Source organism: Antedon mediterranea, chromosome 9 (assembly GCF_964355755.1).
Source record: "Antedon mediterranea chromosome 9, ecAntMedi1.1, whole genome shotgun sequence".
Lineage (NCBI taxonomy): Eukaryota > Metazoa > Echinodermata > Crinoidea > Comatulida > Antedonidae > Antedon > Antedon mediterranea.
In genome coordinates, this window is record NC_092678.1 from 25443136 (window position 1) to 25498851 (window position 55716).

The following is a 55716-nucleotide window of genomic DNA, read 5'->3' on the forward strand; positions in this document are numbered from 1 at the left end:
CCCAAATATGGTAGTGATATGATATAATCATGACTGTGATCCATAATATTATTATATCAGACATTTTTTTGTCAGTATAGTCAATAAAATTGATAATAAATAAATATTTCTAAATATTAATTAGAAAAAAACAATAATTCAAATTGTTACGTCAAAAAGTCGTGGCTTTTTTTGTAAAAAATCAAATATTCTTGTTTATCATCTATTCATGGTGTTTGCAAAGAATATTTTTGACAAAATACTGAGATTGTTTAGTTTTAATTCATGTAATTTTACTTTCTATCGGACCGTAAATTCCGAAATAAAAGATTGAATTGAATAATTGCAATTGAACAAAACTATCTATTTCATTGTTTCAGAAATATAATCCATATACCGGTACCTTAAAACATAGAGATATTATAGTGTTCTTTTATAATATCTCTATGCTTAAAAATACCATGAACACTGGCGTCTAGACTCGTGAGTAGCACAGAAGACATAATTACAATAGGACAATTATAAATTGAATTCATCACAAACAAAAGGTAAGTTTTTTTATATACCCGTATTCAACATAATATTAAATGCCAGGCAAAAGGTTCAGCCTCTGGTTTGACTATATTACAGTATATATATATTTATTATAAATCCAAAGGCAATATACTGAAAAAATGACAATGCTGTGGGAATCAGTGGCTGGATCTCAATGGAGATACAAAATAATAACTGAAGCAAAAAGCTAAATCAAAATTCAAAACAATAAAGTAAAATAGCCAGAAACATTATCAGAGCTCTCAGGCAACACTAACCCTTTATAAGTGCAAGTGTAAAATAACTATAATACAGTATATATATACTTAAACATGGACTGGAAAACATGACGTTGTTGTCTAGGTGTAAACAAAAATCATACAAAATAGATTAGAAAAAAGAATCGTTTAGTTTGTTTTCAAGGATTTTTTTCACACAAAGAATTCCAAAAGAAGACGGAGGTCCAAAAAAAAGATTTTTTTGCTGATGGATAGTTGGAAATTTATTTAATCAGTTGATTGCTACACTCCAAGTGTACATGAATTTAAAAACAAATCATTATTAATTTAAGTTTTGTTTGTTATGGTTTTAATTTGTAAACACCTTTCAACTTTTGTATTGTTTTAGTTACATTCTACTTCTTTTATTTCTTTAATTGTTTGTTGTTTTTTGTAAATAGTTTTATATACTGAAACGGCCTTGTTAAAAACACTATATTAAGCGGATCAAGTTTTCCGTTTTCAAATAAAGTTATTAATATTATTATTACTACTAGGCTATGTGCATATATTTCAAAAGCAATTTATGTTTCCTTCTACATATCTTTTAAAGAAAGTTAATATTGGCTTCGGAGTGGTCTTGAGTTTACAGAGTACAAACCACGCAAGATAGCTCAAGATTATCTCCATACACCGAACAATTCAATCCACCACCAGATTGATTGCATTTTCCCTCAACGAGGAACAACGTACTGGCTTCATCATCAGGAAATTGCGGACGGGCGCCATTACTATCAGGAACAACAGACTGGTTTTCATCAACGCATATGAACTCTGTACGCTTACGGTCGTCCCGAGAGGTCATTAAATATCCATCATATTCTTTAGTCCAACCGTTTGGACATTCTGTAACAGCTGGCATCATAAGTGTGACACTTCGTGGGGCTTGACAAACGGCACAAGGAACGTCATAATTGTGATTGTTCTTTAGCGGACTAAACTTCAAATCTCCGTACCTGTATTCTGTACCATAAACTGACCCTCTTTCGGTTTGAGATAATCCTACCGTAAACCTGTATTGTGGGTTGTCAGTCAGACAGAGATAGTTTGCACCACTCCCACTTGAACCGTATGGTGGCCCTGCTGTCCTACCTAGGATTGTTAAGAGTTTTAAAATGCAGGAAATGGGATCATAGACAATATAACAAATAAACAATATAGAAATTTAAAAGGAGCAATAATAATAAAATGTAAGAAAATACAACAAAAGCAAAATCATGGATGGTTGAATTGGCAGTGATGATTCAATAAGGTTTAATTTTATTTATTAAACCTTGTTTAAAGGGGTAACAAAGAAAAACAAAGAACTAAACAATTTACCTTTGTAGATCAATTCCGCAGTATTAGGACAGTTGGTACGCCCCCAACGAGTGAATAGAGTAATTTTAGTAGACTCAGGAACTGTGGGAACAAAGTAACAAAAACATGTAAATGTTGTATTGATACTAAATACACAATTTATGATTTAATTTTTATTGAGGGCTTTGAATGATATAAAGACTGTGCTTGCCTCTGTGGTGTACCACAAAACATCTGAACAAGCTAACCCAGCCTGTGCTTGCCTCTGTGCTGTACCACAAAACATCTGAACAAGCTAACCCAGCCTGTGCTTGCCTCATGTGCTGTACCACAAAACATCTGAACAAGCTAACCCAAACCTTCCCTTTTGTATAAACTAATTTAAGACTAAACAAAGCAGCAATAGATGTTACTTTGTTTTAAAAATCTAACCCTACTGTTTAAGGATGATGATAAAATATTATTTACGTTGCCTGTATCATTGGTGTTCTGATATTGTTATTCAATATACTGTCCTGGTATGAAGCTTACCTTTAATTTGTGAATTTGGACCCGGCTTTAACACGTTTTCCTAAATTAAAGGCAACAAAATTAATAATCAATAACAATAATTTTAACGTCACATGCATATATAAAGCTTTTCAAATTGCAATGACCTAGAACAAAGTATTGTGTCTGGAATCTGCCAAAATTGTGTCAAAAAATCTTCTACTATAAAGTGTGTCACAATGTTCCTGTATTTTCACAATAAATCAAACATAACATCTAAGCTTGCAAATCGAAAACCCTATTATTCTCAGCTGATCACATCTAAACTTACTTCGATTCTCGTAAGATGCTCAATGAAGGATTTCTGTGACTGGATAGTCATGATACTGAAAACTGCTACTACAATACATACAAGAATGACACATGCAACGGCAATACCAAGTGAAACATGGTGTTGCTTCTGCTGTACAACCACCACTTGTTTTCCAGGAGGAACTGTATCAACATCACTATATTGACACTTGGCTATTCCTTTCTCTGTACTCTGGGTCCCCTCATTGCTCATTACTTCCATATACATATTATTATCCATCTCTGCCATTCTTTGATTCTTTTTGTTGTTTGTCTGTCCCCACTAACAGTATTTATACAAACAGCTAAACCGCATATTGAGGAACATCAAACTATTTAGCCTAATTTATAGGTAATAATGTGTAATTACTTATTGTACGTAGATTTTTTGTTTATACTACATTAAAACAATGGATTTCCTCACTTCTACTAAAATGACCACAACACATTTTTTTTAAAGAGTTTTAATAACACACTAAAATGTGGTATATCAAGATTAAATTACTAGTTGGCATCTGTACATCCGTAGATTAATTTCCGATCGGATATTTGACACAAATTGAAATAAATTCTCAATTTTAATATACAATAATATCAGTTTTTGTTTGTTTTCTATGAAACATAATTTTGTGGTTCTTCTACAGGTAATGATTAGTTTTGATATAAAGTTTGCGGTACAGTATATTATAAAACTGGAGAACGATCAAAGCAGAATGGCGTGATGTCTGAGTCTCGGTTTGTTTTTTTTTTGGCATGGTTGGAATGCCTTTTATTGTATTAGTTTATGTACAGCGCTAGGTTTCACAACATTAGGCGCTATATAAATCTAGGATATTATTATTATTATTATTATGTAGTACAATACTAACAGTAGTAAATTAAAAATCAATAATTAATTTCTTAGAAGGATGATGTTAATATAATATTTAAATAATAATTAATGGTTAATATTTCAAATATAATTGTATTACAGTATGATTATTAATAGATTTTTGTTTTACGATTAACACATTTGTTCTTGAACCTGCTTCTTTGCTGTTTGTAGAACTACGTCTGTACTGCCTAAGGACAAACAACATAAGGAGGAAATGACACAGGAGGAAAATGTGTATATGGAAGTAATAGCCGGTGAGGAGATACAGAGTACAGAGAAAGGAATAGGCAAGTGTCAATATAGTGATGTAGATGCAGTTCCTCCTGGAAAACAAGTGGTGATTGTACAGCAGAAGCAACACCATGTTTCACTTGGTATTGCCGTTGCATGTGTCATTCTTGTATGTATTGTAGTAGCAGTTTTCAGTATCATGACTATCCAGTCACATAACGTAAGTGGGGTGCAATTATGACAGAAAACATTACAATACCTGTAAGTAGTATTGACAGCATGTTGTTGACAATGGTTACTAATGATGTACATGTAGTAGATCAGACAGTGGTTGTAAAAACAGGTTACCTATGTCAAGTACATAATTGACTAGATATAATAGAAATAACTTAAACCAAATTTTAACATCTTGTATATTATAATATTTTTTTTGGCTTTAATCTAGGAAAAAATATGTTCACAAACTAAAGGTAGGCTTTTTTATACCCGTAAAACACAATATTAAATAAGGTAAATAAAGGTTCAGCCCCTAGAATATGACAGTTTTAATTAATTAGCTGAGATCTTTTCCTCTTCAATAATATGAATGTGAGTGGCCGAGTGCTTAAAGACAGTGGAACCGTAACCCGGCCATAACATCGGCAGGGGTTCGAGGCTCACTCACTCTATGGTCTTCTCAGATATAAGAACTATAAACCGTATTTCCAGTGTACACACATGGTGTACATGGTCAACCAGTGTGGGGATCAAAACCCAGAATCGCAAATAATTTTGTATTAAAATTTAAATGATAACAATTTTTTAAATTAATTTATAGTTTATACTTTATACACACGTTGGGGGCGCATGGATTGTCCAAGTACTGCTGAATTAGTATACAAAGGTATTTAAATAAAATGTTTTATTTAAAAATAAAATTGTAATTTTTGAAAAAATATCATGTTATTTTGAATATTCATCAGAAGATGATACTATGTCTTTGCAGAACATTGTAAATGATACCTATCAAAGTTTTGAGGTAATATTATATTGTATTATAATCCAATATTTAGGGTTTATTTATATTTCTAGGTGTCATGTCTGGTGCACCACATACCGGTAGTAATACTGGGAGTGGTGCAAACTATCTTTGTTTACCTGACCAACCACGATACAAATTCACAATGGCAGGCTATCAAACCACAAGGGGATCAATCGCTGCTGTGGAATTCAGAGAATCAACAAAAATGTTCCAACCAACAAAAAAACTCCATGGTTTAAACTTTCCTTGCGCCGTTTGTCAAGCCCCACGAAGCGTCTCGTTACTTTTGCCAGCGGATACCGAATGCCCAATTGGTTGGATTACAGAGTTTAGCGGATACATGATGGCTTCTAAAAAGAACGAAAAACGTGCAGAATACGTCTGCGTAGATGAAAGTCCATCTTACATAAAGGGTAGACCTAATGCCGGTGATGCGGATGGGGTATCGGCCAGCTTTCTATTTCTTGTTGAGGGCCGATGCAATGCAGAAAATGTAGTTGGAGGGTTGCCTTGTCCACCGTATGTTGATGGTTATGAGTTGACTTGTGCAATTTGTACACAGTAATTTACTTTCCTTCGACACTGTATTGGTGATACTGGTGTCATAAGGTCCAATTTGTATTCTTCATTTTTATTGGTTTGTTGCAAGGGGTCTTGCGCAAACTTGTGTAGTTTGTACTCTGTATAAATTCACCTCTTGGAAGTTAACCTCTATAAATAACGAATATCATACTGCACTTTCTTAAAAAGATGTATATAATAGAATTTTGATGGTAAAGGTAAAATATTTATTCTGGTTCTCAAGCTTAAATTTGGGTTAGGCCTTCTGCGGACCCACAGCAGCCTACTACTTTGTTTGGCTATCTCCCATCAGGCTTCCCAGGATCTGTTCCATAGTGCTAAACAAATGTTTGATACAGTATAAAAGATTATAGGCCCTACAGGCATAGTCTAGCCTAGTAATAATAATGCTATTTCCAGGTGCACTAGACTGCTATGAATTATTTAAAATGTTTTTTATATCTTGTATGTTTTCTATATCTACATGCTTTTCTTGCTTTGACATAATATTTTGTTTACTATATCATTAACAAAGTTATTAAAAAATTTCTGACGCAAAACCACTATTTTCATAAATTGTTTTTATTGTTTTACAATAAAATATGAATAGTTAAACACCTTTAAAAACTTGATAAATACCACAACAAAATTGGTCTTTCTATGGACCAGAGATTCCGAAATAAAGGATTGAATTGAATTGAATTATCGCAATTAAAGAAAACACTAACCACTCTATTTCAAGTTGTTTCAGAAATAATATCCATATACCGGTACCTTTAAAAAACACATGAACACTGGCGTCTCTTAGACTCCAACAGAAGACATTTTAAAGGGCATTAAATTGAATTCGGTGTCAATGTTATTTTGTTGTGACTATTAATATTTTATGTATTTCTTAGAAGGATGAGTGCTTAATATTTAAAATATTATTGTTTTAAAGTATTACAGTATGATTATCTAAAAATGTTTGTTTTACGATTAACACATTTGTTGTTGAACCTGCTTCTTTGCTGTATGTAGAACTACGTCTGTACTGCTTAAGGACAAACAACATAAGGAGGAAATGACACAGGAGGAAAATGTGTATATGGAAGTAATAGCCGGTGAGGAGATACAGAGTACAGAGAAAGGAATAGGCAAGTGTCAATATAGTGATGTAGATGCAGTTCCTCCTGGAAAACAAGTGGTGGTTGTACAGCAGAAGCAACACCATGTTTCACTTGGTATTGCCGTTGCATGTGTCATTCTTGTATGTATTGTAGTAGCAGTTTTCAGTATCATGACTATCCAGTCACATAACGTAAGTGGGGTGCAATTATGACAGAAAACATTACAATACCTGTAAGTAGTATTGACAGCATGTTGTTGACAATGGTTACTAATGATGTACATGTAGTAGATCAGACAGTGGTTGTAAAAACAGGTTACCTATGTCAAGTACATAATTGACTAGATATAATAGAAATAACTTAAACCAAATTTTAACATCTTGTATATTATAATATTTTTTTTGGCTTTAATCTAGGAAAAAATATGTTCACAAACTAAAGGTAGGCTTTTTTATACCCGTAAAACACAATATTAAATAAGGTAAATAAAGGTTCAGCCCCTAGAATATGACAGTTTTAATTAATTAGCTGAGATCTTTTCCTCTTCAATAATATGAATGTGAGTGGCCGAGTGCTTAAAGACAGTGGAACCGTAACCCGGCCATAACATCGGCAGGGGTTCGAGGCTCACTCACTCTATGGTCTTCTCAGATATAAGAACTATAAACCGTATTTCCAGTGTACACACATGGTGTACATGGTCAACCAGTGTGGGGATCAAAACCCAGAATCGCAAATAATTTTGTATTAAAATTTAAATGATAACAATTTTTTAAATTAATTTATAGTTTATACTTTATACACACGTTGGGGGCGCATGGATTGTCCAAGTACTGCTGAATTAGTATACAAAGGTATTTAAATAAAATGTTTTATTTAAAAATAAAATTGTAATTTTTGAAAAAATATCATGTTATTTTGAATATTCATCAGAAGATGATACTATGTCTTTGCAGAACATTGTAAATGATACCTATCAAAGTTTTGAGGTAATATTATATTGTATTATAATCCAATATTTAGGGTTTATTTATATTTCTAGGTGTCATGTCTGGTGCACCACATACCGGTAGTAATACTGGGAGTGGTGCAAACTATCTTTGTTTACCTGACCAACCACGATACAAATTCACAATGGCAGGCTATCAAACCACAAGGGGATCAATCGCTGCTGTGGAATTCAGAGAATCAACAAAAATGTTCCAACCAACAAAAAAACTCCATGGTTTAAACTTTCCATTAGGAGAACGAGCCCTATTTAGCGTGAGCTTTTGCCTCTGGCATCTTACTTGTTTATTTTTGCCTAAAGCCAGTCATTAATGTCTTAGGCAATTAATAAATCACGTAACACCTTGTTCATCTTCCAGGCTCAGCCTTCCTTGCTTCTGATTGGCTGCAATGCACAGCCTATTTTGGAATTGGTCACTCATTGTATTTAGAAACCACCATTATACCATGGGTAAATTTTTTGCACACAAAATTAAAGAATGCAAGTGGCCTTGTGGTTAGCAAGGTCAGTTCTAATCTAACAGCAGGGAGCCAAAGAATGAACTGTAGAGATGAGTTTAAAATAAAAATTTGTGTTTTGTGCACCCAGACTAAAATCGCTGGAAAAGCAAAAACTTTTGTTTTGAAATTAAAACTATATTTATAAACTATTTCATGTTCTTCAGCTGAGATCTCAAAATGATCTCTATGGATTTGCCACCCCTCTAATGTTAAATATATAGGCCTATAATAAATAGTACAGTAATACTATTTCAAATTATAAGCAAACAATTAAATACTGTATTTTATAATCATATTTTATATAATAGTTACTTTATGTCTCAATTATAAACCCCTTTTCTTGAGTATACCCCAATTGTATGCACATTTATGGAGGAAATATATATTTATGTTTTTCTCAATACATAATAGTTCAGTTTTTTTTTCACATTAATGTGAAATTTGTTTGTCTAAGCATGGATTAAAGAATAGAAGGATATGCATCGACGTGAGATCAAGGGTTCCTTGACTCTCGCCGACAGACCGCGGACCGCCCACAATGTTACAGTTTAATTAACCGCATGGTAACAACGAAACGGTCGCGTGCCTAATATATTGTTTACTGCACATGTGCAACGACATTTAACCTTGTTGGCTACTACGCTTCTTTCGCGCGTTCTTTGGTGGCATGATGTTTGTAGATGGTCAACTATTGACTATGTTGGTTTCTGCCGCGATTGATCTACGCTAATGATTTTTTTATGATGATTAAAGTAGCATTTTATGACCTGTAGTAGCCCTACATCTGAGACAATAACTATTAGTTGTCTCATTTGTTGTAAAATTACAAAATCAGCAAGAATGCTAGCCTAGCTAGGCCCAGGCCTTGTACTAACTAGGCTAAACTGGGCTAGTAAACCCTATGATTTGCCGACATTGATACTGCCTAGGTAGGCCTAGGCTAATCTTAAATACTCACCGTTGTCTTACTTCTTGTGTGAATAATAATAATAGGTAGGCCTACTTCGTTTGTTCGTGATCAAGTTTGCCCTGCGTGTACTTTTCAAAACGACCGCTAGGTAACGAATCGCAACTATACATAGCCAGCCAATCCCGGATCAGGGATCGCTGTTTTCATTCAATTAGGCCCGGTGATTGGATGTGATGTGGATGACATAACCACTAGCCAATCACCAGGCACTACAGTTTAAATATAATCACATCGATAATTAAGGAGATTTATGAAGAAACCACTGCTTAGCCATATATTAAAAAACACGATTGTTGTATGTCTGAACACCGGCCACGCTAACAACATACATGGTCAAATGCATAATTTAATATTCTATAGATTAACGCAATTTTTAATGACAGAAGATGGCAGGCAAATAATGATAATTCAAATATAAAAATGGCATATTTTATTAATATTACCAACTACCTAAAATTACCAGTCGTAAGAAAGTGAACTTTTCGTAGTCCGATTGTGATGAAACTAAAACAGAATTATTCAGCAATATATGTTTGTTATCAATTAATCATCGACGCAGACATGTCAATAGAACATTCAGACTGCGCATACGATTTCTACATGGTTACGTTTTGGTCTCAAAAAATGTAACAGTTGATTCGCAGCGTTTTACAGAGGGCCGCGGTTAGAGACACGGAGTTCAATGAACGTGTTTGTTTGATTGGCAGCAGTGCTTTAGTATAGGCAAGCGCGTTGTAAAATCGTTTGATGTCACCGTCGATGCATATCCTTCTATTCTTTAATCCATGGTCTAAGTTGTGTGAAGTAATGATACCAAAAATGTTAACTCCTAATTGTAACTCCTGAATTGTAATCAATAGATTAGGTCTAAGTAAATATTAAAAAATGGTTGTTAATGTTACAGATGGAACATTTTTGTTATAGGCCAGGATATCATTATTTTAACGATTAACTAAAAAATCAGATACTGTAATTAATACACTGAATAAAATCTGTATGCATGTTATATATTTATTTTAATTTGAAAATTAACAATTGCCATGTAAACATATATTATGGGCCTAATTTGAATTAAATTTTATAGAGTATATATTCTTAAAAAATTCCTGTCCGTTAAAAAACAAGGCCAACAGCCATTAAGTCGCGTGCTACAATGCATAGTGATACCGGACCGACCGACAGACAGACCGACAGACCGACTGACATAGGGCGCGTTTATACAACACGCTATTACACGCATATTCTACACGCCTACGAGAAGTGTGTTGTATAACAACAAAGAGATTCCGTGTAATGAGATTTTAATTGCAAAAAAGGCTACTTGGCTGAATCCTAAAATTTGGTGGATTCCCGGTCGCCGTTACCGTGTTGGAAGTGTCCTCAGGGTATATTTTGACCGCTCGTTAAAACAGGTCGTAATATCAATCATGTCATGCGACGTCTAACAAGATTGGGCCCATTTATTGCTGCTTCGCTGCCAGCAATCATCCTCCTACCACGTCTTACGCCTAGCCTGGTTGGGCCAACCAACTCGTAGTGGTAGTAGGCCTCTATAGACTATCGTTTCCCACTCCAAACAGAATAAAAAATAACATCGCAAAAATGGCATCTTCTTCCATAGTGTATAGATGAAATAATGAAACCCTTAAAATAACTTTTATTAATTTAAATGAACCGAGAACAAATAAACAACAATGCAAACGTGAACGAATACAATAATGAAAATGGTAAAAACCGCGCGAATACATCGGACAGCGAGGAGAGGCGACGATGATTGTTGCAGGGAGTTGTTGACAACTCCCTGATTGTTGACAACCCAGCCAACAATTCAATTCAAGCGATCAACGATTTGACCTTTTATCCTAGCATGCACTGCGTGTTGATGAAACTTCCGGTACAACACGGTATCGTGATTTCTAGTATAACAGCAAACGTTAAGGTGGGTTGACCTCGGTCCGAACAACACGCTAAAAATTAAAGCCGTGTTCAAATTTAGGGTGTTGTATAAACACGACCATAGTGAACTACTGAACATGTGTAAAAATGTTGAAATGTTTAAAAACATTTATATTTTTTTAATTTACACGTGCGTAGCCTGTCACTTTTGACGTGCTCATATAACGTAATTTCTAGTTGAAAAGTAAGTCAAGAAAACAGAAATCGGGCAAAAAGAGTGCGCAATAACATTTAACGCGCAGTGCGCGCGCAAAAATCTGCGCACTCATGGCAATTTTGTAAACGCTTAAAATTGCCTGAAACGTACTCTTATTTCATCGAAAATAAATTTTGAAAATTTTAAGCGCGCGTACGCATGCGTTACATGCGCTACGCACGTAATTGTATTGCCATATAATGATTTATGCCCTGAAATTTATGAGTACCAAATTTTATTTAATTGTGATTCATGGTTGTGAAGATATGATTACAAACGTGATTTCGTTAAATCGTGCGTAGACCGCGTAATTTTTTATTGCGCACCGTGAAAACATAACCACATCGATTCCTGGCCATAAGGAATATACTGTGAAAAATTGACTTAGCTAGATTAAACTGATATCAAGATAAGGTCAGAAAGCGATAACATGCATGGTGATACCGGACCGACAGACAGACGGACCGACCGACTGACATAGTGAACTATAGAGTCGCGTGCACGCGACTAAAAATGTGAACCTGCATAATGCGATAAAGTATTGTTGGCACATATATTAAATCCCGTCACAGTATTATCTTGTATCCTTTAACATTTGGAATGAGTTGGTGCATGGTAAGATATAGGAATATGGATTATGAAGGGGATGAAAAAACGTGAAAAAGATAGCACAATTTCTCAAATAGGTATACCGTACGTACAATTTCTCAAAGAAGTAGCACAACTTTCGTAATGGATTGCACAATTTCTCAAAGAGGTAGCACAATTTCCCGAATGGTTAGCACAATTTCTCAAAGAGGGAGCACAATTTCTCAAATGGTTAGCACAATTTCTCAAAGAGGTAGCACAATTTCCCGAATGGTTAGCACAATGTCTCAAAGAGGTAGCACAATTTCCCAAATGGTTAGCACAATTTCTCAAAGAGGTAGCACAATTTCCCGAATGGTTAGCACAATTTCTCAAAGAGGTAGCACAATTTCCCGAATGGTTAGCACAATTTCTCAAAGAGGTAGCACAATTTCCCAAATGGTTAGCACAATTTCTCAAAGAGGTAGCACAATTTCCCGAATGGTTAGCACAATTTCTCAAAGAGGTAGCACAAAATCTCCCGAAAGGATTGCATAATTTCTCAAAGAGGTAGCACAATTTCCCAAATGGTTAGCACAATTTCTCAAAGAGGTAGCACAATTTCCCGAATGGGTAGCACAATTTCTCAAAGAGGTAGCACAATTTCCCGAATGGGTAGCACAATTTCTCGAATGGTTAGCACAATTTCTCAAAGAGGTAGCACAATTTCCCGAATGGTTAGCACAATTTCTCAAAGAGGTAGCACAATTTCCCGAATGGGTAGCACAATTTCTCAAAGAGGTAGCACAATTTCCCGAATGGTTAGCACAATTATTTCTCAAAAAGGTAGCACAATTTCCTGAATGTTGCATATTGCACAATTTCTCAAAGAGGAGCACACTTTCTCAAATGTAGGTAGCACAATATTTCGTGATTGTATGACCACAATTGTACTGGGAAGGTTTTAAACTATATTTAAAAAAATCACAGTGTGCAGAGGTTAGAGGGGTTGGAGGCTTAGTGATTTGCTGGGGTTAGTATCAATGACCACATGAGTAATGTGAACTGGGGGTATGTTTTAACTGCATTTGAAAACCGTCATAAAGCCGGGGTGTGCAATAGAATTTGTACCAGGAAGTTTAACATTATAAGTTAAAAAATCCCCGAGTGCGGGTGTGTGTTGGGGAGGTGGGTGCATTTTAGGGCATCTGGATAATGAGTTATCAAATGATCGGGAATGTACTGTGAAGTTTTAAAACTACATAGGAAACCCGCCCGGGCGTGTATAATTGCTAGTCATCAATGTTTTAAAATACTAGAGTGCTAAAGTGAACATAATGTATGTAGGCCTATGTGCAGTTTTCTTAGAATAACATAAACAACTAAAATGAGGCATAATCCCTCTATTATAATATCGTATAACATCAACTTGTTATTACACAATAAAAAAGATTGTTATTTATATGGGTTTCGTTTATGTTTATTAACATTCATTCAATTACATTTTTTTAAATAAAAAGATTTATTTTTTAGATTTTTTAGTATTATTAATTAATTCATATATCTGGTCCTATATACTAATATAGCGCAAACACTTTTTGGGAAGCGTATGGGTACCACCCCCTACGGCTACATTATTTTATTTGAATTTCCCGCTCATATTCTCAAAAATTGTAGGCCTACCTATACCAGGGAGTTGTTATTAATAACAACTCCCTGCCTATACCTCAGCCCGAGTCTGATGTGATGGTGTACCTCTTGACATCCCTACCAAATCCCATCGCACCATCCCAGTTTATTTCAGAATCCATTTGTAGTAGGCTATGTATTTCATTGGTAAATTAATAAAATTAAAATTATTCAATTGTAATTGGTTGATCGCTTGACTACTCAATCTAAGGTTGAACTTTGTAGCTCCCCATACAATGTTGTTAAAATGTACAAAATCGAAAAGGAAACATGGAAATAAAGGCTTACTTAAATAATTATAAGGCGTGAAAAGGCTATTATATAAATATTCATTTATTTCATGAAATCAAACTATTACCTAATCATTAAAACATGCTGTAACTGAAACCTGATGCTGTCGGTGATTGGCTGTTGGCAAACAAAGTGGGCTTGGCCTCTTTTAGTACCCAGATACTTTCCTGCATGATTGATGGCCACTGTTCTGTTAATTACCCATCAACAAGACTGATCAGGGTCAAAACAATTACAGGCAATTATAGTACCCCGGGTTAGGCGGGGTACTAAAAGCTCACGTTAAATAGGGCTCGTTTTCCTAATGCCTTGCGCCGTTTGTCAAGCCCCACGAAGCGTCTCGTTACTTTTGCCAGCGGATACCGAATGCCCAATTGGTTGGATTACAGAGTTTAGCGGATACATGATGGCTTCTAAAAAGAACGAAAAACGTGCAGAATACGTCTGCGTAGATGAAAGTCCATCTTACATAAAGGGTAGACCTAATGCCGGTGATGCGGATGGGGTATCGGCCAGCTTTCTATTTCTTGTTGAGGGCCGATGCAATGCAGAAAATGTAGTTGGAGGGTTGCCTTGTCCACCGTATGTTGATGGTTATGAGTTGACTTGTGCAATTTGTACACAGTAATTTACTTTCCTTCGACACTGTATTGGTGATACTGGTGTCATAAGGTCCAATTTGTATTCTTCATTTTTATTGGTTTGTTGCAAGGGGTCTTGCGCAAACTTGTGTAGTTTGTACTCTGTATAAATTCACCTCTTGGAAGTTAACCTCTATAAATAACGAATATCATACTGCACTTTCTTAAAAAGATGTATATAATAGAATTTTGATGGTAAAGGTAAAATATTTATTCTGGTTCTCAAGCTTAAATTTGGGTTAGGCCTTCTGCGGACCCACAGCAGCCTACTACTTTGTTTGGCTATCTCCCATCAGGCTTCCCAGGATCTGTTCCATAGTGCTAAACAAATGTTTGATACAGTATAAAAGATTATAGGCCCTACAGGCATAGTCTAGCCTAGTAATAATAATGCTATTTCCAGGTGCACTAGACTGCTATGAATTATTTAAAATGTTTTTTATATCTTGTATGTTTTCTATATCTACATGCTTTTCTTGCTTTGACATAATATTTTGTTTACTATATCATTAACAAAGTTATTAAAAAATTTCTGACGCAAAACCACTATTTTCATAAATTGTTTTTATTGTTTTACAATAAAATATGAATAGTTAAACACCTTTAAAAACTTGATAAATACCACAACAAAATTGGTCTTTCTATGGACCAGAGATTCCGAAATAAAGGATTGAATTGAATTGAATTATCGCAATTAAAGAAAACACTAACCACTCTATTTCAAGTTGTTTCAGAAATAATATCCATATACCGGTACCTTTAAAAAACACATGAACACTGGCGTCTCTTAGACTCCAACAGAAGACATTTTAAAGGGCATTAAATTGAATTCGGTGTCAATGTTATTTTGTTGTGACTATTAATATTTTATGTATTTCTTAGAAGGATGAGTGCTTAATATTTAAAATATTATTGTTTTAAAGTATTACAGTATGATTATCTAAAAATGTTTGTTTTACGATTAACACATTTGTTCTTGAACCTGCTTCTTTGCTGTTTGTAGAACTACGTCTGTACTGCTTAAGGACAAACAACATAAGGAGGAAATGACACAGGAGGAAAATGTGTATATGGAAGTAATAGCCGGTGAGGAGATACAGAGTACAGAGAAAGGAATAGGCAAGTGTCAATATAGTGATGTAGATGCAGTTCCTCCTGGAAAACAGGTGGTGGTTGTACAGAAGCAACACCATGTTTCACTTGGTATTGCTGTTGCATGTGTCATTCTTGTATGTATTGTAGTAGCAGTTTTCAGTATCATGACTATCCAGTCACATAACGTAAGTGGGGTGCAATTATGACAGAAAACATTACAATACCTGTAGTAGTATTGACAGCATGTTGTTGACAAAATATGATTACTTAGTAGATCAGACAGTGGTTGTAAAAACAGGTTACCTATGTCAAGTACATAATTGGCTAGATATAATAGAAATAACTTAAACCAAATTTTAACATCTTGTATATTACAATACTTTTTTTGGCTTTAATCTAGGAAAACATACGTTCACAAACTAAAGGTAGGCTTTTTTATACCCTTCAAACACAATATTAAATAAGGAAAATAAAGGTTCGGTCCCTTTACAAATCTCATATATTTATTTATTATTTATTTACTTGATGTGTATAGAAGGCTGCTATGAATGCTAACCCTAAAAAAAGAAGACCAGGCTCCTATGCTGGGTTGTAAATGGGACTAAAATTTGCTTTGCAAATTGTCCCAGCTTAGGTGGAGCTAGCAGTCAGAGCATGATGTTGTGTGATCTGTAAAACTGAATAATTGGTTGTCTTGTTGTTTGACTTGAAATCAATTTAAAAAAAATGATCAGTCATGGTCGATCAGCGAGGGGATCAAAACCCAGAATCGCAAATGATCTTGTATTAAAATTTAAATGATATTAAATAATTTTGTTAATTTATAGTTTATAGTTTATACACACGTTGGGGGCGTATGTATTGTCCAAGTACTGCTGAATTAGTATACAAAGGTATTTAAATAAAATGTTTTAAAATGTAATGAAGATACTATGGCTTTGCAGAACATTGTAAATAATACTTATTAATGTTTTGAGGTAATACTATAGTCCAATATTTAGGGTATATTTATATTTCTAGGTGTGATGTCTGGAGCACCACATAATGATAATGGGAGTGGTACAAACTATCTTTGTTTACCTGACCAACCACGATACAAGTTCACAATGGCGGGCTATCAAATCACGAGAGGATCAATTACTGCTGTGGAATTCAGGGAATCACAAAAAGACTTTAAACCAACAAAAGATCTCCATGGTGTAAACTTTCCTTGCGCCGTTTGTCAAGCTCCACGAAGCGTCTCGTTACTTTTGCCAGCGGATACTAAATGCCCAATTGGTTGGATTACAGAGTTTAGCGGATACATGATGGCTTCTAGAAAGGACGAAACACGTGCAGAATACGTCTGTGTAGATAAAAGTCCATCTTACATAAAGGGTTCAGATAAACCTGATGGTGATGCGGACTGGGAAATGGCCAGCAGGCTATTTCTTGTTGAGGGCCGATGCAATGCAGAAGCTGCAGTTGGAGGGTTGCCTTGTCCACCTTACGTTGATGGTTACGAGTTGACTTGTGCAATTTGTACACAGTAATTTACTTTACTTTGACACTGTAATGGTGATACAGGTGTCATAGGGTCTTGCATGCCAATTTGTATCCTTCCTTTTTACTAGTTCGTTGCAAGGGGTCTTGCGCTAACTTGTGTAGTTTGCCAACTCTGTAAATAATAATGCTATTTCCAGGTGCACTAGACTGCTATGAATTATTTAATATGTTTTTTATATCTTGTATGTTTTCTATATCTACATGCTTTTCTTGCTTTGACATAATATTTTGTTTACTATAACATTAACAAAGTTATTAAAATTTCTCACGCAAAACCACTATTTTCGTAAATCGTTTTTATTGTTTTACAATTGAGTATTTGTACATTTATATTCAGTCAACTTTCGTAAAAATGTTGCAAGACAAAAATATAGTTTTGATATTTTAGCATTGTCATGAACATAACCGTGTTTAAACCATCTGTATTAAGGGTCTTTTACAACTGTTCCAACACGGAGCCACGTGAAAACAAAACATTGACGTTCGGTTTGATTTGCCAGCGCTGGAGTGGAACCGTGCCGGAACGAGTGTGAACTTAAATTATCGTACTGTAGCTAGTAGGCCTATACTTGTATCTTGTAGATGAGACCATCCATTTGTGTGCTTCGTACAAAATGATTTGTGATGTCATGAAAGTGACAACATGATTACAAACAATTATGTTGTTACTAATCTAACAAAAACAATAGATATAGCATACCAAACCAAATGAATGCATGCTACTGTATGATTGCAAGGCGGGGGGGGGGGGGGGATGCCACCAAAGATGCCACCACAGTTTCATAATAATTTTTACAAAAGTGTACCAAAGCTCTCTGTCTACACTGTCAAACTAGTTTTAAGTGTGATGTGCCCAAATATGGTAGTGATATGACATCATCATGTCCATATATGGGCACATCACATTTTTTTTGTCACATAAACTTTGATAGTGTAGACAGAGCTTAAACAATACATGTCTATGTAAAAATACATATCTGAGTACAATACAATTGAAACTACAATCAATTTCAGTGTAATTTTTTATTTACATAATCCACACTTTACAAATAACAAGGTATACAAACAGTTAATTATGATTATTTAAATAATTAATACAAAATAATAATTAAAAAAAAAGAACATAAAAATGAAAGAACTAGGATTTTATTGTAATAAATAAGTTTGATTGATTGATTGATTGATTGATTCTTTATTTTTCACACAACATTCATAAAAATATAAATAAAAAATTAAGTACAATAAAGTGTGAAAATCAGGATAACCACAGTTAGTTGCTTGTTTAAAAAAAGAAGAGCTACCATTCGTTTTAAATAAAAATACAAATTAAAATGACACGATAAAGCTATATCACACATTCAGACAGCAAGCTTTTAGATTCTTTATATGTTTTTTTATTTAACAAGATGCAGTGTGAATTTAGCTTAATAATGCTAACAAATCCTTTCTCAATGTCAAAATACCGTCCTTAACGCTTGGTTCCACTTGCGCCGCAACATAACGCAATGCCCTTCCAATAATTGTGTTTGCCCCTGCCTGCATGAAATCAAAACTGCGATGTTTGTTGGGAACCATGCTTAAGGTCAATTTACGCATACGACTGGTAATGGTAATAAACAAAGCGATGATGCGATTACTGTTTTAAAAATGTAATGTTTATAGCAGAAATGTAGCTATAGTTTTAATTTACTATAACTATGGTAAGTTTAAATATGGACACATTGGTTTTCTTAATTTATGTAATTTATTACATTGACTTTGTTGGTTTCTATATTACAAGTAATATGGATACCATTAACATATAGCAATTTATATGCATAGCAAAATTAATTAAGTTATTGAGAAAAAGGAGGTCCATCTAGATTCGAACCCAGAATGCTTGATATGCAGATGTCCTACCATTAGACCATTATCATACATATGAAATATGAAATGACAAATTTAACAAAAAAATCATAAAACATACCACCTTATAAAATAAACAATTTTAAATAATGATACTTTTGATAGACATTTAAATACCACCACCACAAACTATTAAGTATCTACTGTAGAACCCCCTCTTAGGGACCCCCTATAAGGGGACACTTTCTAGTTAAATAAACAATGGATAATAGATGTTTTAAAACTAGGGCCAACTGCTATTCAGGGGACACCTCTCTTGTTGTGGTTTCAAAGGTGTCCCCTTACAGTACCAACGGTTCTACTGTATCTGCCAACCTAAATCCATTGGTATAAAACTAAGTAAGTGACTTACCACTCCACATGCTCTACAATGGTGTCTACGGCGTGTCAGCCCAAAATCAAGGGCGCACCGCATACACATGGTTGCTTCGTCATCTCGTATCCATCGAGGCGCACGCAAACCAAGATGAAAACTGTCCTCACCCGATTCGGTTACTGGCCGACTGTCCGTCTTAAAGAAAAAAATAAATAAAATTATTTTTTAAACACAGTAAAAATAAAGTGCTCTATAAACACAACCAAAATTATTATTTCAATGTATTTTAAAATTGTAAAACAAATAGATTTTTAACAATTCTACATTGTTGAAAAAATAAATCAAACTTACTTCATCTTTATCTACTGATAACGCTTTAAACGTCTCTTTTCTTCTTAACAATTCTTGTATTGCACCGAGTATTGCCTGAAATAAATGTCAATAAAAGTTGGTGAATCAAATTCATGACTCAGAAATAGAAGGAGTAGGCACATAATACAATTTGCTGTTGGTAAATACAATGTATAAAGTATCAAACCCCTGTTGCATCTGAACCTCTATTAAGGGGTGGGAAGATAATAATAATTTAGGTATTTGTATAGCACCAGAATCAACTAAACTGAAGTAAAAATCAAATAAAAATATTGGATGTTAAAAAGATGCCGTTTAAGTTCTTTTTTTTAAAAATAGCAATAGAAGTTGATTTAGTAAAATGACGAGGGAGAGAATTCCAAAGAGAAGCAGCAGAGAGGCCTCAGGCGTTTTTTAGCTTCTTTTACATATTCTAATGCCTGTTTTTCCTCTCTTTTTCCCATGAGCTTCGAAGCGCCTGGGTTTAGCCAGTGAGTGCTCATAGCCGTTACACCACTGGAAGGATATCTTTGAGATACCTTCACAGTCCTTGTTTGTTTCTCAGGTATGTCTCCCCTTATTACTGGAATGTTCCAATGATCTTACCCTCATCCATGATTCTTTCTCATCATCTGAACTCCCTTGTAACTCCAAAGTCTTTTGTTTGCTCTCAAGTCTAAATGTATGGTCATATTTGCTGTTTTCTCCATCAAAAATCTAGAAATATTATACAGTTACATTATTAAAAGTTTTACAATACTACTTTATGTTTCTGAAGAAAAGTATAAAATACAACATTTTAGTTTTCCCATAATAATGGCATTTTGAAAAAGAAATTATAAAATTGAAGCTGGGGTATATCCTGTCTTTAATGAGGGTCGGTGGGTCAAGAAAGTTAAGTCATTAACTTATTAATATTGTTTAATATTTTATGAGGATAACAGGCAATCTAAACATATTTTATAACTTTTTTCAGACTTTAGGCCGAAGAAAGAGAAACATAAAAAGGAGAAGCTACACATGGGCAATACCATACATCATTGAGGGCCTCTTCAAGTCAGCTGTACTGCTGTAGTACAACTGTTAAGGCTACCCTTGTAAAACATAGTTGAATAAATAAAATAAATAAATACCTTCATTCCATCGATGTCTAACCGAGCCTTCACTTTGTAACTTGACGTTCCTCCTGTGATTAGCTTTCGATTCTGAGTGCAGAACAGGACATCATTAAACTGAAATTAAAATCAATTGGTTAATTCAAGAGGTCATGTTTAATTCCATGGTATAGTTTTAATTGCAAGCTTGGCTTTCTATTGTCGTATGTTTAATTCCATGGTATGGTTTTCATCGCAAGCTTACTGTTTGCGCGTTTGTAGAGATGGTGCGGACTAGCGAACTTAAGTACCACTTACCAGGAACAGATATCGTTCCTGTTGGTCACCACTTCTTGCTGCTATCTTTGTGATCTTTCCTTCTTTCAAAAACTCTCTTGTGGGGTCGATGATGTCCTCACCGTCAATCATTTCATTAATCTTTAAAAGTTTCTGAAATTTATCCTAAAGAAAAAAAAATTAATTATGTAGACAGTTAAAAATAAGTTTATGAAGAAACAATTGACTTAAGTCAAAACTACTAGGATACTTAAGTTTATTACTTACCATGCTTTTCATGAAATCATTGGAATGTTGGGCTGCTGCTGAGATTAAGTCAAGTGCTTCTGAAAAGACAATGTAAGGTTACATTAAAGTAGTGTACTTTTACCACTCAACATTAATTAATAGTAGGATAATGTTAGAGGGCTTGTAGTGTATGAGCTTACATTAATGTTATTTCAAGTAAGTACTTAAAGTAGTGTACTTTTACCATTAAGTATTAGTCATTTTAATATTTCCGATAATGTTAGGGATCTATTAATTGTAGTGTATATAACTAGCACTTACTACAGGCATCTGTTTTATCCTCTGAGTCTCCTGGAAGTTTTTTAAGGTAATCTGAAAAATTAAAAAAAAAGAATCCAAATTTTCTATAAACCTCTAAACCGAACACCATACACATTTTAAGCATCAGTTAAACTTTCTTAATCTGTTTCATGCTGTTTTAGGCCTAATACGCCTCTCTCCACCCAGGTGTATAAATGGGAACCCTGTTAGATCAAGACACAACTTTGCGTTGATTACTAGCTGCATTATGGGAGTATGTTTCCATACGTGTTTGATCCAAAAAATTACTGGGGTAATAATGTTCAGCGCTGAGAGGTTTCACAACATTAGGCACTATATAAATCCAGGATATTATTATTATTAGCAAATATAACAAAGGTTACTGACCTCTTAGTAACAATTGGTATCGTGGTACTCTCTGTACAGGTTCTAACATATGATGTTGTAAAGACAGATGATGGCATAATGGATCTGCCTGTTGAAGACAAAACAAGTAATATTACGAATAATTATATTTATTGAAATATTTTAATTATACTGTGCAACCACTTCAGTCAAGGCTAGGCTAGGCTAGGCTAGGCTAGGCTAGGCCCGGTCGCGCGATATGATTTTTTTTTCCTTCAATATTATGACGCACACGCGCGCACACCTCTTTTGAAGGTCCTCGAAATGTAACCTTGTCTACGCCGCCGGTTAGCCGGTGATAGTGTGTAGTTTGATGATGATTTTTTTTAGTTGCCATTTTTTCCGTCCTCCGTTGCTAACCGATATAGACATGATCAGTGGCTGTGATGTATTCCAGGGTCTCAAAAAATGTACTAGGTTCTTTAAAATGCACATGAGCTACAGTAGATGTGTACACTGGACTACGGTTTATAGTCCTTGTAGAAGCCATTGCTTCTAGTTTAATTAATATTGGGCAAAATATTTGGTTTTCTGTGGCAACTTATTGCAATATGAGGAGGTTGCATGGTAACATGCCTTTTTTGTGTGAAAAGGAAAGAAGACAGGATTTAAGAAGTTAGTTGGAGATTATAAGAGATAAATAGAGAGAGATTTTAGAAAGTTTTTGTATAAATTACTGAACCATAAGCCAGGGAAAGTTTACAGAATTCGGTAAGCTAGGCCTAGATAACTTTGTTTTAACTTTCAGGGACCATCTCATAAGTGAGATATACCTGTTGCTTCTATGAAAGCATTACAGTTTATATGCTTGTTCTTTGGTTAAATTGGGGTAGTAACAAAGTGCGAGGCAGCGAGGCACGCGAGGCAGGGAAGGCAGGGAAGGCATGCGAGGCAAGTCAGAAATTTATGCGAGGCATCGTTTTACCATCATCAAAAAATGCGAGGCATCATTTTATCATTTCTCAAAATTGCAAGGCAGGAAATCACCGAAATTGAAGTAGCCTAGGCCTAGGCCTAGGTCCGCTAGGCTAGTTTCCTTTTGCACCTGCCTTGTAATTTAACCAAGGCTTTATCCTGAATACCACAGCTTAGAATTAGTAGGCCTACTTTAATGAAGAAAAATCACATAAAAGTAACAATAAATCCATTAAATTGGTGATTTTACAGACGTTGTTTTTCTCGCATTTCGCACACTCAATGTTCAATATTTTGGTTTCTATGGAACGCCAAAAGAGCAAAATTAATTAGAGGGCTAAAAACTCTGTGGAATCCATTTATATTTAACGCATTATTTGGTGAAAATCAAGTACAATTTCAATAGATTTTGTAAGGAAAAATGTTACTGTTGATAATGTACACGGTTTCGTTAACCTTTTAAAGAATAAAATAGAAAAATTCATCATAATATCCTTAGTAGGATGTCCTAGGTCTAGACTAGGTAGTGATGTTGATTTAGGATCGATTATTATTCTTTGAAAACATAACAGTATCAGCAGTAACATATTACAACATTTTTATTGACAAATTAACAAATATATTGAAATAAAACGTGTTTTTCACCAATAAATGCATGAGAAATTGACGCATTCCACTGAGTTTTAGTCCTCTATTATCGTTGCTCTTTTGGCGCTCCATAGAAACAAAAATATTGAACATTGAATAAGTGAAATTCGCGAACAGTGTGCGAGAAACACGCCTGTAAAATCATTAATTTAAGGATTTATTTGTTACTTTTTATGTGATTCTTTCATTAAAGTACTCATGAGGTATACTGCTAAGGTGTGGTATTCACACGATAAAGTTAGTTATCAAATTTGGAGTAAAAATACAAGCGAAGGAAACTAGCGCCAGGTTTATTAGTACGTACATGGACAACAATAAATAAAAATCGTTCGTAATATACCTAGCTTACTAAAACAGGAATAGTGTATCATTATTAAATATTACACCAATTATTATTTTATCAAAATTGATTAAATTATTTTCTACATAGGCCTCTTATCTAGGTTAGGGCTAAGCATATTAGCTAAAGTTTAATTTTAGGCCTAGTATTACAATTGTCGGACGTAAGTCTTTTTTCACACGCGCTCCAGAATTCTGTCGCAATTTTTTTCTTTGCGGCATGTTATTGGATCGGCATATCAGTTACCTTTTATTCACCGCCAGTTATTGAACTTGTCCTGGCAATCGCTGTTCACCTTATTTGCGAGAGAGGTACACGTGTTGTTCATAGAGAATGGAATGTCAAAAATGTCTTTGGCACGCCGCTCAGAGAGAAGTCTGTGCGTTGCTGCTGAAACCACGTGCTATAGGAGTGGAATGCACCACGATCCTCTGAGCTGAGGGCTGAATCATTCCGCTACCTGCTAAATAGTAAAGAGGGATTGTCCATCTCTCGGGTCTACCGGATCTAGGCGCAGGGGTGTGACAAAATATTATTTTCACTCTGCTATGTTCGAGAGACATGTGAGTGAACACGCTCGAAATGCCAACAAACATTGCAGTCATTTGATGAGTGTGTCGCTATAACAATTATTGTTTATCGAAAGTTGAAGACTGTCGTTCAGATTTTTGAACCGTAGTTTGGGCACTTTTGTAAAAGTAAAATTTGACACGATATGACTTGAATGAAAAAACAATCGTTAGGCCTACATAAAAATAAACAACATGATGAGTGTATACACGAATCTATTTAGATACGCTTGTATCGATTGATTATTAGGCCTATAATATATCATAATAGCACGTTAAGATATGCCTCGCACCTTTTTGAAATTGTAAACTATATGCCTCGCATGCCTCGCACTTTTGGAAATGATAAAATGATGCCTCGCACAAATATTTGGCATGCCTCGCTTGCCTCGCGTGCCTCGCTGCCTCGCACTTTGTCAACACTCGTTAAATTGTTGTTTGAATAGCTAATATTTATGCTCATATTATAATAGTAATAGTAATACTGGACAACAATTATGCATTATTATAGAAGACTGTATTAATTGCAGTTGTTGCTGATGGATCAATGTTAATATTATCATTCTGTCAATTGTTTAAATAGGTCATGTTAAACCAGTTTTAAATTAAGAACCAAGAACTTTATAATTAATTAATAGTTAACCATACTATTATGTCATTTTTATTGTTTTACAGTTAATCAACTCTATCACGGTATTGGTAAATAAAGACTTAAAGGAAGCATATAACCGTGTGATATTTCGATTCTCGACTCATATATTTCTCTGGACCCTCGACAGTAATAGTCCTTATCCAAAAAGACTCGCTTTGGACTAGATGTTACCTTTCAATAACATGCTTCTCCTCTAGGGTCTTGTCATGTCCTGCAGCCATTTACGGCGCTCTCTCGACACAGTGGCCGAGTGTGTGTACTAGTACACCGGGTAACCACCTACTCGTCTCGAAAGATGTACTAGGATTTTAAAAGTGCACACACAATGTGTATACACTGGACCTATGGTTTATAGTTCTTATTTGAGAAGACTTGTTCTCCACCAGAACCATGGAGCGAGTGAGCCTCATACCCTTGCCGATGTTATGGCTGGGTTACGGTTCCACTGTTCCACTGAACAAATGTGTTAATCGTTAAACAAAAATCTATTAATAATTATACTGTAATACAATTATATTTGAAATATTAACCGGTAATTATTATTTAAATATTATATTAACCTCATCCTTCTAAGAAATTAATTATTGATTTTTAATGTACTACTGTTAGTATTGTACTACATAAATAATGATAATACTGTAATAATATCCTAGATTTATATAGCGCCTAATGTTGTGAAACCTAGCGCTGTACATAAACTAATACAATAAAAGGAATTCCAACCATGCCAAAAAAAAGCCCAAACCGAGACTCAGACATCACGCCATTGCTTTAATCTTTCTCCAGTTTTATAATATACTGTACCGCAAACTTTATATCAAAACAAATCGTTACCTGTAGAAGAACCACTTAAAAATTATGTTTCGTAGAAAACGAACGAAAACCAATATTATTGTATATTGAAATTAATAATTTATTTCAATTTGTGTCGAATATCAGATCGGAAATTAATTTACGGATGTACAGTATGCCAACTTGTAATTTAATCTTGATATAACACATTTTAATTTGTTGTTGTCTTTAAAAAAGATGTGTTGTGGTTATTTTAGTAGAAGTGAGGAAATAATTGTTTTAATGTAGTATAAACAAAAATTCTATGTATTAGTAATTACACATTATTAACTAGTAATTAAGCTATTATAGTTTGAAGTTCCTCAATATGCGGTTTTGCTGTTGGTATAAATACTGTTAGTGTTAGGGACAGACAGATAACAACAAGAATGGCAGAGGAGATGGATAGTATGTATATAGAAGTAACAGCCAGGGAGGAGATACAGAGTAAAGAGAAAGGAATGGCCAAGTGTCAATATAGTGATGTTGATGCAGTTCCTCCTGGAAAACAAGTGGTGGTTGTACAGCAGAAACAACACCATGTTTCACTTGGTATTGCCGTTGCATGTGTCATTCTTGTATGTATTGTAGTAGCAGTTTTCAGTATGATGACTATCCAGTCACATAACGTAAGTAGGTGCAATTATGACAGAAAACATTACAATACCTGTAGTAGTATTGACAGCATGTTGTTGACAAAATATAGTTACTAATGATACACATGTTGTAGATCAGAGAGTGGTTGTAAAAACAGATTACCTATGTAAAGTACTTAATTGACTAGATATAATAGAAATTACTTAAACCGAATTTTAACATCTTGGTAATGAATTTTTTTTTTGGCTTTAATCTAGGAAAACATACGTTCACAAACTAAAGGTAGGCTTTTTTATACCCTTAAAACACAATATTAAATAAGGAAAATAAAGGTTCAGCCCCAGAATATAACAGTTTTTAAACAGTTTTAATTAATTTGCTGAGATCTTTTCCTCTTCAATAATATGAATGTGAATGGCCGAGCGCTTAAAGGCCAGGTGCGGGCAAAAAATTTCTATTGATCATACATTCCAATAATTATCAATCTATAGTTTCCCCTATGTTTCATAATTTTTGGGATTTTATTTGTGTTACACGAGCTTGTTGAAAATAAGCACTTTCTTATCAGTGGGGGGATAGTTCAAATTACACAGTAAAATCTCTATTCTTTTGTACACAAATTTTGTAAATAGAGAGGCATTTTAAAAAGCTATAACAAAAATAAACGGTGTGGTAAAAAATGTTATCAGATGACTAAATATAGGTAATATAACTTGAATTTTACATTTCTGGTATTTTTATTCAACTTCAGATTTTTATTTTCATGCTATAGCAAAAATTATCCACCGTATATCCACCATTTTTTGTCACCTCCTACAGTAGGGAGTCACCAGACATGTTATTACATTAGGTGAAACTACCTAACTACTGAAAAAAGTAGTCTTCCTGGTTTTTATAGCAGAATTTTGCCAAATTTTTTATTTGACCATATTAAGAGAATTTTATGTTTTTTTCGTCTTGATTTCTGTTACAAATATTTGATTTATGTACAATTAACCAGATATTATATTTAAAATTCAAGCCCTAGTATCTGAGCTTTAAGACAGTGGAACCGTAACCCGGCCATAACATCGGCAAGGGTTCAAGTCTCACTCACTCTATGGTCTTCTCAGATATAAGAACTATAAACCGTATTTCCAGTGTACACACATGGTGTACATGGTCAACCAGTGTGGGGATCAAAACCCAGAATCGCAAATAATTTTGTATTAAAATTTAAATGATAACAATTTTTTAAATTAATTTATAGTTTATACTTTATACACACGTTGGGGGCGTATGGATTGTCCAAGTACTGCTGAATTAGTATACAAAGGTATTTAAATAAAAATGTTTTATTTAAAATAAAATTGTAATTATTTTGAATATTCATCAGTAAATAAAGATGATACTATGTCTTTGCAGAACATTGTAAATGATACCTATCAAAGTTTTGAGGTAATATTATATTTCAGCCCAATATTTAGGGTTTATTTATATTTCTAGGTGTCATGTCTGGTGCACCACATACCGGTAGTAATACTGGGAGTGGTGCAAACTATCTTTGTTTACCTGACCAACCACGATACAAATTCACAATGGCAGGCTATCAAACCACAAGAGGATCAATCGCTGCTGTGGAATTCAGGGAATCAACAAAAATGTTCCAACCAACAAAAAAACTCCATGGTTTAAACTTTCCTTGCGCCGTTTGTCAAGCCCCACGAAGCGTCTCGTTACTTTTGCCAGCGGATACCGAATGCCCAATTGGTTGGATTACAGAGTTTAGCGGATACATGATGGCTTCTAGAAAGAACGAAAAACGTGCAGAATACGTCTGCGTAGATGAAAGTCCATCTTACATAAAGGGTAGACCTAATGCCGGTGATGTGGATGGGGTATCGGCCAGCTTTCTATTTCATGTTGAGGGCCGATGCAATGCAGAAAATGTAGTTGGAGGGTTGCCTTGTCCACCTTACGTTGATGGTTACGAGTTGACTTGTGCAATTTGTACACAATAATTTACTTTCCTTCGACACTGTATTGGTGATACTGGTGTCATAAGGTCCAATTTGTATTCTTCATTTATTGGTTTGTTGCAAGGGGTCTTGCGCAAACTTGTGTAGTTTGTACTCTGTATAAATTCACCTCTTGGAAGTTAACCTCTATAAATAACGAATATCATACTGCATTTTCTTAAAAAGATGTATAGAATAGAATTTTGATGGTAAAGGTAAAATATTTATTCTGGTTCTCAAGCTTAACTGCCGAAACTGAGGAAATTTGGGTTAGGCCTTCTGCGTACCCACAGCAGCCTACTGCTTTGTTTGGCTATCTCCCATCAGGCTTCCCAGGATCTGCGCCGTAGTGCTAAACAAATATTTGATACGGTATAAAAGATTATAGGCCCCTACAGGCATAGTCTAGCCTAGTAATAATAATGCTATTTCCAGGTGCACTAGACTGCTATGAATTATTTAATATGTTTTTTATTGTATGTTTTCTATATCTACATGCTTTTCTTGCTTTGACATAACATTTTGTTTACTATAGCATTAACAAAGTTATTAAAATTTCTGATACAAAACCACTATTTTCGTAAATCGTTTTTATTGTTTTACAATTGACTATTTGTACATTTATATTCCATCAGTCAACTTTCGTAAAAATGTTGCAAGACAAAAATATAGTTTTGATATTTTAGCATTGTCATTATGAACATAACCGTGTTTAACCCATGTGTATTGAGGGTCTTTTACAACTGTTTCAGCACGGAGCCATGTGAAAACAAAACATTGATGTTTGGTTTGATTTACCAGCGCCGGAGCGGAACTCTGCCGGAACGAGTGTGAACGTTTTTTTAGTAATTTATTTGATATATTATATCAACATTGCCAATATCATCAATAAAATATGAATAGTTAAACAACTTTAAAAACTTTATAAATACCACAAAAAAATTGGTCTAAAGTGAGACGTTTCGTCTCACCAAAAGTGGGAGTATGAAACTTGTTTGACAAAAAAGTTTGATGTGCCCAAATATGGTAGTGATATGCCCAAATATGGCAGGTAGTGATATAGCGTGTCCATATAAATATCAGCACTTCACATTTTTTTGTCGTATAAAGTTTGATAGTGTAGACAAAGCATTAAACAAATAAAATTGATAATAAATCATTATTTCTTAAATTAATAATTATATCAATTGATGAAAAAATAATAATTAAAATTGTTACATCAAAAAGTCGAGTGGCTTTTTTTGTAAGAAATATTCTTGTTTATCCTCTATTCATGGTGTTGCAAAGAATATTTTTGCCAAAACACTGAGATGAGTAGTAGTAATTAGTACAGTCTTTAATTCCATATGTAATTTTACTTCATATGGACCGTAAATTCCGAAATAAAATATTTGAATGCCTGATTTTTCCTCAGGGCACTGCTCAGGGGCCCTCATAAGCTCATAGCCGTTACACCATTGCTTTGACCGTTCTCAAGTTTTATATACACAGTACTGTATCGCAAACTTTATATCAAAACAAATCGTTACCCGTAGAAGAACCACCAAAATTATGTTTCGTAGAAAACGAACGAAAGCTGATATTTGTACTATATTGAAATTAAGAATGTGTTTCAATTTGTGTCGTATATAGGCCTACACATCTGATCAGGATTGATTTACGGATATAGTATGCCAACTTGCAATTTAATCTAGATAATATTATCTCTTTGAAAAGATGTGTTGTGGTAATATTTAGTAAAAATGAGAAAATATTTTAATGTAGTAAACAAGAATGAGAACAATAAGGTATTATTTGGGAGTGCTAAATAGTTCCTCAATATGCGGTTTTGCTGTTGGTATAAATACTGATTTTAGTATTAGGACGGACAAACAAACAGCAAACAACAGAAAGAATCAAGAATCATGGCAGAGATGGATAATATGTATATGGAAGTAATGACCAAAGCACACACTCAAAATAAAGAGAAAGGAATGGCCAAGTGTCAATATAGTGATGTTGATGCAGTTCCTCCTGGAAAACAAGTGGTGGTTGTACAGAAGCAACACCATGTTTCACTTGGTATTGCCGTTGCATGTGTCATTCTTGTATGTATTGTAGTAGCAGTTTTCAGTATGATGACTATCCAGTCACATAAATCCTTCATCGAGCATCTTACAAGAATCGAAATAAGCAGGTACAATTTGACTGAATACATTACAAGGGTGTGTAGAAAGCGACGACCTCGAATTGGACGACCCCAACGACCCGGGCGACCTCGAATTGGACGACCTAGAATTGGACGACCCATAACACGAAACCGACGACCCCTATAATAGCCTAGCCTAGCCTAGGCCTAAGTATGGTATAACATCCCGAAGCCGAACATAACCAAAGATCTTTAAACCATACCTTATATAATACTCGCAAGCAAGCAATTGATTTCAAATCACATTTCTGTTTTTTAAATGGACAATAAAGTATATATGACCAGGGCTCGATTTAGTGCTAGCCCGGCGTACAATGGCTAGTAAAAACAGCTCCGGGCTACCTAAAGTATCTTCCTTTAAGCCCGGATGGCTAGTAGGTTGTGGGAACTCGAAATTGGGACGAAATGACCTCATAAAAATAACTCCAGCATAAAAGACATATATGTCTTGGCAACATCATAAAAAAAAAACACTCGCGCGCTGCTGCTGTGGCCATAACAAGTGATGATGTAGGCGGAGCCTCTCATAATCAAACAAATTTCCCGAATTATGATTGGCCATTTATGTTTTTGTCACCCAGGTTATTGTGAAGTAGGCGGAGCTTCATTATCAGGTCAAACATGTCACAAAAATATGACCATAAATAACGAACTGTGATTGGCCAAATGTAGTAGAATTTTGCCAATGTTAAAAATAACTTGTCTAGTCTTGTCATCAGGCCTGGTTGTCACAGATCAAAGCTAGGGATATTTTGTAGGGCTCTATCCCTGTAGGTAGGCCATGGAGGCCATATTTTATAATATGCGTAGGAGGCCTAGATAGAATCAAAAGCCATCGTTTGGCATCGTGATGGCGGGTGTCACGAAAGCTCAGACCACGAAAGCTCAGACCCCCTAAGACCTAAGATCACGAAAGCTAAGACCCAACACCTAAGATTACAAATATTTATCTTTCGCACCTGCCTTGTATTTTAACTCCCAACATTTATTCTGAATACCACACCTTAGAATTGGCACTTTCATGAAAAAGAATCACATAAAAAGTAACAAATACATTTTTAAATTGATGATTTTACAGACGTTTTTCTCGCACACAAAATGACTAGCCTACAGTACAGAGTAGGGATGCTAGTCAAGTCGCCCCATCGCAAAGTCGCCCCATACAAAGTCGCCCCTTACACAGTCGCCCCATCGCAAAGTCGCCCCAAAACAAAGTCGCCCCGACACAGTCGCCCTATCGCAAAGTCGCCCCTTCGCAAAGTCGCCCCATCGCAAAGTCGCTCCATCGCAAAGTCGCCCCATCGCAAAGTCGCCCAATCGCAAAGTCGCCCCAAAACGTTAAAAAATAGTTTACAAGTGCGTAAAATGTTGCAATGATACACAAAATAACACAGAACGTGTAGGCATAAAAGGGGAAGCCCCGCCATGTAGTTTCAGGTCACACGATCGGCACGCACCCCCATATCACCCCCGACTAATCACTCGGTCGCACTCCACGGTCGCACTAACGACGTGCTAGCTTACCAGAGGGAAACCCCCGTAATTACTCCGCCGTTGCCGTTGTCGCACTCTACACAACGCACCATCTGAAGATGGGGAAACTCCGCCGGAGTTTTACGATGATATCAGTCGCGTTCGAAATCGGTCGCGATAAAATGATGTTATACGATCTAGATTATTTTTACTTTGGTCGATGAATATTTATTATTATTATTATTAGGCCTATATTAATAATTGATTTTTGTTTTTATTTTACAGGTCAGTATGATGAGAAAGATGTGTGGCTTAAAAAATGACAATTTGTAAACATAGTTTAAGATATAGTATTATCCAGCATAATGTCATTTAACAGTACATAATTATTTAAATGTGAAATATTTTATAGGAAACGTAGGCTGCGTCCGTGTCTTTTATTTTATATGCAACAAATTACGTAAAACAATTTATTTATAAACATTCAGTTTACTATTATATACATAGTATTACAGTGAACATTGATTGTAAGACTCCTGGAAAGGCAATCCCATCATTATATTCCATTATAAAATTGCATCATATCACCACTATAATGTCGTAAATGATAACGTGCGTGTGTGTATTTGTCGTACGTCCGTGTACGTATTATTACGTGCCTCTTCACTGTCTTGTTTAATTTAAAATTAAATAAACACCTGATATGAGGATATTTATTAGGCATGATAATTAGAATGTTCTATAACCAAAAGGATTGAAAAGAATTTCTTCAGTAAAATGATCATTGTGCTGTTGAATAAAAGGCGACTCGCCATCTGAAACATTCTCTGAAACCAATCGGAGCTGCGCCTTCTGGTATCTGTTTCCTCACAGCTGCTACGTCTTTCTGCTGACCGTCGGGGATTCCCCTTTTTAAAAAACACGCACACGATACTGTACGATGGTTTTTCCATGGTCAAAATGTCGCGTTTTAATTTTACTAATACCTGCATGTAAAACAATCATATCGGCGATGAAATCCCCTTTTTTTTTCTTCATTTTGAAAAGTCATTATAAAATTAAGACACATAACTTGTCAATAAATGCAAAATGATCAATAAGTAGCCTATAACCATGGATTAAAGAATAGAAGGATATGCATCGACGTGAGATCAAGGGTTCCTTGACTCTCGCCGACAGACCGCGGACCGCCCACAATGTTACAGTTTAATTAACCGCATGGTAACAACGAAACGGTCGCGTGCCTAATATATTGTTTACTGCACATGTGCAACGACATTTAACCTTGTTGGCTACTACGCTTCTTTCGCGCGTTCTTTGGTGGCATGATGTTTGTAGATGGTCAACTATTGACTATGTTGGTTTCTGCCGCGATTGATCTACGCTAATGATTTTTTTATGATGATTAAAGTAGCATTTTATGACCTGTAGTAGCCCTACATCTGAGACAATAACTATTAGTTGTCTCATTTGTTGTAAAATTACAAAATCAGCAAGAATGCTAGCCTAGCTAGGCCCAGGCCTTGTACTAACTAGGCTAAACTGGGCTAGTAAACCCTATGATTTGCCGACATTGATACTGCCTAGGTAGGCCTAGGCTAATCTTAAATACTCACCGTTGTCTTACTTCTTGTGTGAATAATAATAATAGGTAGGCCTACTTCGTTTGTTCGTGATCAAGTTTGCCCTGCGTGTACTTTTCAAAACGACCGCTAGGTAACGAATCGCAACTATACATAGCCAGCCAATCCCGGATCAGGGATCGCTGTTTTCATTCAATTAGGCCCGGTGATTGGATGTGATGTGGATGACATAACCACTAGCCAATCACCAGGCACTACAGTTTAAATATAATCACATCGATAATTAAGGAGATTTATGAAGAAACCACTGCTTAGCCATATATTAAAAAACACGATTGTTGTATGTCTGAACACCGGCCACGCTAACAACATACATGGTCAAATGCATAATTTAATATTCTATAGATTAACGCAATTTTTAATGACAGAAGATGGCAGGCAAATAATGATAATTCAAATATAAAAATGGCATATTTTATTAATATTACCAACTACCTAAAATTACCAGTCGTAAGAAAGTGAACTTTTCGTAGTCCGATTGTGATGAAACTAAAACAGAATTATTCAGCAATATATGTTTGTTATCAATTAATCATCGACGCAGACATGTCAATAGAACATTCAGACTGCGCATACGATTTCTACATGGTTACGTTTTGGTCTCAAAAAATGTAACAGTTGATTCGCAGCGTTTTACAGAGGGCCGCGGTTAGAGACACGGAGTTCAATGAACGTGTTTGTTTGATTGGCAGCAGTGCTTTAGTATAGGCAAGCGCGTTGTAAAATCGTTTGATGTCACCGTCGATGCATATCCTTCTATTCTTTAATCCATGCTATAACACTTATTGTCTTACAACACTGTTATTGTTTTAACTACTGTAAATCTATACGAAGGCCTACTACACATTTATTATATTATCCTAAAAAATGAGCTGGTATCGCGTAGGTTGAAGAAATTGTAATTGTGGCTCTGGTAACTAATTTTAAAATCATATTAAATTAACATTTTCGAAACTATAAATCAGGGATAATCTTTTTAAAACTTTCAAACAAGGGACTATTTTTTTAATGATTTTTAAAAAGCACATCACTCCATTAATTATGTATGTGTTATGCGCGATTTGAACGATTTGCGCAATTTGAAATTGCGCAAAAAAATCCTTGCGCAATTTGAAATTGCGCAAAGAATTCTTGCGCAATTTAAAATTGCGCAAGGATTTTTTTGCGCAATTTCAAATTGCGCAATCAACTTGCGCAATTTCAAATTGCGCAAGAAAATCTTTGCGCAATTTTAAATTGCGCTGCACAATTTGTAAATTGCGCAAGGTAGTTCTTGCGCAATATGACACCTTTGCGCAATTTGAAAACGAACTGTAAATTTTCCCATACATGGCTAGGCTAGGCCTAGGCAGAGGAGTTTAAAATTTAGTATTTTATTATATAAATAAGACCATTTCAATGAAGATAATGTTTAATACTCACTTTTTAAGTTTTTAATATTAGTTTAGCTAGGCCATGTAACCTAGTCAGTATCAGTAGTCCAGACCCTAGCTAGGCTAGAGTAGTAGGCTATAGCCGGCCGCCCGCGCCGCGCCCGCCTGGTGGAACACCACCGCTTCGTTTTCCTTCGTCGGTTCTTCGACGGTACGCTAACTTATAACAATATTTGCACTACTAAAATAAGGAAATGCAATATTTATCTTTAATTTTGAATCATTCTTAGAAATTACTATAAAAATATGGGTGTGCATGATTTCACAATCTGTCGAAAAACCTTGCGCAATTTGCAGATTACTTGCGCAATTTAATACGTTGCTTGCGCAATTTGAAACACATGTTTCAATTCAAATTGCGCAAGGATTTTTTTTGCGCAATTTCAAATTGCGCAAATCGTTCAAATCGCGCATAACATATATAATAGGATAAACATTAATGTATACGACATTTAGCGCGACCAAAGTAACAACGCAATCGATATCAAACGCAACCGATATGATTAAATCCGTGGTCGACTTTGCGATGGGCGACTTTGCGTTGGGGCGACTTTGCGATGGGGCGAATTTGCGATGGGGCGACTTTGTAATGGGGCGACTTTGAGATGGGGCGACTGTGCCGGAGCGACTTTGTTTTGGGGCGACTTTGCGATGGGGCGACTTTGTATTGGGCGACTTTGTATGGGGCGACTTTGCGATGGGGCGACTTGACTGGTAGGCCTACCCCATGGGCCATGATGTTCAATGTTTTTGTTACTATGGAACGTCAAAAGAGCAAAAATTATATAGAGGGCTGAAAACTCTGTGGAGTCCATCTACAGTGTGGATGGAACAATGTAAAATTAAAATTGTAATGATAATAGTATAATCAAGCAAGTACGAAGAAATAAATACTGGCAAATAAATTTTAATTTAAAAATCATGATAAGTTTTTTTGTTTCGTTTTTGTTCTGTTTTTATACTTGTACTATTATTGTTGCTCTTTTGGCGCTCCATAGAAACAAAAACATTAAGCATGGGGACGGAGCTCGAGGAGTTACATTGTCATTACAGTATACAAAGAAACACATCTGTAAAATCATCAATTTAAAGGATTTATTTATTTGTTATTATGTGTTTCTCCTTTTGAAAGTACTTATAAGTCCTAATTTTAAAGTGTGGTGTTGAGGATAAAGTTAGTCAACAAATTTGGAGTCAAAATACAAGAAAGGCAGGTGCGTAAGAAAAACATTCTCTGAAGCAACACAATGGAGTAAATATATACCAACAAACAACCCGTCAAGTTTGAGTGTTGACAAAGTGCGAGGCAGCGAGGCACGCGAGGTATGCCAAATATTTGTGCGAGGCATCATTTTATCATTTCCAAAAGTGCGAGGCATGCGAGGCATATAGTTTACAATTTCAAAAAGGTGCGAGGCATTTAACGTGCTATTATGCTATATTATAGGCCTAATAATCAATCGATACAAGCGTATCTAAATAGATTCGTGTATACACTCATCATGTTGTTTATTTTTATGTAACGATTGTTTTTTCATTCAAGTCATATCGTGTCAAATTTTACTTTTACAAAAGTGCCCAAACTACGGTTCAAAAATCTGAACGACAGTCTTCAACTTTCGATAAACAATGGTTATAGCGACACACTCATCAAATGACTGCAATGTTTGTTGGCATTTCGAGCGTGTTCACTCACATGTCTCTCGAACATAGCAGAGTGAAAATAATATTTTGTCACGCCCCTGCGCCTAGATCCGGTAGACCCGAGAGATGGAAAATCCCTCTTTACTATTTAGCAGGTAGCGGAATGATTCAGCCCTCAGCTCAGAGGATTGTGGTGCATTCCACTCCTATAGCACGTGGTTTCAGCAGCAACGCACAGACTTCTCTCTGAGCGGCGTGCCAAAGACATTTTTGACATTCCATTCTCTAGGAACAACACGTGTACCTCTCTCGCAAATAAGGTGAACAGCGATTGCCAGGACAAGTTCAATAACTGGCGGTGAATAAAAGGTAACTGATATGCCGATCCAATAACATGCCGCAAAGAAAAAAATTGCGACAGAATTCTGGAGCGCGTGTGAAAAAAGACTTACGTCCGACAATTGTAATACTAGGCCTAACATTTTAATATGCTTAGCCCTAACCTAGATAAGAGGCCTATGTAGAAAATAATTTAATCAATTTTGATATAATAATAATTGGTGTAATATTTAATAATGATACACTATTCCTGTTTTAGTAAGCTATGTATAATATTACGAACGATTTTTATTTATTGTTGTCCATGTACGTACTAATAAACCTGGCGCAAGTTTCCTTCGCTTGTATTTTTACTCCAAATTTGATAACTAACTTTATCGTGTGAATACCACACCTTAGAAGTATACCTCATGAGTACTTTAATGAAAGAATCACATAAAAAGTAACAAATAAATCCTTAAATTAGGCCTAATGATTTTACAGGCGTGTTTCTCGCACACTGTTCGCGAATTTCACTTATTCAATGTTCAATATTTTTGTTTCTATGGAGCGCCAAAAGAGCAACGATAATAGAGGACTAAAACTCAGTGGAATGCGTCAATTTCTCATGCATTTATTGGTGAAAAACACGTTTCATTTCAATATATTTGTTAATTTGTCAATAAAAATGTTGTAATATGTTACTGCTGATACTGTTCTGTTTTCAAAGAATAATAATCGATCCTAAATCAACATCACTACCTAGTCTAGACCTAGGACATCCTACTAAGGATATTATGATGAATTTTTCTATTTTATTCTTTAAAAGGTTAACGAAACCGTGTACATTATCAACAGGAACATTTTTCCTTACTGACAGTGACAAAATCTATTGAAATTGTACTTGATTTTCACCAAATAATGCGTTAAATATAAATGGATTCCACAGAGTTTTTAGCCCTCTAATTAATTTTGCTCTTTTGGCGTTCCATAGAAACCAAAATATTGAACATTGAGTGTGCGAAATGCGAGAAAAACAACGTCTGTAAAATCACCAATTTAATGGATTTATTGTTACTTTTATGTGATTTTTCTTCATTAAAGTAGGCCTACTAATTCTAAGCTGTGGTATTCAGGATAAAGTTGGTTAAAATACAAGGCAGGTGCAAAGGGAAACTAGCCTAGCGGGCCTAGGCCTAGGCTACTTCAATTTCGGTGATTTCCTGCCTTGCAATTTTGAGAAATGATAAAATGATGCCTCGCATTTTTTGATGATGGTAAAACGATGCCTCGCATAAATTTCTGACTTGCCTCGCATGCCTTCCCTGCCTCGCGTGCCTCGCTGCCTCGCACTTTGTTACTACCCTCGTCCAATTCGAGGTCGTCGCTTTCTACACACCCTTTAATTTATATGCTTGTTCTTTGGTTAAATTGTTGTTTGAATAGCTAATATTTATGCTCATATTATAATAGTAATAGTAATACTGGACAACAATTATGCATTATTATAGAAGACTGTATTAATTGCAGTTGTTGCTGATGGATCAATGTTAATATTATCATTCTGTCAATTGTTTAAATAGGTCATGTTAAACCAGTTTTAAATTAAGAACCAAGAACTTTATAATTAATAGTTAACCATACTATTATGTCATTTTTATTGTTTCACAGTTAATCAACTCTATCACGGTATTGGTAAATAAAGACTTAAAGGAAGCATATAACCGTGTGATATTTCGATTCTCGACTCATATATTTCTCTGGACCCTCGACAGTAATAGTCCTTATCCAAAAAGACTCGCTTTGGACTAGATGTTACCTTTCAATAACATGCTTCTCCTCTAAGGGTCTTGTCATGTCCTGCAGCCATTTACGGCGCTCTCTCGACACAGTGGCCGAGTGTGTGTACTAGTACACAGGGTAACCACCTACTCGTCTCGAAAGATGTACTAGGATTTTAAAAGTGCACACACAATGTGTATACACTGGACCTACGGTTTATAGTTCTTATTTGAGAAGACTTGTTCTACCACCAGAACCATGGAGCGAGTGAGCCTCATACCCTTGCCGATGTTATGGCTGGGTTACGGTTCCACTGTTCCACTGAACAAATGTGTTAATCGTAAAACAAAAATCTATTAATAATTATACTGTAATACAATTATATTTGAAATATTAACCATTAATTATTATTTAAATATTATATTAACCTCATCCTTCTAAGAAATTAATTATTGATTTTTAATGTACTACTGTTAGTATTGTACTACATAAATAATGATAATACTGTAATAATATCCTGGATTTATATAGCGCCTAATGTTGTGAAACCTAGCGCTGTACATAAACTAATACAATAAAAGGAATTTCAACCATGCCAAAAAAAAACCCAAACCGAAGCTCAGCCATTACGCCATTCTGCTTTAATCGTCCTCCAGTTTTATAATATACTGTACCGCAAACTTTATATCAAAACAAATCGTGACCCATACAAGAACCACTTCAAAATTATGTTTCGTAGAAAACGAACGAAAACCAATATTATTGTATATTGAAATTAATAATTTATTTCAATTTGTGTCGAATATCAGATCGGAAATTAATTTACGGATGTACAGTATGCCAACTTGTAATTTAATCTTGATATAACACATTTTAATTTGTTGTTTTCTTTAAAAAAGATGTGTGAGGAAATAATTGTTTTAATGTAGTATAAACAAAAATTCTATGTATTAGTAATTACACATTATTAACTAGTAATTAGGCTAAATAGTTTGAAGTTCCTCAATATGCGGTTTTGCTGTTGGTATAAATACTGTTAGTGTTAGGGACAGACAGATAACAACAAGAATGGCAGAGGAGATGGATAGTATGTATATAGAAGTAACAGCCAGGGAGGAGATACAGAGTAAAGAGAAAGGAATGGCCAAGTGTCAATATAGTGATGTTGATGCAGTTCCTCCTGGAAAACAAGTGGTGGTTGTACAGCAGAAGCAACACCATGTTTCACTTGGTATTGCCGTTGCATGTGTCATTCTTGTATGTATTGTAGTAGCAGTTTTCAGTATGATGACTATCCAGTCACATAAATCCTTCATCGAGCATCTTACAAGAATCGAAATAAGCAGGTACAATTTGACTGAATACATTACAATGCCTAAAGGTAGGCTTTTTTTTTATACTCTTTAAACAGAAGTTTTAACAAACTTGCTGCAATTTTTTTTTAAGATCTCAGATATTTAAAAAAATGTTTTTTCCTCTTTAATAATGAAGGTGATTTACTTGATGTGTATAGAAGGCAGGTATAAATGCACTGCAAAGTGGAATACCAGGCTCTTATTGGGTTGTAAATGGGACTAAAATGTGCTCTGTCAAATTGTCCCAGCTTAGTTAGAACTTCAAAATAGCAGTTATAGTTACAAGCCAAGCAGGAGTGCATACAAAACGAAGACTTTTTTTTTATGTTATTCAAATTATAAAACAAAGGCTAACACAATGACACAATTTCGAACTTTTCAGAAATTTGGGTACGAGATAATCAAGGATCTTCATTTTGTATGCCCCCATATAAGATGTGTACAAAACGAAGACCCTTGATTATCTCGCACCCAAATTTCTGAAAAAGTTCGAAATTGTGTTATTGTGTTAGCCTGGTGTGTTATTCAAATAAAATAATTTTTGGTTCTTCGGTCTTCGTTTTGTATGCACCCCCAAGCAGGATGTTGTGTGGTCTGTAACTAATTTGATTATAATTGGTTGAATTTGAAATTAATACAAAAAAAATGATCGGCCAAATGTCAACCAGGGATCAAAATCAAGAATCGCAAATAATTTTGTATTAACATTATAAATCATTTTTGTAAAATTTATAGTTCATACTTTATACACACGTTGGGGGCGCATGGATTGTCCAAGTACTGCTGAATTAGTATACAAAGGTATTTTAATAAAATATTATTTAAAATAAAATTGTAATTTTTGAAAGAAAAATAATATCAATTTGAGTATTCATCAGTAAATGAAGATGATACCTATCAAGGTAATATTATATTATAGTCCCAATATACAGTATAGGGTTTATTTATATTTCTAGGTGTCATGTCTGGTGCACCATCGAGTGATACTGGGAGTGGTACAAACTATCTTTGTTTACCTGACCAACCACGATACAATGTTACAATGGCTGGCTATCAAGTGCCAAGAGGATCAATTTCTGCTGTGGAATTCAGGGAATACACAAAAACGTTTAATCCAACAAAACATCTCCATGGCCTAAACTTTCCTTGCGCCGTTTGCCAAGCCCCACGAAGCGTCTCGTTACTTTTACCAGCGCATACTAAATGCCCAATTGGTTGGATTACAGAGTTTAGTGGATATATGATGGCTTCTGCAAAAATCCAAAAACGTGCAGAATTCGTCTGCGTAGATGAAAGTCCATCTTACATAAATGGTTCAGATAAACCTGATGGTGATGCAGACGATCAATCGGCCAGCAAGCTATTTCATGTTGAGGGCCGATGCAATGCAGAAGCTGCAGTTGGAGGGTTGCCTTGTCCACCGTATGTTGATGGTTACGAGTTGACTTGTGCAATTTGTACACAGTAATTTTGTTAACTTTGACACTGTAATGGCGATACAGGTATCATAGGGTCTTGCATGCCAATTTGTATCCTTCATTTTTATTAGTTCGTTGCAAGGGGTCTTGCGCAAACTTGTGTAGTTTTTTCTCTTTTGTGAGGGCAACCCACTTTTATTGCAATGATAAACAATATGGTGTAGGTTACAGTATATTATATATCTATCTATCTATTTATCAATGAATATTTAAGTGATACTGTATTACACAGACAGAGGTTAAAAGATTATATAAAATATTTTGATATTGTGTTGAAATCTAGATAAAACAAACATGTATACACAGAAAATTTATATTACAGAGCTAAAACGATATAAAGATTGATATTCAGTATTAAAAGGAGATTCGATATAATATAAATATATATGATAAAATGGTATATTGCATTATAATAAGATTATGTTTTGTTTGAATACTTTTATAAAATTGTATAGTTTTACATTTTGAACATAATATTGCTTTTATTATTTATATGATAAAATAACAAACTAATAAATATTGCAAAGCTAAACCATACGCAAATCTTGAGCTACCTTGTGTGGTTTTGTACTCTGTAAATTCAAGACACCTCTTGGCAGTTAGATAAATTTAGATAAATTTATTGAACGAACGCTTTTGTATCAGCGGCACACGTTTATAAGACGGTGCGTTCATTTACAAGGCAATGTAAAAACAAAAAGAAAAGTATCAAAAAATAACATTTAAGTCTTAACTAAGAAGCGAATTATACAAGTAAAATGAAATTAGTAAAAACAAGGTAATCTTACATATCGAACAATACTTAACCTATATGATGGAGTTAATGTTATTATCTATTTATTATCAGTATTATTAATATTTTCAAGTTTTAAGCGAATATATTATCATTATTATTACTAAAAAAATATATATATATATATATAATTGCTAATTGATTTATTATACTGTTATTATTAAAATAAATGCAACTTTTATATGATTATTTGTTCTTATTATATTTAATATTAATAGTTATTTGTAATTTAATTAAATGTGATACAATTTTTATTATATTATTTAGTCTTATTTTTAGTACTGTATTATTTATTTATTTTATTTAGATTTAGGTTACATTATATAATTTTGAAGAAAAAAAAAAAAAAAAAAAAAAAAAAAAAAAAAATATATATATATATATATAAAAATATAATATATTATTGAATTAGATAAATGGTAGATAATATGGTGGGCGGTAAATATTTATATATTATATATTAAGTGTAGTCTTTCTATGTCTCCATGCAGCAGTTAAGTATTGTTTACAGTGATAGTCTACAATTTCACCGATTCTCTCAAATGGAAATTCTAAATAAAGGTCATCAAGTAAAATATGATGTTGGTATTCGATTGTACCACTTCTAAAATTCTCCCAGAATGTATCATAACCACAATACAATAAATCCATTTTTAGTAAGTTAAAATGTGTTTCTCTTACATTTTTAAGGTTTGAACATTCAAGTAGAAAATGGTCTGTAGTTTCAATTAACTGATTGTTGCATAGCTTGCAAAAACCAGTCTCATTTTCTGACCATGTATTTTTTCTACCTTCTAAATCAAGAGAGTTAGACCTCGCTTTAAACTTTAAACTAATGGAATCAAAATTCACCATATCAAACATGTATGTCTCTGCTTTAGGTTCATGTTTATATTTCAAATATTCGGAGAGGGTTGACTTTGTTTTTGCACCTTCTAACCATTCCTTGATATTTTCTAGAGAGTTGGCATGTGTAAAACTCTTGAACCATTGACTTTCCGGATTTAAATTAAACTTATTTCCTAAATCAAATTTACATAATAAATCTTTGATATGGTTAATCCACTTCCATTTCACCTTATCTTCTACATCCATTATAGATCTACATAGTAGTTTTTGCCACCTTTGGTCATCCATATTTTTAATTCTGTTAAAATAGGACATCCTAAATTTATTTTGGATGGTGTAGAGTGTCTCCCATCCTAGGTCACCAATCAATGCCGCTTTCGCGACGTTTCTTGGTGCCTTCAAAATAATTCTAGCCATTTGGTATTGTAAATTTTCTAACTTATTTAGTGAACCTTTAGAGTTACATAACCATATTGCAGAGGCGTAATTAATTGTTGGTAATCCTATCGTTCTCCATAAAAGATCACCATAGTATACCCTATTGAAATCATTCTGATTGTTTATAATAGAGGTAATATAGGCTATTATCCTATTTCCCTTTTTGATTACTTCATTGATATTGTCAGAATCTGTATATGAACGTGATATTATTACACCAAGATATTTATACCTTTCTATTTCTGTGATATAATGATTACCAAGGCTCCATGTTCTATGTGGATTTACTCTTTGCCCTGTGACCAGCACATTTGATTTGTCAAAATTAAACTCTAATTTCCATGCTTGTGAATAATCACTTGCTACTTTAAGTAGTTTCACAAGTTCAGACTCATTGTCACCGATTAAAACCACGTCATCAGCAAAAAATAGTGCACCTATTTGTGTGCCATAGATTTGAACACCTAGTTTATGACTTTTGATTAGATTATTTAGTTCGTTAATGTAAATAGAAAAAAGAACTGGTGACAATGAACAGCCTTGTTTCACTCCTTCATTAATGCTAAACTTATCAGATTCTATGTCATTGAACAAAACTTTGCATTTAACATCATCGTATATATTTCTTAGTAAGTTAAGGAGTTTACCACGGATACCAATTCTTTTGGCAGCCGTAATTAACCCTTGTTGCCAGACTGAATCAAAGGCTTTTTTAAAGTCCAAAAAGGCCAGAAATGTTTTTTTACCCTCAGCACGCCTTGTGGCGATAATGCTTTTCAAGACAAAAATGTGGTCTTCACATCTTCTGTCTGTCCGAAAGCCCCCTTGGACTTCACCAAGGATGCCATTTTCTTCTAAAAATTGAGAAATATTATATGCAATAAAAACCTCTATGGATAACGAATATCATACTGCATTTGCTTAAAAAGATGTATAGAATAGAATTTTGATGGTAAAGGTAAAATATTTTTTCTGGTTCTCAAGCTTAACTGCAAACTGAGGAAATTTGGGTTAGGCCCTCCGCGTACCCACGGCAGCCTACTACTTTGTTTGGCTATCTCCCATCAGGCTTCCCAGGATCTGTTCCATAGTGCTAAACAAATGTTTGATACAGTATAAAAGATTAGGCCCTACAGGCATAGTCTAGCCTAGTAATAATAATGCTATTTCCAGGTGCACTAGACTGCTATGAATTATTTAATATGTTTTTTATATCTTGTATGTTATCTATATCTACATGCTTTCTTGCTTTGACATAATATTTTGTATACTATAACATTAACAAAGTTATTAAAAAGTTTCTGACGCAAAACCACTATTTTCATAAATTGGTTTTATTGTTTTACAATAAAATATGGATAGTTAACACCTTTAAAAACTTGATAAATACCACAACAAAATTGGTCTTTCTATGGACCAGAGATTCCGAAATAAAAGATTGAATTGAATTGAATTATCGCAATTAAAGAAAACACTAACCACTCTATTTCAAGTTGTTTCAGAAATAATATCCATATACCGGTACCTTTAAAAAACACATGAACACTGGCGTCTCTTAGATTCCAACAGAAGACATTTTAAAGGACATTAAATTGAATTCGGTGTCAATGTTATTTTGTTGTGACTATTAATATTTTATGTATTTCTTAGAAGGATGAGTGCTTAATATTTAAAATATTATTGTTTTAAAGTATTACAGTATGATTATCTAAAAATGTTTGTTTTACGATTAACACATTTGTTGTTGAACCTGCTTCTTTGCTGTTTGTAGAACTACGTCTGTACTGCCTAAGGACAAACAACATAAGGAGGAAATGACACAGGAGGAAAATGTGTATATGGAAGTAATAGCCGGTGAGGAGATACAGAGTACAGAGAAAGGAATAGGCAAGTGTCAATATAGTGATGTAGATGCAGTTCCTCCTGGAAAACAAGTGGTGATTGTACAGCAGAAGCAACACCATGTTTCACTTGGTATTGCCGTTGCATGTGTCATTCTTGTATGTATTGTAGTAGCAGTTTTCAGTATCATGACTATCCAGTCACATAACGTAAGTAGGTGCAATTATGACAGAAAACATTACAATACCTGTAGTAGTATTGACAGCATGTTGTTGACAAAATATGATTACTTAGTAGATCAGATAGTGGTTGCAAAAACAGGTTACCTATGTCAAGTACATAATTGGCTAGATATAATAGAAATAACTTAAACCAAATTTTAACATCTTGTATATTACAATACTTTTTTTGGCTTTAATCTAGGAAAACATACGTTCACAAACTAAAGGTAGGCTTTTTTATACCCTTCAAACACAATATTAAATAAGGAAAATAAAGGTTCGGTCCCTTTACAAATCTCATATATTTATTTATTATTTATTTACTTGATGTGTATAGAAGGCTGCTATGAATGCTAACCCTAAAAAAAGACCAGGCTCCTATGCTGGGTTGTAAATGGGACTAAAATTTGCTTTGCAAATTGTCCCAGCTTAGGTGGAGCTAGCAGTCAGAGCATGATGTTGTGTGATCTGTAAAACTGAATAATTGGTTGTCTTGTTGTTTGACTTGAAATCAATTTAAAAAAAATGATCAGTCATGGTCAATCAGCGAGGTCAATCAGCGAGGTCAATCAGCGAGGTCAATCAGCGAGGGGATCAAAACCCAGAATCGCAAATGATCTTGTATTAAAATTTAAATGATATTAAATAATTTTGTTTAATTTATAGTTTATAGTTTATACACACGTTGGGGGCGTATGTATTGTCCAAGTACTGCTGAATTAGTATACAAAGGTATTTAAATAAAATGTTTTAAAATGTAATGAAGATACTATGGCTTTGCAGAACATTGTAAATAATACTTATTAATGTTTTGAGGTAATACTATAGTCCAATATTTAGGGTATATTTATATTTCTAGGTGTGATGTCTGGAGCACCACATAATGATACTGGGAGTGGTACAAACTATCTTTGTTTACCTGACCAACCACGATACAAGTTCACAATGGCGGGCTATCAAATCACGAGAGGATCAATTACTGCTGTGGAATTCAGGGAATCACAAAAAGACTTCAAACCAACAAAAGATCTCCATGGTGTAAACTTTCCTTGCGCCGTTTGTCAAGCTCCACGAAGTGTCTCGTTACTTTTGCCAGCGGATACTAAATGCCCAATTGGTTGGATTACAGAGTTTAGCGGATACATGATGGCTTCTAGAAAGGACGAAACACGTGCAGAATACGTCTGTGTAGATAAAAGTCCATCTTACATAAAGGGTTCAAAAAAATCTGATGGTGATGCGGACTGGGAAATGGCCAGCAGGCTATTTCTTGTTGAGGGCCGATGCAATGCAGAAGCTGCAGTTGGAGGGTTGCCTTGTCCACCTTACGTTGATGGTTACGAGTTGACTTGTGCAATTTGTACACATTAATTTACTTTATTTTGACACTGTAATGGTGATACAGGTGTCATAGGGTCTTGCATGCCAATTTGTATGCTTCATTTTTATTGGTTCGTTGCAATGGGTCTTGTGCTAACTTGCCAAGTTTGTACTCTGTAAATTTATAACACCTTTTGGCAGTTAACATCTATAATAACCTCTATGGATAACGAATATCATACTGCATTTGCTTAAAAAGATGTATAGAATAGATTTTTATGGTAAAAAATAAATAAATGTACTGTCTTTGTTTGGCTATCTCCCATCAGGCTTCCCAGGATCTGTTCCATAGTGCTAAACAAATGTTTGATACAGTATAAAAGATTATAGGCCCTACAGGCATAGTCTAGCCTAGTAATAATAATGCTATTTCCAGGTGCACTAGACTGCTATGAATTATTTAAAATGTTTTTTATATCTTGTATGTTTTCTATATCTACATGCTTTTCTTGCTTTGACATAATATTTTGTATACTATAACATTAACAAAGTTATTAAAATTTCTCACGCAAAACCACTATTTTCGTAAATCGTTTTTATTGTTTTACAATTGAGTGTTTGTACATTTATATTCAGTCAACTTTCGTAAAAATGTTGCAAGACAAAAATATAGTTTTGATATTTTAGCATTGTCATGAACATAACCGTGTTTAACCCATCTGTATTAAGGGTCTTTTACAACTGTTTCAGCACGGAGCCATGTGAAAACAAAACATTGATGTTTGGTTTGATTTACCAGCGCCGGAGCGGAACTCTGCCGGAACGAGTGTGAACGTTTTTTTAGTAATTTATTTGATATATTATATCAACATTGCCAATATCATCAATAAAATATGAATAGTTAAACAACTTTAAAAACTTTATAAATACCACAAAAAAATTGGTCTAAAGTGAGACGTTTCGTCTCACCAAAAGTGGGCCGAATCGTCCCGGATTTATCGTAAAGCTCTGTCTACACTATGAAACTTGTTTGACAAAAAAGTGTGATGTGCCCAAATATGGTAGTGATGTGCTCAAATATGGCAGGTAGTGATATAGCGTGTCCATATAAATATCAGCACTTCACATTTTTTTGTCGTATAAAGTTTGATAGTGTAGACAAAGCATTAAACAAATAAAATTGATATTAAATCATTATTTCTTAAATTAATAATTATATCAATTGATGAAAAAATAATAATTAAAATTGTTACATCAAAAAGTCGAGTGGCTTTTTTTGTAAGAAATATTCTTGTTTATCCTCTATTCATGGTGTTGCAAAGAATATTTTTGCCAAAACACTGAGATGAGTAGTAGTAATTAGTACAGTCTTTAATTCCATATGTAATTTTACTTCATATGGACCGTAAATTCCGAAATAAAATATTTGAATGCCTGATTTTTCCTCAGGGGCCCTCATAAGCTCATAGCCGTTACACCATTGCTTTGACCGTTCTCAAGTTTTATATACACAGTACTGTATCGCAAACTTTATATCAAAACAAATCGTTACCCGTAGAAGAACCACCAAAATTATGTTTCGTAGAAAACGAACGAAAGCTGATATTTGTACTATATTGAAATTAAGAATGTGTTTCAATTTGTGTCGTATATAGGCCTACACATCTGATCAGGATTGATTTACGGATATAGTATGCCAACTTGCAATTTAATCTAGATATATTATCTCTTTGAAAAGATGTGTTGTGGTAATATTTAGTAAAAATGAGAAAATATTTTAATGTAGTAAACAAGAATGAGAACAATAAGGTATTATTTGGGAGTGCTAAATAGTTCCTCAATATGCGGTTTTGCTGTTGGTATAAATACTGATTTTAGTATTAGGACGGACAAACAAACAGCAAACAACAGAAAGAATCAAGAATCATGGCAGAGATGGATAATATGTATTGTAGTAGCAGTTTTCAGTATGATGACTATCCAGTCACATAAATCCTTCATTGAGCATCTTACGAGAATCGAAGTAAGTTTAGGTGTGATCAGCTGAGAATAATAGGACTTTCGATTTGCAAGATTAGATGTTATGTTGATTTATTGTGAAAATACAGGGACATGGTGACGCACTTCATAGTAGAAGATTCTTTGACACAATTTTGTCAGTTTCCAGACACAATAATTTATAATTTGAAAAGCTATAACATCATGCATGTGATGTTAACATTATTGTTATTGATTATTAATTTTGTTGCCTTTATATTAGGAAAACGTGTTAAAGGGTGCAAATTTACAAATTAAAGGTAAGCTTTATACCAGGACAGTATATTGAATAATAATATCAAAAACACCAAGGAATACAGGCAATGAAATAATATTACGGTAGGGTTAGATTTTTAAAACAATGTAAAATATATCTATATTTCTGCTATGTTTGTCAATTATTTTTATACCATAGGAAAAAGTCTGGTTAGCATGTCCAGATGTTTTGCTTTGTGTACAGCACAGAGGCAAGCACAGTCTTTATATCATTCAAAGCCCTAAATTAAATCATAAATTGTGTATTTAGTATCAATACAACATTTACAGGTTTTTGTTACTTTGTTCCCATAGTTCCTGAGTCTACTAAAATTACTCTATTCACTCGTTGGGGGCGTACTGATTGTCCTAATAGTGCGGAATTGATCTACAAAGGTAAATTGTTTAGTTCTTTGTTTTTTTCATATATGATTGTTTTAATATATGTTTTTATGAATGCCCTGGCTTGATTTTCAGCATATGCTGTTTAGGGTAACCCCCTTTAAACAAGGTTTAAAGATATATTTTTTACATTTTTTGTTGTTGAATATGCCATTTTATTGTCACATAATAGTTATCCACTTTGAAAAAAAAATAGAAAAATATTTATTTACCTGAAAAAACTGTAATTTAAAGCAAAATATAGTCAAATAGGCTGCTAGCCAATGGGTTTTTGGTTGAATTTGACCATTTATTTGTCATTTAATATGAGAAAACGTTATTTTTTTTGGTTTTTTTTTTCACGGAGGGATTAACTTTATTAAAACTACAAAATAACCTATTCAAAATCTGATTTAGTTAGTCTTCATTTTTCATGTTTTTGGGGGACAATACATATTTAATAAATTAAATTAAACCTTATTGATAGTTTCTGTATTATTATTGTTTATTTGTTATATTGTCATTATCTATGATCCCATTTACTACATTTGAAAAATAAACCTAATTAGTGGTAAACTCTTAACAATCCTAGGTAGGACAGCAGGGCCACCATATGGTTCAACTGGAAGTGGCGCAAACTATCTCTGTCTGACTGACAACCCACAATACAAGTTTACGGTAGGATTATCTCAAGTCGAAAGAGGGTCAGTTTATGGTACAGAATACAGGTACGGAGATTTTAAGTTTACTCCACTGAAGGACAATCACTTCTATGATGTTCCTTGTGCCATTTGTCAAGCCCCACGAAGTGTCACACTTATGATTCCAGCTGTTACAGAATGTCCAAACAGTTGGACTAAAGAATATGATGGATATTTAATGACCTCTCGAGACGACCGTAAGCGTACAGAGTTCATCTGCGTTGATGAAAACCAGTGTCTTGTTCCTGGTAGGGATAGCGCCCGTCGGCAACTTCCTGATACAGAAGCCAGTACGTTGTTCCTTGTTGAGGGAAAATGCAATCATTCTGGTGGTGGATTGAATTGTTCGGTGTATGGAGATAGTCTTGAGCTATCTTGCGTGGTTTGTACTCTGTAAACTCAAGACCACTGCGAAGCCAGTATTAACATTCTTTAAAAGATATGTAGAAGGAAACATAAATTGCTTTTGAATTATATGCACATAGCCTAGTAGTAGTAATAATATTAATAACTTTATTTGAAAACAGAAAACTTGATCCGTTTTTAACAAGGCCGTTACAGTATATAAAACTATTTACAAAAAACAACAAACAATTAAAGAAATAAAAGAAGTAGAATGTAACTAAAACAATACAAAAGTTGAAAGGTGTTTACAAATGCAAAGTTTAAACCATAACAAACAAAACTTAATAATGATTTGTTTTTAAATTCATGTACACTTGGAGCGTAGCAATCAAGTGATTAAATAAATTTCCATCTATCCATCAGCAAAAAAATCTTTTTTTGGACCTCCGTTTTTCTTCCGAGAATTCTTTGTGTGAAAAAAATCTTTGAAAACAAACAAAACAATTCTTTTTTTCTAATCTATTTTGTATGATTTTTGTTTATACCAAGACAACAACGTCATGCTTTCCAGTCAATGTTTTGATATATATATAGTATATATAATTATTTTGCACTTGCACTTATAAAGGGTTAGTGTTGCCCGAGAGCTCTGCTAATGTTTCTGACTGTTTTACTTTATTGTTTTGATTTAGCTTTTTCCTTATTTTTTTAGTATCTCCATTGAGATCCAGCCACTGATACCCACAGCACTGATACTCACAGCATTGACATTTTGTATCTCCATTGAGATCTAACTACTGATACCCACAGCATTGTCATTTTTTCAGTAATTTGCCTTTGGATTTATATTTCTATAATTATTTTGTTCTATAATAACAAATATAATAAAGCATTTTTGACACAAAAAAGTATATTTTTATCTCATAAATCGTTTTTATTGTTTTACAATTGAGTATTTGTACATTTATATTCCATCAGTCAACTTTCGTAAAAATGTTGCAAGACAAAAATATAATTTTGATATTTTAGCATTGTCATGAACATAACCGTGTTTAAATCATCTGTATTAAGGGTCTTTTACAACTGTTCCAGCACAGAGCCACGTGAAAACAAAACATTGACGTTCGGTTTGATTTGCCAGCGCTGGAGTGGAACCGTGCCGAACGAGTGTGAACTTAAATTATCGTACTGTAGCTAGTAGGCCTATACTTGTATCTTGTAGATGAGATCATCCATTTGTGTGCTTCGTACAAAATGATTCGTGATGTCATGAAAGTGACAACATGATTACAGACAATTATGTTGTTACTAATCTAACAAAAACAATAGATATAGCATACCAAACCAAAAGAATGCACGCTACTGTATGATTGCAAGGGGGAGGGGGGGGGGATTAAGCCATACAAAATAGTAAAGATAAAAAGCTGTACATCTCTGTCACAAATTATAATAAATCTGATATTTGATACATATATACTCTTAATTTATTTAGCAAATCTTAAAGAAAATTTCAACAATAAAACTCTTACAAATATATTTCTACCTTAAATTTAAAGATGCCACCACAGTTTCATAATAATTTTTACAAAAGTGTACCAAAGCTCTCTGTCTACAATGTCAAACTAGTTTGAAGTGTGATGTGCCCAAATATGGTAGTTATATGCCCAAATATGGTAGTGATATGACATCATCATGTCCATATATGGGCACATCACATTTTTTTTGTCACATAAACATTGATAGTTTAGACAGAGTTTAAACAATACATGTCTATGTAAATATACATATCTGAGTACAATACAATTGAAACTACAATCAATTTCAGTGTAATTTATTATTTACATAATACACACTTTACAAATAACAAGGTATACAAACAGTTAATTATGATTATTTAAATAATTAATACAAAATAATAATTAAAAAAAAAGAACATAAAAATGAAAGAACTAGGATTTTATTGTAATAAATAAGTTTGATTGATTGATTGATTGATTGATTGATTCTTTATTTTTCACACAACATTCATAAAAATATAAATAAAAAATTAAGTACAATAAAGTGTGAAAATCAGGATAACCACAGTTAGTTGCTTGTTTAAAAAAAGAAGAGCTACCATTCGTTTTAAATAAAAATACAAATTAAAATGACACGATAAAGCTATATTCACACATTCAGACAGCAAGCTTTTAGATTCTTTATATGTTTTTTTATTTAACAAGATGCAGTGTGAATTTAGCTTAATAATGCTAACAAATCCTTTCTCAATGTCAAAATACCGTCCTTAACGCTTGGTTCCACTTGCGCCGCAACATAACGCAATGCCCTTCCAATAATTGTGTTTGCCCCTGCCTGCATGAAATCAAAACTGCGATGTTTGTTGGGAACCATGCTTAAGGTCAATTTACACATACGACTGGTAATGGTAATAAACAAAGCGATGATGCGATTACTATTTTAAAAATGTAATGTTTATAGCAGAAATGTAGCTATAGTTTTAATATACCATAACTATGGTAAGTTTAAATATGGACACATTGGTTTTCTTAATTTATGTAATTTATTACATTGACTTTGTTGGTTTTTATATTACAAGTAATATGGATACCATTAACATATATCAATTTATGCATAGCGAAATTAATTAAGTTAACAGTGATTGAGAAAAAGTAGGTCCACCTAGATTCGCACCCAGAATGCTTGATATAAAGATGTCCTACCATTAGACCATTATCATACATATGAAATATGAAATCACAAATTTAACAAAAAAATCAAAATTGTTTTTAAACCATGGTCACTTTTAACATAATTTACTTCACTAATGATTTATTTTCTCATTATTTTAAACTAAAATTACATTTTTTGTTAATGTTTATATTTATTAAGAATATTTAGTTTATCTTACGATCCATTAAAAGTTCTTGAATATTTATTAGTCTTAAGTAAGGTCACAACTAATTTGCATATCAGGTGAAAAGTTGTTGTTGCTAATGCTTAGTCAAGCATACTACAGCCAAGCTAAGTACCACAGGCCTAGCTTTACTGGATATAATATGCATTATTTTTTACTGGAATTATGGATATTTTTAGAATTATCATAATCTTAGGTGAGTTAAACTATTATTTTAATTATTATGAAGTTGTATGAATAATGTTCTTTATAATAAATTATCATTGTTTACAAGACTGTCTGAGGGTGTGCTTAGCCTGAGCTCATGCTTTGGTTGCTCACTGCTAGCTTACCACCACACTACCACCATCCACTACTACTAAGCTCACAGCACAGCCTTTGGCAGCCTAGACTTCTTGGTCTTATTTTTTGTTCTAATCTAAAATATAGTCTTATATGTATGTAAGGGTCAGTGTTCTCGGTCTATATAATTTAAATATCAGGTGGTTTTTTATGTAATAACATTTACACAAAACGCGGAGTGGACAGGCGGTTTTTTCGCTCAAAGTAGATACAGATTCGACGTGGGACAAGCTACGCGGTTTTTCGCTTACAGTTACCGCTCGTCTGTGTAAATTGCCTTTTGAACGACCAGATTATTTCTATATGAAACATTAGGTGTAAAACATCCGAGTTTACTCAAGTTTTCCCCTGAAAATGCAAGGATTTGTAGCTACAAAACAAAACAATAATAAAGAAAAGAAATATTTACATTTCATGCTAAAACCTATAATACACTATAAACATTATAAAAAACTGATTTATGAAATTAACAATATATTTCACTCTCTCCCCCGAATGTTCATGCAGTGCCGACATTAATGTTGTTTTCAAAAAAAAAAACAAACACGCATGTAGCTTTGTAACCTGCAGTGATTTTATAAAGAGAATTTGAAGTAAAAAAAGAAAAAAAAAATGTCCTATACTGTACATTATAAACATGCTATTATTAAAACCATCTAAAAGTAGTATTATTTTTATATATTCCCATGTTTTATACAAAAAGACATTTTCTTCAAATAACTTAAGTTTTCATGTTATTGATGCTGTATAAAATTAAAATATTATTGTAATTAAATTATTATTTTATAATGTTCTCTTTAATATTCACATTTTAAATAATATACATCTCAACTACTAGTTAAAATTAAAATACAAAGTTGATCTTAAGTTCTGTCTACACTACCAAACTTTATGTTACAAAAAAATGTGATGTGCCCATATATGGACATGATGATATCATATCACTACCATATTTATTTATTTATTTATTTCGTTTTCTTTTAGTAGGGTAGCCCTCTCAGTAATAAAATAAAACTGCTCTTCCGAGGGGCCCTACGGCACATTTAAACAAAATTTGAAAACAACTTAAACTAAAACTTAAACTAAAACTAAACTTCAATGCATGTTCTCATTATTATTATACTTTTATACCATATTTAAATATATTTCACTGGAACCATCCTAGACCACCGGCAACAATAAATGAATCTTAACAAGTGATTTAAAACGGTTATAATTGTTTTGTTTTCTTAATTCATAAGGTAGGCCATTCCAGAGTGAACTTCCATAATAAACAAAACTACGTTTGTATATTTCGAGGTTACATCTGGGCA

At 34.0% G+C, this 55716-nt stretch overlaps 8 protein-coding genes across 13 annotated transcripts; 6 read left to right on the forward strand and 2 right to left on the reverse strand.

The window, feature by feature from the left end:
* Positions 1-353: 353 nt before the first annotated feature.
* Positions 354-14077, reverse strand: LOC140058357 (uncharacterized). The gene is made up of 5 exons (XM_072103920.1): positions 14002-14077; positions 9194-9234; positions 2622-2661; positions 2112-2192; positions 354-1883 (listed from the first exon to the last, which is right to left on the reverse strand). The coding sequence occupies exons 1-5, from the start codon at positions 14075-14077 to the stop codon at positions 1378-1380; spliced, it is 744 nt and encodes a 247-aa protein (XP_071960021.1). The 3' UTR covers positions 354-1377.
* LOC140059312 (uncharacterized) lies at positions 3698-8165 on the forward strand. Its single transcript, XM_072105189.1, has 9 exons — positions 3698-4255; positions 4481-4505; positions 4853-4918; positions 5107-5575; positions 6638-6917; positions 7143-7167; positions 7515-7580; positions 7769-7989; positions 8094-8165. Exons 1-9 carry the CDS (start codon positions 4019-4021, stop codon positions 8163-8165), a joined length of 1461 nt encoding a protein of 486 aa, XP_071961290.1. The 5' UTR covers positions 3698-4018.
* Positions 13543-17473, forward strand: LOC140059223 (uncharacterized). Of its 2 annotated transcripts, XM_072105090.1 has the most exons (5): positions 13544-14486; positions 15549-15825; positions 16041-16065; positions 16468-16533; positions 16661-17472. In XM_072105090.1, exons 1-5 carry the CDS (start codon positions 14209-14211, stop codon positions 17170-17172), a joined length of 1158 nt encoding a protein of 385 aa, XP_071961191.1. In that variant the 5' UTR covers positions 13544-14208; the 3' UTR covers positions 17173-17472. The 2 variants fall into 2 exon arrangements, with proteins under 2 accessions (XP_071961192.1, XP_071961191.1); XM_072105091.1 differs by lacking the exon at positions 16468-16533 and having other exon boundaries at positions 13543-14486; positions 16661-17473.
* Positions 17474-18303: 830 nt separating this feature from the next.
* Positions 18304-34161, reverse strand: LOC140058534 (FYVE, RhoGEF and PH domain-containing protein 4-like). 4 transcript variants are annotated; one of them, XM_072104188.1, is made up of 10 exons: positions 22347-22813; positions 22085-22172; positions 21698-21748; positions 21416-21474; positions 21170-21313; positions 20891-20989; positions 20364-20474; positions 19758-19832; positions 19443-19601; positions 18304-18721 (listed from the first exon to the last, which is right to left on the reverse strand). In XM_072104188.1, exons 1-10 carry the CDS (start codon positions 22437-22439, stop codon positions 18605-18607), a joined length of 996 nt encoding a protein of 331 aa, XP_071960289.1. In that variant the 5' UTR covers positions 22440-22813; the 3' UTR covers positions 18304-18604. The 4 variants fall into 4 exon arrangements, with proteins under 4 accessions (XP_071960289.1, XP_071960291.1, XP_071960290.1 ...); XM_072104190.1 differs by having other exon boundaries at positions 18304-18785; XM_072104189.1 differs by having other exon boundaries at positions 18304-19080.
* Positions 25599-29195, forward strand: LOC140058536 (uncharacterized). Its single transcript, XM_072104192.1, has 4 exons — positions 25599-26686; positions 26912-26936; positions 27904-27969; positions 28140-29195. Exons 1-4 carry the CDS (start codon positions 26447-26449, stop codon positions 28652-28654), a joined length of 846 nt encoding a protein of 281 aa, XP_071960293.1. The 5' UTR covers positions 25599-26446; the 3' UTR covers positions 28655-29195.
* Positions 34162-36416: 2255 nt separating the features above from the next.
* Positions 36417-47991, forward strand: LOC140058700 (uncharacterized). Of its 2 annotated transcripts, XM_072104411.1 has the most exons (6): positions 36417-36602; positions 39022-39045; positions 45817-46096; positions 46311-46335; positions 46775-46840; positions 46968-47991. In XM_072104411.1, the coding sequence occupies exons 3-6, from the start codon at positions 45860-45862 to the stop codon at positions 47477-47479; spliced, it is 840 nt and encodes a 279-aa protein (XP_071960512.1). In that variant the 5' UTR covers positions 36417-36602; positions 39022-39045; positions 45817-45859; the 3' UTR covers positions 47480-47991. The 2 variants fall into 2 exon arrangements, with proteins under 2 accessions (XP_071960512.1, XP_071960513.1); XM_072104412.1 differs by lacking the exon at positions 39022-39045.
* On the forward strand, positions 40023-43109 carry LOC140058890 (uncharacterized). The gene is made up of 3 exons (XM_072104665.1): positions 40023-40513; positions 41223-41288; positions 41444-43109. Exons 1-3 carry the CDS (start codon positions 40201-40203, stop codon positions 41953-41955), a joined length of 891 nt encoding a protein of 296 aa, XP_071960766.1. The 5' UTR covers positions 40023-40200; the 3' UTR covers positions 41956-43109.
* A 1346-nt stretch (positions 47992-49337) lies between the features above and the next one.
* On the forward strand, positions 49338-51199 carry LOC140058358 (uncharacterized). The gene is made up of 4 exons (XM_072103921.1): positions 49338-49451; positions 49689-49725; positions 50036-50116; positions 50694-51199. Exons 1-4 carry the CDS (start codon positions 49398-49400, stop codon positions 51197-51199), a joined length of 678 nt encoding a protein of 225 aa, XP_071960022.1. The 5' UTR covers positions 49338-49397.
* The last annotated feature ends 4517 nt before the right edge of the window (positions 51200-55716 follow it).

Excerpts from the sequence above, each read along its gene's own strand:
- LOC140058357 (XM_072103920.1), bottom strand. The coding sequence starts at position 14,077 with ATGCAGGAAAGTATCTGGGTACTAAAAGAGGCCAAGCCCACTTTGTTT. Across the intron at positions 9,235-14,001 it reads CCAATCACCGACAGCATCAG|GCCTACCTATTATTATTATT; the intron begins GTTTCAGTTACA and ends CAAACGAAGTAG. Across the intron at positions 2,662-9,193 it reads ACACAAGAAGTAAGACAACG|GAAAACGTGTTAAAGCCGGG; the intron begins GTGAGTATTTAA and ends CCTTTAATTTAG.
- LOC140059223 (XM_072105090.1), top strand. The coding sequence starts at position 14,209 with ATGCCTTGCGCCGTTTGTCAAGCCCCACGAAGCGTCTCGTTACTTTTG. Across the intron at positions 14,487-15,548 it reads GGAGGGTTGCCTTGTCCACC|AACTACGTCTGTACTGCTTA; the intron begins GTATGTTGATGG and ends TGCTGTTTGTAG. Across the intron at positions 16,534-16,660 it reads TGCTGAATTAGTATACAAAG|GTGTGATGTCTGGAGCACCA; the intron begins GTATTTAAATAA and ends TTATATTTCTAG.
- LOC140058534 (XM_072104188.1), bottom strand. The coding sequence starts at position 22,439 with ATGGCAACTAAAAAAAATCATCATCAAACTACACACTATCACCGGCTA. Across the intron at positions 22,173-22,346 it reads TTCGAGGACCTTCAAAAGAG|GCAGATCCATTATGCCATCA; the intron begins GTGTGCGCGCGT and ends TGTCTTCAACAG. Across the intron at positions 19,602-19,757 it reads TATCAGTAGATAAAGATGAA|ACGGACAGTCGGCCAGTAAC; the intron begins GTAAGTTTGATT and ends TTTTTCTTTAAG.
- LOC140059312 (XM_072105189.1), top strand. The coding sequence starts at position 4,019 with ATGACACAGGAGGAAAATGTGTATATGGAAGTAATAGCCGGTGAGGAG. Across the intron at positions 4,919-5,106 it reads TGCTGAATTAGTATACAAAG|GTGTCATGTCTGGTGCACCA; the intron begins GTATTTAAATAA and ends TTATATTTCTAG. Across the intron at positions 6,918-7,142 it reads TGACTATCCAGTCACATAAC|GAAAAAATATGTTCACAAAC; the intron begins GTAAGTGGGGTG and ends GCTTTAATCTAG.
- LOC140058700 (XM_072104411.1), top strand. The coding sequence starts at position 45,860 with ATGACACAGGAGGAAAATGTGTATATGGAAGTAATAGCCGGTGAGGAG. Across the intron at positions 46,336-46,774 it reads CATACGTTCACAAACTAAAG|TTTATAGTTTATACACACGT; the intron begins GTAGGCTTTTTT and ends TTTAATTTATAG. Across the intron at positions 46,841-46,967 it reads TGCTGAATTAGTATACAAAG|GTGTGATGTCTGGAGCACCA; the intron begins GTATTTAAATAA and ends TTATATTTCTAG.
- LOC140058890 (XM_072104665.1), top strand. The coding sequence starts at position 40,201 with ATGGCAGAGGAGATGGATAGTATGTATATAGAAGTAACAGCCAGGGAG. Across the intron at positions 40,514-41,222 it reads ATACATTACAATGCCTAAAG|TTCATACTTTATACACACGT; the intron begins GTAGGCTTTTTT and ends TAAAATTTATAG. Across the intron at positions 41,289-41,443 it reads TGCTGAATTAGTATACAAAG|GTGTCATGTCTGGTGCACCA; the intron begins GTATTTTAATAA and ends TTATATTTCTAG.
- LOC140058358 (XM_072103921.1), top strand. The coding sequence starts at position 49,398 with ATGATGACTATCCAGTCACATAAATCCTTCATTGAGCATCTTACGAGA. Across the intron at positions 49,726-50,035 it reads TGCAAATTTACAAATTAAAG|TTCCTGAGTCTACTAAAATT; the intron begins GTAAGCTTTATA and ends TTGTTCCCATAG. Across the intron at positions 50,117-50,693 it reads TGCGGAATTGATCTACAAAG|GTAGGACAGCAGGGCCACCA; the intron begins GTAAATTGTTTA and ends TAACAATCCTAG.
- LOC140058536 (XM_072104192.1), top strand. The coding sequence starts at position 26,447 with ATGGCAGAGGAGATGGATAGTATGTATATAGAAGTAACAGCCAGGGAG. Across the intron at positions 26,937-27,903 it reads CATACGTTCACAAACTAAAG|TTTATACTTTATACACACGT; the intron begins GTAGGCTTTTTT and ends ATTAATTTATAG. Across the intron at positions 27,970-28,139 it reads TGCTGAATTAGTATACAAAG|GTGTCATGTCTGGTGCACCA; the intron begins GTATTTAAATAA and ends TTATATTTCTAG.